The 60,948-nt window shown below is 52.6% G+C and overlaps 1 protein-coding gene across 1 annotated transcript; it reads right to left on the bottom strand.

Moving 5' to 3' along the window:
- Window positions 1-14,696: 14,696 nt before the first annotated feature.
- On the bottom strand, window positions 14,697-33,523 carry WNT4 (Wnt family member 4). The gene is made up of 5 exons (XM_080921975.1): window positions 33,284-33,523; window positions 22,057-22,292; window positions 16,186-16,317; window positions 15,958-16,100; window positions 14,697-15,442 (listed from the first exon to the last, which is right to left on the bottom strand). Exons 1-5 carry the CDS (start codon window positions 33,358-33,360, stop codon window positions 14,975-14,977), a joined length of 1,056 nt encoding a protein of 351 aa, XP_080778101.1. The 5' UTR covers window positions 33,361-33,523; the 3' UTR covers window positions 14,697-14,974.
- Window positions 33,524-60,948: the final 27,425 nt, after the last annotated feature.

The following is a 60,948-nucleotide window of genomic DNA, read 5'->3' as shown; positions in this document are numbered from 1 at the left end:
GCATTGCAGGGGGGCACACATGCTACATGACGGTGACCGGCTCTGCCGCGCTGTGTCAGATGCTTCATGTTTTCCCTGGCCAGCTGTTCACTTTCTTCAGACAGAGCTCCTGAATTTCAGGCAAGGTCTCTTGAATCTTGCACTGACCTTGAACTTTGTGTACAGTTGAGAAAGAATTCTACTGCATGCTGTGATTATAGGGCTGGACTGCCACGTTTATGTAGTGCTGGAGATCAAACTTTGGGGTTTCTGCATGGTAGGCGAGCTCTACCAATTGAGCTGGAACCCCAGCTCCAGATGCAGTTTTTGTTTTTTTGAGAAGACTATTAACAGGGTAAGGAAGTTTTACTTCCTTTAGGAAGAGCCTGAGATGAGAGGTGGTTATTTTTCCCCAACGCTAACATCATACAAGTACATCATGTGCACAGAATATAGTTCTTGATGAGTTGTAAAGATCTTGCTCTCTGGAATGGTTTCTGCCCTTTTTGATGTCCCTGGATAATCAATATTTGAAGAACAGACAAGCTGTGTGGTTTTCTGTGTCTCAGAATGACAAGGACTATCTTTCTCAGGTTGGCTAGCAAAGATCCTGCCGGAAGGAATAAGAAATGCTTAGTTGACATCTTTATATTAAGTGCCATGCATCTCCCAATGACTTTTGTGAAGAGACAGAGCACTCTTTAAAAACTGCTGAGGTAGAAACCGGGACGAAAGCTGTCACAGGGAGTGAAAGGAAGCGGAGGAGCTGCTGAGCATTGCAGGAGAAATCAATTAGCTGTGGATAAGCAGGGTGACATCAAACAGGAATGCTCCTGCAGGAAACGGTGTTTCAGGGCTAGGGCATAGCTCAGTGGCAGTTGCTAGCCCATCTGCTCCCGACAATGACAGTTGTTCTTTTAATTGGCATGCAGTAATAATGTGATAATGTGTGTAGATGTATGAGTGAGGTGCAGAGCTAAGGATTTCTGGGTGGGAGAATATGAATAAGTATGGGAGAGCCTGGGCATGTTGAGGGGTAGCCATCAGTCCTGTGCCGCCGCAGCTTGAGAACAGGTGTGCGTAGTGTGAAAGCACTGCTCTCCGGGCTCACAACAAGTGAGCACAGTAATGGGCAGCACGGAACACTCAGGGGGCCATAAAAGAAACGACACGTGTTTGCTGGTGGGATAATAGCTGTTGATTGGGTGCAGGATATGCATCACACTGAAGTTTATAATGGCCCGTGAAGTTGATAATCTTCACTGACTAGCGAGGAGCTCTTGATTGGTAATTGCCTCATGTCTGCAGCCAGAGTTAGAACAGAGATCTTTCTGATTCGGAACCTGTGGGCTTGACTAGTATTCTGTAGCAGTAAAATCTGTGTGGCTAGTCATATGGCTGTAAAAACGTACCCTGAGCATCTCAACAGTGGCCAGGGGCCAGCAAAGCATTGGAAGAGGCTTCCTGTACAGGGAAGGTAAACGGATGCAGCATTTTGGGAAAAGTGTCTAGGACTAGCACAAGGATAAGGCACCCTGTCTCCCCATGACTTAGAGCAGAGGTCCTGAACCCCCTCGACAAACCTCTGTATTTAAAGGTATATTATGATTCATAACAGCCAAATTAGGGTTATGAAATTGCAACACATAACTTTATGGTTAGGGGTCACCACAATATAAGGAATCTAAAGGGTCGAAGCATTAGAAAGGTTGAGAACCACTGGCTTAGAGTAGGGAGGGTGTAGCTAAGTGGAAAGCAGTCACCTAGCGTACCCAAGGCTCTGGGTTTGATTCTCAGCACTGGGGACAAAAGAAAAAAGAAAAGGAGTTTCCAGTTTTTCAGTATCTTGAGGTGACTTTGTATGTGATGGTACAGACATGTATTTAGCACTTGGGAAGCTGGGCCTAGGTGAGTACCCAAGGCTGGGGATGGGAATTTGGCTCTAAAACCTGTCTTCATTTTTTTCTTCATTTGTTTACCCTGAATGAAGGTGATGGGTGGATGGAGCTGCATCTTTCCTAATAGAGGGACTCGGGTTTACCTGGCGCTGTCACATCCCGGAGGACAAAGGCAGGGAGCTGGTGAAAGTGAAGTCAGACACAACACATGGTGCTGTGCAGGTTGCACACAGAGGCTTAGGGCTTGTTTGGCTCTGCTGCTCCCTTGGTCTCTGACTTGAGACAGATAAACATGTTCCTGTATGAGATGGAAGTAGTTGTGCTTTGTTGAGAGCAGAGAACTGCTTTATGTAAAGCTGTAAAGGGCTGGGTACCATCATCCTTTTATTGTCATCGTCAAGAGTCTGTTAACTCCTCCCTTGAACTGCTCTGGGGGTGAGGGTCCTCAGTTTCTCCCTCTTCTGTCTCCAATCAGTTCTGAAGGTTTGGGGAGTGAGCCTGAAGCTTTGTACTTACGCTGGAGCCCTGAGGTGGCCTTTGTGGAACACGTAAGACTGTCCTGGTCTGATGGAAGGGGGTTTGGGACTTGACTCTGAAGCACTTTCCTGTTGACAAGGGCATATAGGTACTGAGTTGGATCCAGCCTTCCACCTACCAAGTGGACAGGGCCATCAGTCCTCCCCACCTCCCATGGGAACAGTTTCACGGGCAGCAGCTCAGAGTTTGCATTTAGTGCTTCTGCTGCGCAGGACTGTCTTGGCTGACAGTTTATTCACTGGGGCCGTGAGCCCTGCTGTGCTTTCTGCTACACAGGGTTCCCTTCCCTTCCCTTCCCTTCCCTCCCCTCCCCTCCCCTCCCCTCCCCTCCCCTCCCCTCCCTTCCCTTCCCTTCCTTTCCCTCCCCTCCCCTCCCCTCCCCTCCCTTCCCTTCCTTTCCCTCCCCTCCCCTCCCCTCCCCTCCCTTCCCTTCCCTTCTCTTCCTTTCCCTCCCCTCCCCTCCCCTCCTTCCCCTCTCCTCCCCTCCCCACCCCTCCCCTCCCCTCCCCTCCCCACCCCACCCCACCCCACCCCACCCCGCCACTGGAAGAAGCAACACCACTGGAAGAAGCTCTGGGAGCTAGAGACCCAGGTTCTGTTTGGGGTATTCGATTTGTGTGGTTGAACCCCATTACAGAAACAAAAGCTAATGGGAAGCAACTCCTGCACCTCATGGCTCATCAGTTTTGCTCTGAGTGTGCCCTGTGAAGAGCACCAAGAGATTTAAGTACCATTGGTGTGGGATCGATGCTAGCTTCCTAGATCCCCCCCCCCCATCCCTGCACATTTTAATAGCTTGGGCTGGCCTGGAACTTGAATAAATCCAGTTGCCTCTGTCTTCCCCAACCCACGCCATTGACTTTGGAGACTCTATAGCCTGTCCAAAATCCTCCGTCTGCGGAATTAGCTGGCAGGAGGCTCCTGCTCTGGAGTCTACAGGTATTCTAGTACTTTATAAAGAAAACCCTGAGCTATTCTTTGGAAGTCCCTGCCTCTTCTTTCTAATCCTAAGCAGCTACAAAACTGTCTCTGTCACGTTAAGTACTCTCAGTGTAGAGATGATACCGCATGTAGTGTTTTGTGCCTGGCTTCTTTCACTTAGCACGTTTTCCAGGGCCTTTCCTCAGGAATTCAAGGCAAGCTCTGCTGCTGAGCCCCAACCCCTGTCTCATTCTTTATGTCTGTTTTGTGACTGTTGCATTTTGCTATTACTCCATAAGTCAGTGACACTCTGTTTCACTTCTTGACTGCTATCCCTCCAGTGAACTGAAGTGCACATTTTCGGATGGCCCTTTAATGTAATGGGGAGCTTGAGAGTGGGCCAATGTGTGCATGTGTTTCTGGGGCTAGAGGAGGCTGGGGCTGCTCAAGAGAGTATGCAGCATGTAGACCCGGAGAAAATCTGAAGTTGCTCTGAGTTTGGAGGCGCCTTTCTCTTCAGAAAGAACTGTGTTACATGAGGGACACTCTGGTAGTGTGCTTTCTGTTGTCTTCTGCAGCCTGGGATGGCTTCTGTTTCCCTACTCAGCAGTTCTCAACCACCTTTGGGGGTCGTGTATCAGGTACACACATTATCATTCATAGCTAGCCAAATTATGAAGTAGCTACAAAGTAATCTTATGGTTGGCGAGGGATGTGGTTCACCAGAACACGACCACTGCCCATCGTTCGGTACCCTTGTCTGAATGACCCCATGGACCAAAGAAAACGACTTCAAGGTAGCTCTGTGATGACAGAGAACATCCACTAGGTGGCAGAAAAGCAATAAGAAAAGGCTGCCGGTTGTTGCCCAGGACATAACGACTCGCTGTCCACAGTCTTGTCGCCTTTAACTTCTGAGAAGCCCCATTATCCCCCCAACTCAAGGATCTCATTTTCAGCTCTCAAACAGATGGTTGCCAATCCCCTAGGCCCCAGTGAGCTTGATTCTTTCAGGTAACCTTCAGCCAGGATCGTCTTTTTCTAATTGAGTGGTGATAAGTATTTGATGTTGACTGCCTCTGGGGAGCTTTTCACCTGAGGTAGCCTCTGTGGTAGACAGACACAGGAATACTGAAATGTTGGTGGGGCCTTAGGAGGAATTGGTTTATTTCAGGGCTGGTTGGAACGTGCAAGTAGAACTCCTGAGATCTTGCACTAGGACCATCTGGTCAGATGGCCTTCATGTTCTCTTGTGGTTCAAAGCCAGTAGGGGAAATAAGGAAGATGCTTAGCATTTTCTTGGCCACTTAGGATTTTCTACACTTTGGTTTCTCTTAGTGGTCTTCTGTTCCCAAGGGGGTCAGATGTGTACCCAACAGAGTGGAAACTCCTTAGTTTGCAAAGGCCTATAGACTGAGGATGAGGAAAATGGGGGTGAGGCTCGGTCTGCAGCTGGAAGTAGCCTGGGGGTTCCCATGGTCCCATGAAGAAATGTTGGATTAGAAGGACACTAAGCCTGAACTGCTGGGGCTCCGCTGTCAAGTGAGAGCATCGGGGAGGCCCGGAGCTTTGATTGACAGACGTAGACAGATCTTGGCTCCTTTTGTGCCTTAGAAGGTCTGTTCCTGCTGGCTCTGGGCTTATGCTGTGTGGCGTGTCTGTTGTCTTAGCAGGTGTCTGAGCCCTTCCTTGGCCCCTAGAGGAGTCATTCCCAGGTTTTTGTGCATGTTGAGCTAACGTTGAAACTGAACATGTTGAGGTCAGATGTTTGACAAGAAGAAAAGGAGGGAGAAGGGGACATCAGGAATGCAAAAGAAAGCAGTAGGGGAAAAGCACACGTGGGCTGTGATGTCATCTGTTTGTAAAGCTGCCGCAAGGCGCTGTCATGTTCATCTTTTCGAGGGCCTGTGTGGCCAATGAGACGGGTATTTGTTTTGCAAATGAGGAAACTGGCTCAGGGTTGAACTTGACAAGATTTCACAGGCTGAACCTGGGCTTTAGGTTCTGTGTCCAGTGCTCTCTCTGCTTCCCTGTGTGTGTGGTGCCTCTTCCCAGCCACCGAGGAAAGGTCAGGCCCACAGGGTCACAGATTCCTCCTTTCCTCCTCATGGCCCTGTGATCCCTTCACGAAGTCACCCACCCTAGTGACAGGTGGCTACCATCCCTTGGTCATACTGAGGTGGATGGCGAGGCTGGCAGCTGTGGCTTTGTCTTCTGGGTTTGCCTCCCTTGTGTGGGTTTTCTCCTTCAGATGTTAAGGGAAGCCTACCTTCCCATGGAGTCAGGAGCTAGGGAAGAGGGAACATAGGACCAAAAACAGTAAGAGAATTACTCTGGGAGTCACGGGCTTTACAGTAAAGCGCCCTGAGTGCACGCACGGCAAGAACAAGTCCATATCTCAAATGCATTGTGAAATCGTCCCCACTGTCGCCACCTAATAGGTATGACTGTCGAAAAGCCCTTTACGCTCTTAGAGGATTGTTTTTCCCTTCATGCCTAAAAGTTAGGTCCTGCGTTTTAGGGCAGTTGAGAACGAGAGACATGTGTAACAAAACAGTTGTCAGGCTGTAGTGTGAGTGATCACCGCCTAGTTAGCCACCCTCCTGTGTGTTGCTAAAGGATGGCCCTTGATCGTTTCGTGCTCTGCTGAGCTGGGAACAGGAGTCCAGCCCAGGCCTGGCTCTTGGGAAGCTAACCCCATGGGCCGTAGAATGTGATGCAAGCGTACTTTCCCAGGAGAAGGGGGAGGATCTCTTTAAACTTGCTGGCTGCTGAGCCCTGGGACAAAGGGGAGACAAGCCCCAGGGCTGAGACAGTCATGTCTTTATTATCTCAGATGTCTCAGGCCTGTCCCCCCGCCTGGAGATATATGGCCGGGAAGGCTAGCTCCACGGCCTCGGCGTGGTTCCAGGTCCTAGGAATGTCTGGCTGTTTTATAGCAAACAGGATCACGCACAACAGCCCAGCATCCAAGCATCCCCCCCCCCCCCCCCATAGAGCTCATTCTCCCCGCCAACTTGTAAAACAGCGGGACCTACAGCGGTGTCACAGCTCCATGGCTCATGGGTCCCAGGAGCCTGGCACAAGGCAGCAGTCCTGGTCACTAGTGCACCCATCCAAGACTAGGGGCGCCAAGGCCAGCAGTAGAAAGCTTCACTGGACCCGGGGACCACCTTTAAGGCCAGACCCTGCCAGCTCAGTTTTTACTTGTGAGCTATAGACTGCCCTGATTCTAGCCTGTTTCTCTCACTTTGACCCCGTGGGGCGCAGCTGCAGGGAGCCACCGAGAAGCCTTGTTTAGAGATGCACTTGGCACAGGACGAGGAGAGCAGCCGTGGTCCTTGAGTTCTAGCGTCCAGCTGCTCCCAGGTGCTGGGGAGCCTTCTATTCTGGGCCCCAAAGAAACAAGCCCACACTGTTGTGTTTGGCTGTGGCTTCAGGAACTTGGAGATGAGCAGGCCAGGAGACAGGATGGGTCAGATGGCCATTCAGGGCGTTATTTATAATAAAGTCATGGGGCTGGCTTTCCAGGGAGGCCTTATGTTGGGACCAGAGGTCACAAGACCAGGCCAAGGCTCCCTTCTGGGGCCCTGGAAGGGAAATTATGGGGTCCCAGGCTTTAGGGAGAGTAGTGAGAGGATTCTTTTGTTCTGGAGGAGGAGGGGTCCAGAGCAGCAGCTTGCAACCTGGGGGTTGTGTGATTGCCTTGGGGGTAGCATATCGGATAAACCTGCACATCAGATATTTACATTACGATTCCTAACAGTGGCAAAATTACAGTTATGAAGTAGCAATGAGATAATTCTGTGGTTGGGGGGGTTCACCACAACATGAGGGTCACACATTGGGAAGGGTGAGAAGCACTGGTCTGGAATGGCAGGCACTGAACTCAGCCAGGACAGACCAGAGTCCATTCCCCTGCTTTCTCTTGTCAGCTCAGTCTGTCTTGTACCATTGGGCAGCCTTCCCCCCAGCTTCAGTTCATCTGACCTCTATTCAGTGCTCCTCTCTGTGGAATCGAGGCACCATATTCCACTCTGAAGGACTGCATGGTTGGGGTGCAGGTACAGTGTATACGCATTGAAGGGCATGGTGTCCCACTGTGGGCCAGGTGTTGTATTTGTGTGCTTTAATCTCCAATGTGGGTATCCTTCCTCCAGCTAGGAAGTTGTAGAATTGGGGTTTGCTGACACCAAAGCTCTTCCCCACTAGATAGTCCTAAGGGGAGGGACAGAGTAGCTGATGGTCAGAGGGATAAACGGTCCCAAATGTCCACTTGGAAACTGCTATTGATTTGTTTCTGGTCACATTTGAAGCAGCAGCAGCAGCAGCAGCAGCATAGCTGTCTCTATGTCCAGATCCTACTCTACTGGGGAAGCTCGATGGGACTTGGACTTCTGAGAGCTAATTGGATGGGAATCTTTTCTCACTTCCCTCCTTCTGCTGTAAACGGTTGCAGTTGAAAGTGGGCATCTGAGCAATTTGAGGACCAGCAGCCACATGTTCCGTTGACTATCTCCCAGATTCTCAGAGGAGACTGTAGAGGCCAGTGCAAGGCCCTGTGCAAAAGGCAACAGGATAGGGAGCTACTTCCTGGATACTGCACCGTGGTTCAGCTCTCATGACAGCCCTCAGCTGCTCTGAATGAAGGCTGAGACTCACAGGCGCTAACCTACCTGAGCTCACCAGGTTAGGACGGGACAGAAAGGGTGCACACCCAGATCTCTGCAGCTTTAGCTCCCAGGTTTCTCTTATCCCGCCATGCCCTTCGTTTTGAAGGGTGGATCTGGGGTCCTCCCTTCTTGCCCCCCTTCTGATTTGAATGGCTGAGCTGCCCCTGCTCTCAGCCTCTTTATCGATCAGTCTGAGTTCATAACAGCCCCACATCACGGTCGCTTCTCTCCTAGATCTGCAGCAGCTCCATGTTGATCAGGAGCCGCCACAGGTGGCTGTTTAAGAAAAGTACTGGTGGTAGTGGTGGGGTTGGGGATGGAGTCCATGATGCAGGAGGAGTTAGAAGAGGGGAGGAGGGAGGGATGAGGGGGATTCAAAGAGAAGGGGGACCCAGCAGGTCCTAGTGCCTGCTGAGCCTGTGAGACCAGGGCCTCACGTTTTGTCCCTCCACACACTTTTTTACTGCTAAGGAAAGGGCTAGGATGCTTACAGCTTGTGACTGTCACCTGTACCTTTCAGGGGTCTTCCCAGCCAGCAGACTCCACCGTAGTCCTGACGTGGTCTTTCTTGGTAGAGAGATGGAGAGTAGGTGTACAGGCACAATCTTCAGAAGACCCAGTCTGCCTCTGTGGCCTTCATCTGTTTTCAGGAGGGAGCCAGAAACGACTGGATTGCTTCAGGTTCTGCAGGCTGCCGCCAAGGAGCTGTCAGGAGACCAGTTGCATATCTCCATTCTCCAGTTAGGTGCTGGTTGAAGTCAGCCCTGCCGAGGGGTCTGCTTGTTTCTGGGCTTATATAGTTTGTTCCTCAGTTTCCCAGTGAATGCAACCTCCATTTTTGCTTCAGCTCTTGGGGGAAAGAACTACTCATCTGTATACCTCGGTCTATGTTGAATCTTCCAGACTAGTGGTTCCCACCCTTCCTAATGCTGTGACCCTTTAATACAGTTCCTCCTGGCGTGATGACCCCCAACCATAAAGTTATTTCATTGCTACTTTATAACTGTAATTTTGCTGCTGTTATGAATTATAACGTAGATATCTGTTTTCCGATGGTCTTAGGTGACCCCTGGGAAAGGGCTGTGACCCTTGGATTAAGAGAACTGTGGTTCTAGAGCCAAGTGTCACATAGCCCAAAAAGAGTAAAGGGTTTGGATGGTGCGAGGTCAGGTCATGCCTTACCAGCAAGAACATGACAGTCGATCTGGCAGGTCTGGAGCAGGGACTAGAGTCTGCCACAGCATCTGGGTGGCAGCTGCAGAGGCTTCTATTTCCTGCTCCAGCTTCCTCGCCCTCTGCCCTGAAGAGAGAGCTGTGCGCAGGTTCCCCCGTGATCTGAACAGCCACAGACACTGCTGTGTCGTGGGGAGGAGGTGGACTCTGGGCTCCGTGGCCTTCTGGCTAGGAAGCATCAGAAGCGAGTGTAGGTCACTGGCACACTTACAAGAGAGGCTGGTGGCACTGTGCAGGGCCTCTGCTGACAAACTGGCACCTGATCAGAAAGCCAAAGCTTTGGGCTTGCCCCTTAAGCAAGCGTCTTCCCTTCTGTGGGCTTCAGCCTTCAGCTTTGGCATGCACAGAAATCATGCCTGCCTCAATGCTGGCCTGTCTCATGGTCAATGGTTTTCATGTGGACATTCACAGTGGATGAGGTGCCCTGAAGGTGGCAGTGCCGGGCACTGGTAACCTACTCAGTGGCCCAAGGGGACCTGGCCCAGTCAGAGGTGTGGCTCTCACTTTCCTAGGTAGAAGCTCTAAGGAGGCTGTTGTCTTCTAAGGACCATTTGAAGCCAGCGTCGCTCCCAGGAGCCCCGTGAAGACACAGTGGGTGAGGAGCGGGAGGGAATCTTTGGGCAGGTAAAGAACCAAGCTGGAGAGATGGCTCAGTGGTTAAGAGCACTGTCTGCTCTTCCAGAGGTTCTAAGTTCAATTCCCAGCAACCACATGGTGGCTCACAACCATCTGTAATAGGATCTGATGCCCTCTTCTGGTGTCTGAAGACAGCGACAGTGTACTTAAAAAAAAAAAACAAGCTGAAAGTTGGCTGCTTGGCCCTAAAAAGATGTATGTTTGATAAAGGTGAAACTTGTCTGGAATCTGAGAAGGGACTTGTCTGTCCCTGTGATCGCTGAGCTGAGCTGTCTAAGGTGACATTATAGCCCTGTCCCCAAGCCCCAGTTTGTGGCTGTCTTCCTTGGCACCATCTCTCCCATTTGCCAGTCTTTGGGTCTCTGCTTGTTCCTTCTCATGTACTAGCCCCTCCCCTTTGTCTTGGGAATTCACCTTTAACCTCACCAGGTCCTGAGGATGCTGATGAGGCTAGATTTTGGCCACGTTCCAGGATCCGATCTGTTCTTTGACTAGATTGGTGACAACTCTTTGAAGGCAAGGGCCTGGTGTGACCTGGTCGTTGGCTCCCAATCCAGCATGGAGCCTGCATCCTTGGGCCAGACCAAAGTATCCAGCTCCTGCTGGCTTCAGCTGTTAGGTTGGCCAAGATGGCACAGGCCTTCTCCCTCACAGGTGGCATGGGTGAAGGCGTGTGCTGAATCAGAATGCATGGCTCCTTGTGTCCAGTTTCCTCTTCCCTGCTGGCCCAAAGCTTGGGAACAGTGGCAGTCTTTCTGGGGCAGCTAGGGCCTCTGGCCAGAGCATGCTCTGTTGGGTACTGTCAACCCTTCAGTAAGGCTGGGTCCCGCTTTTAACCTAGAAAAAGCCCCGGGTTACAGATGTTGTTCTTGGCGGACCACCGGGCCCCTCAGCAAACAGGGAGACGAGTGTGCACCCGGCCTGGGCCTGTTTGTGTTGGCCCTGCCAGGCAGGGGGATTAGCTCAGCTGGGCTGCTAATTGCCTCCGAAGTGCCGGCCCGGGATGCTGACAAGGGCTGGGCCTTTAGTCCCCTCCTCCCTAAGAAGGCACCATGCCAGCCTTGGGGTCCTGGCCCTCAAGGGTCCCTTCTCTCCTCCCCTGTTAATGTCCGCTTGGTCTACACCCTTGAGAAAAGGGTAGGGGGTCATCAGTATCGACTCGAGGAGAAATGGGGGATGCCTATGAAATCATCGCCTGGAGAATCGCTCTCTCAAGCTTTTCTCCTGCATCCTTAGATGCTTACCCCAGTAGGAATCAGTGCCGAAGCGGAGCACTTTCTGCTCCCAACTAAGAATCTTCTGAGATCCATACCTCGGCTGCCACCCATCGGGCCTCAGCACCTTCCCACGCACTCAGTTTCTGCCCCATTTTAGTATCAGCAACCTCTGCGTTCTTGGCCTTGTATGGCAGAGTTGACCAGAGACACCTTTGGTATCTCCAGACATCCTGTGGAGGAGGGTTTGTTCACTCTCTAAGGATTTTTCACACTCTACCCAGAGACCACTAACCCCAAGTTCCCAGGACATCTACCCAACAGGTGACCCAGTCTGGGAGCTGAGTACTGCCCACCCCTCAGGGCCTACTGCATGCCCACTGCAGCTTTGAGATTCCCGCCTGCACTGACCATACTCCTTTCCCCGGCTTCTTGACCACCGTGTCTCTAGACCACATAGCAGTCTCTAGGCTGCTGGCTGGCCTCAGCTTCCTAGCTGCTGCCCTAGTGTCTGCCCGTCTCCCTGATTATCTCAACTCTGGGCGGCTGGTGTTGGTTTAGCTTTATATTCTGGCATCTTCTCCATTATCTCCAAGGAACACATTCTGCAGGAAGCTCCAGACTGCAGATGAAGACATGAACTCCAAAGAGGGCAGTGAGTCACTAAGGGACCTGGCAGCATGGTGCTTCTCACAAGCCCAGTCTCCTCGTGGTTTAGGAAAGAGCTCCCCTCTGCTCCGCTATCTCAGGCCCTCACGTCTCCACAACTACTTCTGCCTTCGACTCTGATTTGCCCTTTTCTGCCGTCCCTGCCCCTGACCTCATCTTGTCTGCTGGTCACAAATGCACACTGGCCTTGCCACTCAGAAAGTACACTGCTAGTGTTAGCAGGTGGTTAGACAGACATTGTCTGTCTGCGCCCTGGGCTGCTGTCTGTGCATTTGTCTCATCGTCGTGAGTGGGAACAGGCTGGTGAAGGGTGAGGTCCCAGGTTCTTCACATTGCAAGGGTCCTCCGCTGAGGACTTTTCCTGTCTGTGTGTGTTGTGTGTGTGTTCTTAGAGGTGAGGCCAGTGTCATGTCATTGTCCTGTAAACACCCCATCCCTCCATTTGACTGGTTTCATTTCCTTCTGGCCACAGGTCTCTGGTTCCTTTATTTCAGGATGGGGATGTGGTTCTGTCCCAATGTCCCGTGCCCTGCATCAACACCTGTTTTTGTCAGGTCTCTGTCACCCACACAAACACTTGAAATGAATGATCAGTTAAGGCAGGGCAAAGCTTACATAGCTGTTCATGGTGTGGTGAAGTGCAGATCAAGCTGCCACTGAAGGATTCAGACATTAGGTAGGTCCTGATAGGCCGACGTCCAGTTCTTTAGAAACAGAAAGGCAAGGATGGGATGTTCCCAGACTCAGTATTTACTTTATGAACACGTACTTAGCAAATAGTACCTGCTTTACCCATGTCCTTGAAGTGTCTCTCTTCTCCCTTATGCTATTAAAAAAAAAGAAAGTCACCGCTACAGATTGCCAGATAGAGAAATAACCATTTTATCACGAATCTCAGACTACACCATGGATGTCACAATGCCAAGGAGCCTCATATAAAGACTGGAGGGTGGGGTGGGGCAGCAGAGTAGAGTAGCAGCATCCAGCCCTGGCCTTGGAGGAAGGAGTACCAACCACTTCTGCCTTGTGACAAGAACAGTGTAGAGTGGTTCAGGTAGGATGTGGACCTTCTGGCCAGTTTCCTGGGGCCTGTGTGACCCCAAATATGGTGAGCGAAGGCAGGCCTTTGCCAGATCTTTATATCTGAAATAGTATGGAGCTGGACAAGTCTAGTGAAGTTTTTTTTCCTCCCTGTGTCTGTGGTTCCTTTGACCTTGGCAGTGGTTCTTATGTGGTCTGATTCACCAAGTCACGGCCTGCAGAACTCCGGGGAGCTAGGTACCCTCCGTCTTGGTACAGTGTTCATCAAAACAATAAGCAGTCTGGACCCCACTGCCCCTGGATGGTGGGGCCTTGGCTCAGCATTCTCTGAAGGGGCAGCCCCATGCCTCCTTAGTCTGGACCTGGCTCTGTGGAGGGCCTCACATCTTCCCGGGTGGTGAACTAAGTCTACCAGAGGAGCAGTAGGCCCAGATGGGCAACTGTGGGGACCCTTGGTCAGCTCAGTTTTCATCCACATCAGAGACAGCCTGCCCAAGATTATCCCTGCATTTGAATGTGGTTCCAGCATCTCACTTGGTTTTGGCTGCCTCTTCAGATGGACAGTGAGGAGCTTGGATGGGGGCCAAGGGTGTTGACCCTCTTGGTAAGGGAGCCAACCCCAGAAGGCAACAAACCACAGGCCCTGAGGAGAGTTTCTGCAGGCCTGCACCCATATTCAGAATCCTGGATTTTGCATTCACACCACCCAACAGCAAGAGCGTGGGATTTCAGAGTCCCAAAGGGGATCCCAGAGCCAGAGCATCAAACCTGGAGTCTTGGCCATAGGAACAACTTGGAGATCAGGCTGGAAAGTTCCTCTGAGAATTGGTCATCCACCTGAGAGGCAGTAGGTTCTGTGTGTTCCCTGTTCACAAGGCATCTGGTAGGTTCTTGACAGTTTGGCTGGTAGACTGGGCCAGGCAACCAGGTACAGAAGCTGTCTCTTGAGGAATCTTTTGTCTTTACTGTACTCAAGGCTTTGGGGACCTGAGGTCCTGGGGAGAGAGGGGCCTTGGATTCTGAGACCTAGTCAGCACTCCAGCTGTTCCCTCTCTTCCCAGCCTCTTAGCCCTTTGCAACTGGGTGGGCTCCAGCCCAACCTGTGTTCTCTGGCTCCTACTGCCTTGTCTCCCTGTACCTTTTATTATAGCCAGAGCCCCTATCCCATTGCTCAGGCCCAAGGAGGAGCCTGGCTCTGCCTCTGCCAAGGTCTTGTGGGGCTGACAGACATCACTCTTGTAAAGATGGTGTAAGCATCGTGTTTGTTCCCAGGACAGATGTGCTCACCAAGGGAGCTATCCCAGGACAGGGCCTGGGGCATAGTGTTTTCTCAGTAGGTTTTGTTAAGTGAGGGAGATATCACAGGGTGGGATCTCTTTGTAAAGCCTTTTCCTGTCTCTGTGACATTTCCCTTCTCAGCTTCACAGAGGACAAAACTGTGAGAGGGTGACTCACAACAGGGGGTGGGGTGTGTGACTCGCTAGGACGGATCCAGGATGACAGCCTAACCCTGCCTAGGAGAGTCTAGGAGGAGGGGCAGTTGCCCCTCCCAATGAGGAGACTGAGGCAGGCTGGCTTCAGGTGGGCATTCTTGTCTTTACTTACCTGTGCTTGCCCAGAGTCTAGCTGCTCACATGAGGGCCGAGAGCCCTTAGCCTTTAACCTGATAACTGTCCATTCCCTTTCTAGGGACCTTAAGAGCTAGGATTACTAGCGGTCCCTGTGTATAGGTGGGGTGGAGAGGTGCAGGCTCCTTTACTTCAGATGATACACCAAAATGGAACCGGCCATCCCTGCTGTTGGGCCATCTGTTTCCCTGGATGGGGAGGTGTCTACAACACTCCTTAGTACCTACTTTTTAGTCTACATGTAGAAAAATGGATACCGACAAGAGCTGAGTGGTCAGCAGTGGTCAATGTGGACAGCCAGAGGCATAAACAAAGTCCCTTTGGTCAGTGGCAGCCACATATAAAGGCTCAGGCTTGGGAAGGCCCTGGTTGGTGCCCTTGGGGTTGCCTGCCTGTTTTTTTGGCAATAAATAACTTGAGGACCCAAAAACCAAACCAAAACAAAAAAATACAACCAGTATCTTTTGGGGTAGATGGTGGGAAACTGTTTAAGTTATTGGCCTTCCCTGGGCCACTTGGGTGGTCCTGGGCACAGACAGGCACGGTCACCGGCATGTGTGCATCTCCACGAGCCGCTGGCACTGCCGGCACTTGACGAAGCAGCACCAGTGAAACCTGCAGCCGCAGCGCTCAGCCAGCTCCACGTGTGCCGTGTGGAAGCCGCGGCCACAGCACAGTAGCTCACAGCCGTCAATGGCCTTAGACGTCTTGTTGCAAGTGCGGCCCCTCGTGCCCAGCACACCACTGCGTAGGTCCTGCTCACAGAAGTCCGGACTGGGCTCCAGGTATACCAGGTCCTCATCCGTATGTGGCTTGAACTGTGCATTCCGAGGCACCAGTGCCCGGGAGGAGCCTACGCGTCGTGGCTCCACCTCCGTGGCACCGTCAAACTTCTCCTTTAGTGCGTGGCCGACCTGACGGAAGGGTGGTACGGCTCGCCAGCACGTCTTTACCTCGCAGGAGCCTGACACCCCGTGACACTTACACTCCACCCGCATGTGTGTCAAGATGGCCTGTTGGGGAAGAGGCGAGAGGGGAAATCAGGGACAGTGGAGGTGGGGGACGGTACCCTGGGGTCAGCAGGTGGCCCGGAGGACTGGTGCCGAATCAAGGGGTTCACTGTTTGTGCCTCCTTTGTAGTAACATGTACTGGACGCTATGCTGAGCTGGCAGGCAGTGTTGGGGACAGAGCAATGAGGTGTTATCCCTGTACTTGGGGTACTTGGAGTTGCTGGGGGACATGGGGAAGGGCAGTGCAGGAAGCATTTGAATGAGCGGCAGGTGACCTGGGGAACATAGTACTGTGGTAAATCTCCACAGGGAGCCTGTGAGTAGACCTCAGGAAGGCAGATGGGGGTCACACAATGTCTGGGTGAACAGGAATGGATCTGCTCCCCCCGCCCACCCTCACTACCAACCCCTGGCCTACAGAGGCGTCCGATGAGAAGACCAGCTTCCACAGTAACTGTGGGGCCATTTCAGGGACTCTGCCCACACAGCCCTACCCCAGGGGTTGGTACCCCTCTACCTTCCTGCCAGCCTCGTTGTTGTGAAGATTCATGAGTGCCCGGCTGGAGGAGGCCCCTTTGCTTCTCTCCCGGACGTCCACAAAGGACTGTGAGAAGGCTACACCATAGGCGATGTTATCCGAGCATCCTGACCACTGGAAGCCTGGGGTGTGGAGGGCAGAAAGAGCTCTGGGTGAGTTTGGCCTGGGACTAGGTCCCTGCCCTCCTCTTTGGACAGATGTGCTTACCCTGTGGGCTGACTCCATGCACCGTCCGGTCACAGCCACACTTTTCCAGCTCTCCACTGCTGCATGCCCTTGTCACTGCAAAGGCCACACCTGCTGAAGAGATGGCGTATACAAAGGCCGCCTCCCGGGTCCCTGTGAGAGGCAGAGGGAGGAAAGGGCTAGGTTCTGGGGTGCCCACCACATTGTATTTTCCTCCAAGAAAGGGAGGGGTGTGTGAGGGCTGCTGAATGCTGGGTACCAAGGAGGGACAAGGCAGGTGGAAAGCCTGCCCGCCATGCACACAATAGGTCCTTGTTCTGGTCACACCAGTAGCCGAACGTCCTTCACACGTGAGGACCAATGCATCCTCCCAACAGCCTGGTAAGGCAAGAGCTATGGTCACCCCCATTGGACAGAGGCTTGGCAGCTTGTCACATAGCACGTGGCTGGGCCAGCAGACAGCCTGGCTTCAGAGTCTGGTCGCTCAGCTCCTGAAGAATGCTGTTCTCACTGCCTCCTCCAGAAGGCAAGGGGTTGTCATTTTGTGACAGTCTGGGGAATTCAGATGGCTATAGAGCCAGGGGGCACAGCCATACTGCCAGCCCAGCTCTGCCCCTTTTGTTGAAATGTTCCCTGGGCTCTAAGTTCCCCCTGGTGACTCTGAGAGCTCTTGCTCGGGCTGGCCTTGCAGCTCACAATGTCTTCTGCTTCCTTGAGACTTGAAGAACAACCATTGTATCGGCAGCTCCTAGCACTGAGCCCCTCCTGTGGGCTGGGGCTATTTTACACAAGCCCGCCCCAGTCCCACGATGATAGAGACAGGAGTCTGTAGCACAGGTCTGCCCGCCTCTCTGTAGTGGTTGCATCTCCTGCCCATGGCTGCTCAGCAATTCTATTTTGGTGACAGCCCTCCTCCCCTGCCTGAATGGATGTTTTTATCCTCATAGGAACTGTGCCTGGGGTGTAGTTGTTGTGGAGCCGCTTTTCTGGGGGTGAGCTGGGGCAGTGTGTGAACGGAGCATCCATGTCGGATGAGGGTGTGACCAGACAGTGGGCCTTGCTCCTATCCAAGACCCTGTGAGGGCCTCTGTGTGCTGCGGCTGGCCTTCTGTCTTTAGATGCAGGTTCTGTGTCCACAAGAGTGGTGGGGGCAGCCTTTGGCCCCGTGGTTGGCAATTACCTCTGCAACACCCAGGCCTGTGCTCCCAGCTGCCCTAGGGAACAGTCACCATGGTCAGATGAGAACAGTCACCTCCACTGTGCTGGTCTGTGGACAGAGGCAGCCCAGCCTGGGCGCTGGAGTAGGAGGCAGCTCAGCCCCCAACATGTAGGACACCCTGTTCTCAGGGCAGTTCTTAGGCAGGGAGTACCACCCAGGGTCCTTTCCACTGCCTACTCGCTGCTTGGCCATTTTGGGCCTGCACCGAGGGGCTTGGCTGGAGCAATGGAGCCTCGACAGTCTGGGATGGAATCTTCTCCAAGCTAATTGAGGTTAATAGCAGGCTCATGTTGGTTGGTTTTATGCTGTGGCCGCCCAAAGAGAGACAACTTCAGTTTCTGGTATTTCTGGTATTTCCAGGCCTGAACCAGCACAAATCATTGCCCCAAAGACCAAGGGGGAAGGGATGTCCCAGGAGATGGGGACTGATGGGACTGGTGGGTGGCCTTAGCCCTCTGCCCTAGGAGGTTCCTGCTTCTTTAACTGCCCAGGCAGTCCCTGCCCAACCCTGGTTCTTGTCTCTGCCCCCTAGTGACAGTGGTCATGAGGGGGTACCAGTCCTGCTGTGGGGTTGCTCTGGAGACCACTGTCTCATTTGCTTTGACTGAGGTCATTATTTTCTGAGTGACTGAATGAAGAAGCACTCCAAGACCTTATTAATCCAAGCTATAGCTTACAGAGAGCCTACTATGTGCAAGTGTTGTCCTGAGCACTTAGTACATTAGCGGAGGTGTAGCTTTTCATGATAGGACCAGAAGTGAATCACTGAGCAGTGAGGCAGCCTGTCCAGGGTTACTCAGCTAAGATTTGGGATAGCCAGAATTTGAACTCAGTCTTTCCTCACCGTCTCTGGGTTCCAGCCACTCAGCTTCAGTAGCGTGGCCCCTGTGGCTTCCCAGGTAACCAGGCTGGAACCTTGGTCTCTTGAAGAGGGCTCAATAGGGCCTAATTTCCCCCGTGGATGTTTAGTGGCAGAAAGGCATTGTGGCAGGCCTCAGAGTGCCATGGTGGGATGTCCTGGGCAGGTGACATATACTTCACCCCGGTCACACGTAGTCACAGGAGGGAGGCATCTTTGCCTGCTCCCATCCTCGGCCAGAGGAAGGCAGAACTTTCTAGTGCCCCTCTTGCAGCTTTCTTCCCCTTCCACCCTGCCAGCCTCCTTTCTAACACCTATAACTCCCTTCGGCTGGTTTTCTTCCCAGAGTACTCCAAGTCTTGGCTATACAGGTCTCAGTCCTATGTGTCCCTTAGGTTTGCCTTCAGTACCTTTTTACCCCCTAAGGGGCTAAGAGATGCCTAGAGTTGGGAGTTTGAAGTGACCCTATGGGCTCAATAGCTGTTATTTCTGAGGCTCACCATGTGCAGGGGGTCTTTCTATATGCTGGTCCCTCCTGGTCGCACACAATCTTAGGTTGCTCTCTTGAAAACACAAGGCTTGCCTGGGTTCTTCAGCAGCAAATGGCAAAATGGGGACGGGAGGGGAGCCTGTCTGACTCAGGAGCATGTCATGGTGACATCTCTCCAGATGGTGGGAGGGAAGCCAATCCAGCAGAAAGGAGCTGGAGCTGGGAAGAACTGGCTGCAGTTGAGCTGAGTTGGCGAGGAGGCCATGGGTGTGGCGACCTTTGGGCACCAGGTGGGTGTCCCATTGGAGGCTGGGACATGGGCATAGCTCCATCATGGCCCTGTGCACTCTCCAGGATCTCAGCAGGTGGGCCCTGGGTTTGTCCCCACTTTCTAGGAAGGACACTGAGTTACAGAGAGGGCACAGTCTTTGCCCAAGTTCTCACAGCTGGCAGGGACAGGATCTGGGTCACCACCACCCTTGGCTGCCTCAGACTTCTCAGTTGTAAGTTGGGAATGACATAAACTCAGGGCTGCTGTGAGAATGACCTGGGGTAGCTAGCACAGGATAGGCCACTGCATGGCGCTCCTTTCTTCACCGGCGACAGTCTGGACCCAAAGGGGGATCATTTCTGTCCCATTGTATGTCTGAAGTCACTGCTACAACCAGGAAACTCAGGTATGTAGATGCCTGATGAGTCTGCCTCCTGAGAGCTGGGGCCAAGAGGCCTGCCAGATTGGTAGTCTCTGCTGGAGATACTAGCTAGCCCTCTGTGAACCAAGCCTGTGCCCAAAGTGATGAGCCCTTTTCCCGCCGGCACAGTGGAGACTGATCGGATAAGACTGTTCTAAGAGGAACTTTACTAGTGAAGAAAACCAAGTAAAAAATGGAGGAAGGTGTGTGTGTGTGTTGGGGGGTGTGTGTGATGAGCCCAGGGGTATCCCCCAGAGATGGCTGCTGTCTGCCTATTGTGACTGGACTTAGCTCTAAAGGAACAGGATGCTTCATCAGGCCGTTCAGATGTTACTCTAGAACAGCCCCCACTTGGCCTGGCAGAGTTCTTATGTCCCCCAGGGGGACAGGGCTGGTCCTTCTTTGGCTTCTGCCCACAGGTCTGTCCTGGCTTCTGGCTGGCACTCACCGGTCACGTCCCCCTTTCTTTGTCCTTTCAAGTGCTTGTCCTGACCCATCACTAGCTGACACCCACTGGATGCCCTCCATGCCAGGTTTGGAGCTATCCCAGGAGACAGGTACTTGAGTTGTCACTGTTGCTGGGGGATGCAGTGATGGAGAAGGGGGATGGGCATGGAGCCCTCACACTCCAGTGGGGGGGGGTATAAAGAAGTAGGTCTGAGGTAGATCTGGATACACAGTTGCAAGTAAAGCTATATTAAAATGTCCACCGACCCTAAAAACGAATATCTAGGAATCACACCCTGCAACTTTTTTTCCAAAGAATAAATTTAAAAAATAAAAAAATTAAAAATAAATATGGAATTATATGAGAAAAGAAAAACATAAAATAGGCCCCCGGTAAAGAATATAGAGGCCTGTAAGTCACCCCAGCACTTGGGTGGCAGACAGAGAGATTGCCAAGTTTAAGGCTAGCCTGGGCTATATAGCAAGCTCGAGGCCAGCCTGCCTGTATTACACAGTAAGAGAATATCTTCCAAAAAAGCAACAACAACAACAACAACAACAAAAACCCACCACATAAATCCCAGAGGGAAGGGCTGGGGCAGAAGGAAGGAAGACCTGGGTGGAGAAAGGGTTGGGTGTTGGGAAGGACATAGCATGGTCAGGGGTGTGACAGCCCAGCATGGGAAGCCTTGTTGATGTATCTTCCAGTCCCTTGAGAGCAGTGGTTCTCAGCCTGTGGGTCGTGACCCCTTTGGGGCTGAATGACCCTTTCACAGGGGTCCAATACCAGACGTCATACATATCAGACATTTACAGCTCACAACAGTGGCAAAATTGCAGTTAGGAAGTAGCAACAAGATAGTTTGATTGTTATGCATCACCGCAGCACGAAGAACCGTATTAAAGGGTCGCAACATTGGGAAGGTTGAGGAGCCCTACCCTAGAGGACACTTGGAACACCCACTGTGTGAGAGGGACTTCCGGAGAACAGTATCTAGAGGAAGGATGTACACCGTACAGCTCTGGGTCCTGGGCACCAGCAGAGACTTCACCGCTGGGCTGCTCGCTGGGTGTCTGTCTCTTTCTCAGAACAGCACAGTTCAGCAATGCCAAGTGTGCTCATGTCTGCCGGCCCCTGCCAGCTCCCAGGAGAATGGCTTCCAAATTTCAATGACAGTTGGTTTCCAACAGCATCCAAATGGTCTGCCACAAGCCTAGCAGCCAGGGATGTCCAGACCCACAGGTGCCAAGACAAAGGTTGGCCCAGCCAACCCCTTCCTGCAGCTTGAGCGAGTCAAAGAGCCCTGTCAACTTGGTGTCTCAGACATGTCAGCATCTTGCTCAAGAGGTAGAAAAGCAGCTGACTTTCAGCATTCCCTGGACGGCAGGAACCTTCCAGTTCCACAGAACCTCTGCTTGGCCCTGGCTCACCTGCCTTTGGTTCTCATGTTACCAGTCTCAGCTGGGTTCCATCTTTTTGCAAAGGCCTTTCTATGGTACTTGGTATTGGCAAGGTGAGACCTCCAACTTCCTTGTTCTGTTGCTCCTGGATTTATTGGGAGTGACAGTGTTGTCCCCTGCCTGGTGTACCTTTAGATCCTGCCACTCTCTAGTTCTCTGACCCTAGGCAAACTGCTTTGGGCCTCCAACTCCTCACCTGTTATGTGGAAACCTCACTCAAAGGGCCGGGGAGTCAGTGTGTTTCTTACAGACCTTAGAACAGTGCCTGGCCCACAGTCAGTGCTTCAGGTGTGTGAGATGCTGTGGTGGACTGTCTGGTCCCTGATGGACTGTGAGCCCCAGAGGACAGGTGTTCTGTAGACCTGTCACATGCACAAATGGCTTCCAGGCCCCAAGACTAGATGCAAAGGTGAGCAGAGCAAAGGTGAGCAGAGCACCCCAGGTTGAAACCTGACTCTGCCCATTCTTTGAAGAGCTGTCTCTTCTCTGAGCTCCAGTTTCTCCCTCTAGAAAATAAGGACCACTCCAGCTCCTACTCCTGGACCAGCTGCAGTCAAGGGTGCTTTGTGATCACAGGCCATTGTCTGACCTCCTCCCCCTTTATCTATCCTCCCCCCTTGATCCTGTGCAGCTTCTGCTCCTGAACCATCTTAGATGTGCCTAGCCCCAGACACCCGGGTCTGCACACAGATAGCCCATGTACCCAGAACACCCACACCCTCACCTTGTGTCACCACCTTCCCGAAGACGGGCAGGGAGTCCAGTGTGGAACAGTTCCAGCGCCGATTCCGGAACTGGTATTGGCACTCCTCAATGGCCAGCTGGGCACCACGGCGCACTGAGTCCATCACCTCCAGGTTCCGTTTGCACATCTGCACCTGCCTCTGGATCAGGCCTTTGAGCTTCTCACACGTCTCCTCTTCCGAGATGCTGCCCACCGATGACAGCTTGGCTAGGTACCTGGGGGACAGCGGTTGGATGTGACGCACAGCTGCCCTGATGCCTGCTTTTCTCCTCCCACACCCAGGGTTCAGGGCACTGCCTCATCTCCTGGTGTTGTATACAAGGTTTGTAGCTGGTGAGAGGCAGAACTTTGGTGGGTTTTTGTTTTTTGGACCCCAGAGCCTTTGTTAGATTCTGTGTAACTTAGAGTTTGGGTAGAAGCAGCTAGGAGCTGGGTTCACTCCAACAAAGCATGCTGGGTGAGGTGCAGGCTGGGCCTCTCTGCCCCTGGAGATCACCTGTGGAGTTATGGGGAGCACATGTCTGGGTTCCACCTCATAGTCAGTGTGCTCTGAGCTTTAGCCGTATCTTGAGATGCAGCTGGGAAGCCACTAGCCTAGAGAATAGTGTTGAAGAGTATTTGTGATGTTTTCTACCAAGTTCTAGAAGGCTCAGACTGGGACATCCCTGTCCACACTGTGGTCTTGGCTCCTAGAGAAGAATCCTTTCCCCAAACCCCTGGCTGTCGAGTTTGAGCCACGCTTTCCTTACCTATACTGGGATCATGGCTTCTATTCCAAAGGGCTGTTGTGAGGATTGAACATGGCAAGGCATGTTAATGCGCCTAGCTTGACTACGTTTTAGGAGCTGTCCCTAGCAGGAGCAGTGGGCCAAAGGAGATGGGCAGTCTCAGAGTTAGACAGATAACCTACCATGGTATTCATTCTTGGTCTTCCAGGACCCCTTTCAGCCTTCACTGCCTCTTTAACAGGTCTGGCTTTTTACAGGGGTTCTGGGAACCAAATTCAGGTTCTCATACTTGTAATAGTAAGCACTTTGCAGACTGAGCCATCTCCCTAGTCCTGGCATATATATTCTCAGACTAGCAGTACTCTGGCCAATCTGTGTAGGAACCCGCGTCTCTTAGAAAGGAAAAAGATATGTTAAGGGCCAGGAGAAGGGAACATCTGGAAATGGCCACCCGGCTTCAGCCTTGCCTGAGTGTTCCTTGCCACTTGAATGGGGGGTGGGGGGTCTTCTGCAGAACCACAGCCACGAAGTCACTCTTGGCCTGCAGGGGGCGCCAAGAGCTCAGCTACTGGCGTTGGGCCAGGACACTGTTCGGAGGCCACTGTGTCCTTCCTTGAAGGGTCAAGAAGTTGAACCTACCATTGGATATTTTCCTGTCTCCACTCAGGCAAGGACTCTCAGAAAAGTGTAGAAACCTCACTCCCTCTAAGACTCGGGGCATATATCTTGCCTAATTGTATTTAGACCTCTTTTCCTCCTCCCTATAAGCTAAGAAGATCAGGTATGGCTGGACTGGACCCCACCCGGCCTCTGTTGAAGGGGGGCATTCAGGGCCTGAAGTTTCCAGCCAGAAGGAGCAGGTAGGGAGGTCTGGCCAAGCCATCAGTCCATTGTGACACGTGGCAAGTCCCCTTCTACTTGGAGCTGGCTATAGGCACGGTGAGTTAGCTGCGGAGTCTTTGCAACCATTCCCACTATCAGAGTTCAAATTGTCCTTCTGTTGGCGGAGGAGAGATGGACTCGAGGAACTGAGCATATTCCTCCCTTGGGCTCTGAACGTCATCGGGAGACCTGCGTGAACGACAGTGTCAGGGACACTGCCCGGCTGCCATAGCTGTGAGTCAACGGGACGGCATCCAGGGAGCTGAGGAGAAACCGCTTGTCACAGCACCCATGCCCACCTCCCAGTCCTGCCTTTACTGGACACAACAGCTGCCCCTCCCATGTATGGGAGGCCTGGCCATCTCTGCTCCTGCTCCCCGAGACCCTAGGGGAGTTGGCATAGGCTGGAGAGAGTTGGCAGCCCAGTCCTCATGCCACTTGCTTATCCCAGAGCCTGGCATGTACCTGACCTCATTTCCCAGATGAAGAAAGCAAACCAAGTCCCACAGAGGCGAAACAACTTGGAAGTCCCGTAGCTGTCTAGCGGCAAGCAGTTCTTGGCTCTCAACTCTCTCCTGTCCCTCTCTGGTTGGGGATCTGCCCCACCGAACAGCTGGAGAGCCAACTCCTTAGGCTGCATCCCTTCAGGTCCCACACAGGGCATGGCACACAGAAGGCAGTCAGGGATATCTGCAGCTCAGTCAGGGGGCTCTGTCCTGATGCTCTCCCACCCCTGTGGCAGAAGAGCAGAGGTGAGAGAGGAAGATGGGGGTGGCTGGCCTCTGTGGTCCCTCCCAGTGTTCTACGGTGGCTCAACCTTTCCCCCAGAGACACGTGTGCCATTCACTGACCCGGGAGCTGTGTCGGGCTCAAATATCCACTGCACAGCCGTTTCTGGGAGAAGCAGAGCCAGAGCCTGATGGGTGTCGGCTGCCCCTGGGCCGGCTGTCTGAGGCTGACCATCCCTGCTTTCACAGCCTCTAGGCTGCTCCTGTTTAGGTTCCTTCCTGCTATGGCTGCGTTCAGGCTTAGCAATTTGTCACCTGCTGCCCTGGCCACCCTAGGACTCCAGCCATGACCATGTCATTGATCAGGTTACCCCACCAGCCCAGGCTGCCCCTGCTGTAGCCACTGGCCAGCTCGTGCCCAGTTTCACGAATAGGGCCTGTGGGTCCTGCAGGCTCCTCCCAGGAGGCCCTCCCCTCCGCGTCTTCAGCCTGCTCGGAGGCCGGAGGGCCCTGGCCCTGCCAGGGAGATCAGATCCTCTCAGCCACCTGCTGTTTTCATTAGAAACTAAAATTAGCTGGGCTTGTCCCAAGCTTTTCCAGGTTTGCTTGCTTTTTTAAACAAAATATACAAAATCGGAGAGGCTAATCCACACCTCTGCGGCTCCTCCCTGGACTCCAGAGGAGAGGGGCTGGGAAAGAGAGGCCGTGGTGGGGAGCCAAGCAGGTCAGTGGCGCTGGTCCTGGCCCTACAGTGTCCAGGTGGGGGCTGGGACACCAGCCCAGGCCTCTCTGCCCCCTCCCTTTGGCCTCCCTGCCTGCCCGGGCCACATTTAGAGACTCCTCAGGAGTAGTTGTGCCCTCCACACCAGAGAGGAAGGAGGCCAAGTTGGCAGAAGGGGGGTACCTGAAGGAAACAGTGTATAAGTCAGAGCAGCCTTCAGCTAGTGGACACAGCTAGATAGAAGTAAGGGGCCACAGACTCTATCTAGGGCAGTGTTCTTAGGAAGCAGGGAGGGATGTACAACTCCCCAGGACCCTTGCTACACAACCAACTATCTGAACTGTCAACCATTTCTTTAACCAGGTTGAGTGGTTGTTGTATTGAGCACCACAGTGTCCTGTCCTGGATACCTTTGTCCCTCCTCTGATCAGGCAGTATGGTCTAGGGGCAAACAACCTGGGTCAGTCTCTTATCTCTGTGTCACTCAAAAAACGTTAATGAATATCTTGGAGCCTTGGCCTCAATGTGCTCATCTGTAAAATGGGGAGACGAGTTGTTCTTACTATAGGAGGTAGACTCTCTCCATGGTCCTCTTTACCCTCCTTGCCCTGCACCCTCTGTTGCCCCCAGCTGGACCTTGTAGGACTCTATGCCTGTCTGTCTGTCTTTGTTTGGACCTCCTCTGCCCTCATGAATCCAGACCCTGGCCTTGTTTCAGCTCCGCGCCCCTCCAGGGGAACGGTGGATCGCTTTGCTATGATTTCAACTGTAGATTCAGGGGAGATGCTCCAGGTGCATTTGTAGAGTTGGAGACGTGGTTGCCAGTGCTTCTAGTTCACCTGCCTGACACCTGCAGGATCGGGAGTGAAGGGCATCGAAGAGACACTGGCTCCTGAAGATCAGGAGCTGGAGACTCTGTCCAGTTTAAGCCCAGGTGTGCCAAGGGAGCTCGCAGACTGTTTGGGAAAGGAGGTGACCCGAAAGCACAGCCCCTCTCACACCTGTCACCTGCATCGTCACCATAGAGCAGGGCGTCCCCTCCCCTAATCTCTCTCCTCTCTAGGAAGATGGCATTATGGCTCCAAGGATGGTCACTGGGGGTGAGGACTTAGAAATGAGGCATTCTGGTCTCCGGGCCTGGGGGAAGGCTGTTTAGGCTCCAAAGATGGCTCCAGGGCTTGGAGGGCAGGACTCCCTCAATGTCATCTGACCTGAGCAAGGTATCTACAGCAGGGACATTAGACTGCTATGGGGAATGAAGTTGAGGTAGTGAATGTCCCTGTGGCTCTGGTGTCAGTGTTGTCTGTGGCCATGGTCTCTGGAGCCACTGAAGTCACCAGAAGGAGGTACCACCAGTGGAGGGCAGCCAGAGGGGAAGGGCCAGGCACTGGAGTGCCGAGAGTACTGGGCTGCCTCTGTCATGCCTCCTTCCCAGCCGGATAGGACTTTGAATGCCAAGGCCAACTATCCTAGGCCCCATGTTGGTTTTGTTAGTTGGAGAGAGATGCCGGTCTCTTTGGGGTTCACTTTTTCTGTTTCCTAGGATCTCTGACTCCTCCTACCACTGACCCCCAGAAGACTCAGTATTCAACCCTTTCTCCTCCTCCTCTCTCTCTCCCCCTCTCTCTCTCACACTCTAGGGGACTGGAGCTAGGGCCTCATACATGCTAGGTAAGCATTCTACCACTAATCTCCATCTCCCCTCCCCTTTAAAGACAGTGCTATGCAGCCCAGGCTGGTCTTGAACTCACTATGTAGCTGAGGCTAGTCTTGAACTCTTGAGGTCCCTTCTTCTAATTGAGTGGGTCAGTCTCTTCTCTTGATTTCCATTTCCCACCTTCCAAAGAGGAGCAAGTAGCTGCCTCGGGGCCAAGAAGACAAAGACTTGAACCTGGATGGACCCGCACTGTGCAAGGGTGTTAAAATTTTGTTTTCTCTTCCTGAGTCAGGTGTCTTGCTGGAGTGAGTGGGTGTCAACTTTAAGGTGCCTCCTGACCTCACTGCCTCTAATTTAGCAGCAGAGACCCCACCCCAGCTCTACTCTCTAGATCCTGTAGCCTACCTTTCATCTCATCAGCCACGAGGCAAGGTTTGAGAAGACAAGAGACTTGGGCTGGAATTTCAGCTTTGCTATGAATGTGCTGTGGTGCTCTGAGTCCACAGGGACAGCACTAATGCCAGGAGGTGCCAGTCATGTTGTTCAGGGGCAAGCCCACCACTCCCATGTATGGTAGCTCAGGGTCCTTGAGACCTTCCCCAACAGTGATGTCTATGATTCATCCTCAAAGCTGGGGGTGCCAGGGCAGCAAAGCACCGTGACTCAAGAGGAAGTGTTCTGCTCTCTCCAGTGTTGGGAGAGAAACTGCCCGGGGATTCGCATTCTGGGATTGTGGGCTGCTGCTGCTGCCGGGAATGGAGTCCCTGCAGGTCAGAGGCTCCTCTCCATGGTATCAACAATCCCCTGCAGAGAGCAGGCCCCTCCAAGATTGCCTGTGAGCTGTCCGGGGTGGGAGGAACCTTCCCAGGACAAGGGCGGGATAGTCTCTCCAGACTCCCCTGCTCTCTGTGAGGACGAGTCCCTTCCAGGAGCTGTAGGGGTTCTGACATGGAGGTAGGGGGGGGACCTCTAAAACACAGTTTGGTTCCCAGTTTGCCAGAAAATGGGGGAGGCAGAGGGGCTGCAGGATAAAGGGGACTGGCGGGGTCACAGCAGGGAGTGAGCTTCCCCTCGGGCTGGCTGAATCACCGAAGATGCAGCTTGGGACTCAGAGATAAAAGCTGGCAACTCTTGTGGAAATCTGGAAAGCAACTGCAGGTCGCGGCCCAGCTCCACCTCCTAGCTGCTTGCAGAGCAACCCAAGAGCCCCTCTTGCAGGCTAGCTGGGAAGCAGAGGGTGACTGGAGGGGGCCAAAGGCGGGCGCTATTACCTTTGTGCCAGCCGCAGACACCCCCCCACCCATCAATCTGTGCCTGGTTGGTTCAGCTTGAGCCATTCCTCCCCCAGGAAGGAAGGAGAGCCAGAGGCTTGGTGCAGAGGCTCAGCTTCCCAAGCGAGCGAGCGCACCCACAGGGCTATGGTTGGGCGAGTTTCAACAGGTTTGGGGAACACTGTCTTGTCAGATACTTGCTGAGTTGCTCAATGGCTAATCCAGGGTGGAGGGAAGCAACTCAAACCATAGCAGACAGCTGGGTCCCCGCTGCTGCCTGAGCAAACCCCTCAGGCAGAGCCTGGTCCTGCCCCCCCCCATGAGGAGGGGTGGGAAAGATTCAGGCTGGCTGGGAGGCTCTGCTCTAGCTAGTGAGGGAGGACCCAGCTTGCAGATCTGCCCTGCTGCAGGGCTTTCAGTAGCACCTGAGCTCGAGGAAAGTGGGGACAGACCTCCCTACTCCGGGGCCTCCCACCCTCAGTGACTGAGCCCCTCTTTCACTGATGAAAGTGACGTGATGGTGACCCAGTACCTATAACTGGGGCAGATGTGTGCCAGGCACTAGAGGGACACTCAGAGGTGTGTACCGTGGCCTTCACCCTGCCCCCAAGCATCAGGAACCACAGGTGGTCACAGTTTCATAGATCAGACCTTGAGACTTAGCGTTGGTTCAGACGCTGCTTCCTCCAGACCTCTCTTTTTAGAGGCGAGGGAAGACGGTAGGAGAGTACGTGTATGCCTGGTGTGCCTGGGGGACGGGGAGCATTTGGTGATGTCTGTAGATGCTGGGACGTCAGCCGGCAAGAGATGGAATGTGTGCTCTTGGTTTCTAGTGGATAAAGGCCTCATATCCCATTAAATACTTTCGGGTGTTGAGAAGAGACCTATCGGAACATGCACGTAATGCCAAGGTGGCGGGGGGGGGGGGGTTGTCCCAGCATAAACTGTAAAGTGCTTAGTGCACACTGAGTTAGTGACTGTGACTGACTGACTACCCAGAGTCCTGAGAGAGGCTCCAAGTACAGATTTCTACTATTTAAAGAGAGAGGGGACCAATGAAGCATCCCTAGAGGGACAAGCCACTTCTTTACCTACGGGGCTGGCTCTACACATGCCTGGACTGGAGAGTCATGCCTCACTCTGCCCGTAGCCTGGGGGCTATCATACATCCCCGCTGGGCAAATGGGCATGTGTGAGCTTGGCTCAAGGATGCCAAGTACTTGTGGGGACTTGGGGCCAGTAAGGTACTCGACACCTCCCTTTATTCCCCCAATGACACAGAGGTGTGTTTCCCCGTACAAGCCAAGCATGGATCTGCCGGTTCTGGGAGACTGTTAAAGAAGTAGCCTTGGGGGGGGGGGGGCTGATCGCCTCTCTATGTAAGATCTGGGCAGCAAGTGACTCATTCTTTCTGTCATCCCTAGAGACAAAGACATGGCTCTGCAGCTCAGTTGCCAGGGTCCCCCTCTCCACCGGTGTGCCTGGCCTTGTGCCTTGCCTGTTGTACGGCTTACTGCTCTAGAACAGCGCCGTGAACCATCTGTGCCCATGGGCACTACTTTACAGACGAGAGCCGAGGCTAGCCCAAGGCCCCTCAGCTGGGTGGTGGTAGAGCCGGGGTTGAAACCCTGGGCTGGCTGTCCTAGATCCCTTTGAGCCCAGCAGGGGTTTCTTGCTTTACTCAGTGAGGTTTTGTTAAGATCCCTGCTCAATGCGTCATCACCCTCTGCTCCGGAAACTTCAGCCCTTTTCCGGCTCCAGTTCTTGGTCTTTTATTTGGAGTTCAGAACGAGCTACTGAGGCTAGTACCCCATGGGGAGGACACAACCCACTCAAGGACACACACAGCAATGCAGTGTAGAACTGTGATTTGACTGTCCAGGCACCTCCCCCACCCCCTGCCCCTGTGTAGACTTGGTGTTTGGGCACAACTCAGACATAGCGAAGTGGCAGGGCAGTTCCTTGAACGCCAGCACAGGCCATCTACCATGGACGGTGTCACGCATCCCTCCTTCGGGGGTTGGGGACTGCACCAGCGGTCACCTTCATCTGAGTACCAGACACCAGCCTACTCCACACCAGCATGCAGCTTCTCTGGGCTTGCCCAGCCTCAGGCTGAAAAGCTCTGCTAGCTCCAGGCTCTGTCTTGCCCAGTGTTTGCAGGTAGAAGCACTCCTGGCTTCTCCACCAGGGCGGGTGTCCTGAGCCATCAGACAGCCCAGATTCTGTAACCAGCTAACAACCCACCCTGGACAAGAAGCCTACCTCCAGCTCTATCCAGGCCTTGCCCCTCAGAATACACAGCAAGTTCGCCTGCAAGCCTGTGGCTTGGATAACCCTTCTGTACGTTTATCTATCTGTCTCTTCGTCTGTCTGTCTATCTATCTATTTATGTTTTTTTCTGAGACAGGGTTTCTCTGTGTAGCCCTGCCTGTCCTGGGACTCACTCTGTAGACCAGGCTGGCCTTGAACTCACAGAGATCTGCCTGCCTCTGCCTTCTGCGTGCTGGGATCAAAGGCACGTGCTGTTACTGTCACATGGCCTTCTTATATTTATTTATTTGGGTGTGCATGTGTATGCTCCTGTGTGTGGATCAGAGGACCCCTTTCAGGAGTTGATTCTTTTCTTCTACCATGTGGGTCCTAGAGATGGAACTTAGGTTGGCAGGCTTGGCAGCAAGTGTCTTTACCCATGGAGCCATCTCAGATGGCCCTTGGCTCACCCTTGAAAAGACACTGTACCGCCAGCATGCCTGAATAGACAGCTGCCAACCCAACGCTGTTGCTTCAGGAGGCTGACTTGAGTCAGTAGCTCTGAGTAACCTCTGTGGCCCTCGGTCTTCGCATCTATAAAATGGGTTCCAATGTGGTGAGGGTTCAGACAGTGCTGTGGGAGATGAACATTATTGTTAAGCCATTGTTCTCCAGCCTCCAGGCTGAGGAGCTTGACTCATCCAAGGAGCAGGCACATGGTCTTCCCCATTTCAGCTGTGACTTCTCCCGTGTTATTGTACTCAGACCCAAGCTGCTGGGAGCCTAGGCTGAAGCACCTGCTTCCCTAGAGGCTGGTCCTGTTTCTAGCTAAGGATGGACGTGTTCCAAAGTACAAGGTAGTCATTCCCAGTTTGGGGGGGGGCGTGTGCGCGCCTGGGGTCTCTTCCCCTTCTGAGCCTTTCTAGTTCGGTAGGGTCCTGGGAAGCCCCTTCCTCCCGTCTCTCTGAGCTGGCTGGGAGCCCTGGTGGAGCAGGAGTGAACTGGGTTGTCTAGAGCAACAGGAGCCATCCCAGTTGCAGAGAACAGGTTTGCCAACCTCCCCAAGCCCAGGCCTCCCCTCCTCACCCACCCCCCAGGGTGCAGGCTGTGCAGGTGTAAGGGTAAGGCCAGAGAACTGAGCTCTGGAATTCCCCAAGCTTTGCAAGCCCTGAAGCTGGGGCTGCCTCCCTAGCTGGGACCGGGGCGTGGTGGACGTGGCTGGAGGCGGGTGGCAATTCTACCTGGGTGGACTAGGTCAACTTCAGGACAGCCTCAGGCAAGAAGTTGATTATCCTTGTCTGGTAACTAAAGCATCTGGGTTCAGTCCTCAGTTTGGTAAGTAGCTCCCTTGCCTGGGCCTTAGTTTCCACATCTATAAAGTGAAAGAGCCAAGAGTTTCGAAGGGCCTTTCTGTAGTAGTTGCTGTCTCTGAGTTTGCTGAAAGGCCTGACTCCCACATTTCAGTTCCCACTGTTGTTTTTTAGGGTTTTTTTTTTTTTTTTTTTTTTTTTTTTTTTTTTTTGATACTGATTGGTATTGGGCAGGTCAGCTATACGTCTAGTTTTCCCTGACGCTTAGACCTAAGCTTATCTATGTAATTGGCAGCTCCAGAGACCCTAGACTCCTCCAAGTCCAAATCGACTCCCTTCCTCTGGTCTGCAACTTCAGTCGGGGAGGGGGCATTCTGCAAGAAGTGGGAGGGGGTGTGCGGTGGCTCTGCCCTGGTTTCCCGTCCACCACTGCCCCTGAAGTGTTAATCAAATTAAGACACCAGGGAAAACAAAAGCTCTGCAGCCACTTTGGGCCTCGGAGGAATCGAGGAATCGCCAGCTCTTGGAACAGCTGGGAGAATTCCACATCACCTCAGTCTCCCAAGCTCTGGGTGGCTCTGACCCCAACGAACACACTCTTTTCCAGTCTCCAGGGCCCTGGCTGGCCACAATGACCTCATAGCAACAGCCATTGGACACTCAGGGCAATTTCATGGGAGATATTTGTTCTTTGGTCTTGATGCAGGGAGAATTTTTCCTTTCCCACTGTCTCCATGGAAACCCCAGCTACACTGTTGGCTATCCCCCCCCCCCTTCCCACCTCATGCTTTTCAGATCAATACAGGAGCTTGGCTCCCCACTGGCTACCCACAGTGGAAGGCAGCTGAGCTCCGGACAGAAGTTGGGGCCAGGGTTAAGCCTAGGCCATAGGGAAGTGTCACTGAGGAGGGATGAGGGAGTCTAAGGTCTGGTTCCTGGTTCTCTTAGTCACTAGCTCATCTCTTTAGCTCGCCTTCCCAGGGATCCTCCCGAGCGCAGACCAAGTCAGGGAGAAACACGCAGGTCACCAGTGCTTACTAACTCCCTTCCTTCCTAGGCAAGACCCTGGGTTGTGGATGGGGGCTGTCGCCTTCTTTAGTAAAGGTTCAGAGAAGTTTCTTTCTGCCTCAGGGAACAGCGAGGAGCAGCCAGAGCCAGCCTGCGGGCTCTCAGAGGCTCGGCGCCCCGGTCCTCGACTTCTACGTTTGGCTCCCGCCCCCCACCCCAAGCAGAAACAGGTCCCTGCACGCCTGCAGCTCAGCCCTCAGCGCGGCGCGGCGCAGCGCGACTCCTCGCGATTAACCTGCTATTATGCCCGGGACGCTTTCCCTCGGAGACCTGTCAGCCCACCGGTTTGCGCTTTGCATCGCTCTGGAGCCACCGCCCCGCGATCGCACCCCCTCGCGCCCTCGAGCACCCAGGGCAGCCTCTGGGTGCAGACGCGCTGCCAGCCCTGCTGTCCCGGGTAGGGAAGCCGGACCCCGGCAGCAGGGGTCCGGGGACCTCCAGAGGGAAGTCCGGACAGTGGTGGTGGCCGGCAGGAGGAACCGGCGGGAGCGCGATCCTCCGGTCCAGCGGATGAGACACCTGCCGAGAGCCCCCTGCGACTGTTGCCCTGGGACCCGCCCTGCCCGCCCGGTCCCGGGCCGGACTTACAGCCAGTTGCTCGCGGCGGCCGAGAACACGGCGAAGACGAGGAGTCGCAGAGACCGCAGGCACGAACGGGGGCTCATGGTGCCGTGGGCGCCCGCCCCGGGCAGCGGCCGCAAAGCTCCCGTCGGGGCGGCAGGTGGGCGCCGCGCGGACGGGCTGGGGCGCCGGGCCGGGGCGCGCGGCGGGGCTCAGCCTCCGAGCAGCCGGCCGCGCCGCCCGCTGCTGCGCCCGCTGCCCGGCGGACCCGACTGTCAGCGCCGCCCCAGAGCCGGGATGCGGCGGTGGCGGCAGAGGCGGGCGGGCGGCCGGCGGGGCGGGCCGGGGGCGGGCCGAGGATGGGGTTACCTGGGCGGGTCTAGCGGCGCGGGACACCCCCCCCACGGGGGCGGTCCTGAGCCCGCGGGACTGGGCTTCTCCTGGGGGGCCTCCCCGGCCCGGCGCCCAGACGCGCTCGGAGCCCCAGCCCGCTGTAGGCACGCTTGGCCGCACGCCGCCCAGTTGGGTCGAGCTAGAGGCGCGGCGACCCAGCTGCTGGGTCCCCGCCCGGGGCCTTAGGGACGGGCGGGCACAGCTCCCCCAGCCCGCCACTGCGGGCACTGCAGCGCCGCCCTGGCCGCGCCCCACGGCCCCCCGCCGGCGCCTGGGAGCCGGAATCCCCGGCCGACCCCGGCTGAGCCATCGGAGCGAGAGCTACTGCCACTCGCGCGCACCCAGTCGCTAGCGCTCAGGACGCATCAGGCTGCTATGCCACCCCGCTATCCTCGCCGGACCCCTCCCCGCCCTCAGGCCCCCGGCATTCTGCGGTCCGGCCCCTCCCTAGCACTCACCTCCTTCCAGCCTTCCCGGAGCTGGACGGGGGCCTCTCTACTTCGAGCAGTTTGGGATAGTGGCCTGAGACTCCGGGAATCCGAAACCTTGCTTCTGGATCGCCCTGAGTTCTGGCGCGCGCCAGGCAGCAAGGTCTTGAGTGAACCCCTCGCCTTTCAGTGTAGACCTACTACTTAGGAATTGGGAGGCTATGGAGACTTCCTTTTAGCACAGGAACCAATCTTTGCTTTCTGCTTGGGTTTCTGTGTGCTTCTTTTATTTCTTCTCCCACGCCAGGCAGATTCAGCCCTTAGCTTGGTGTCTGGCACAGAGTGGGTGGGTGTCGCGTTTGTAGGGTGAATGGCTGGAGTGGAGTTATTGCTCAAAAACCTATGCCTGGCTGATGCCCCAAAGCTCAATTCCGTATCAATAGTTACTTGCTGTGGCTGGGCCACACCTTCTCCAGGTCACTGATAGAGTCCATAATCCTCTGGCCCTGCCTGAGGCTACACATCCCACTGAGTTAGAGGAACTCCCTGTCTAATCAGGGAACCAAAAACCCAGAGACCCGGCTCCATCTCACTAACAGCAAGGGGGAGAGAAAATGACACGGCCTCTGCCCTTGCAGAACCAACTGTTTTCTGCGTGAGTTTGGCTGCCCACCCCCACCATGGCCACGTTTGACTCCAGTTTTTTTCTGGGTTAACCCAGGAGAGGCTCGCTAAGCATTTGGCACGGAGGCTGGGCAGAAGGGGGTAGGGATCTGTAGAGCCCCGGCAAAAGTGCAGATGCGAGTTCATGTACCACATATCTAAATATTTGCAGGTGATAAATCAAGCTAACAAAACGAGGAATAAAATATGTTCTAGCCTGCTCTCAAAAAAAAAAAAAAAAAAACACTCTTTCATAATAACACGCAGAGCTGCTCTGAGTGTGGGCTTCTCACACTTGGCAGCGGTGAAGAACATGGAGAGCGACCCTGGTGCCTGGTCCCGAGTCTCACCTTTTCCCACTTCTGCCTGTCCTGCCCTTTCACGGATTCTTGTGCACACATGCAAACATCTCAGCTTGTATAGACAAACTTGGTCTCCCCTTCCCTCTCCACCCCAGCCCTCCACCCACCTGAAAGCTGATCCTTGGCCATTCCTCAGCCCTAGGGCTAGTCACACCAGCGTGCAGCCAGTCCAGTCTGCTCATGTTGGATCTGCAGGAGAGATTCACCTATCCTAGGAGTTAGCAAGAGTCACCTGTGCAAGGAGGTCTAGGGGCTTGGGTCTCCGCAGTGAGACCCAGGGAGGAGATACAGGCTCCAGATGCCCACAGTCCCTTGGCCCCATGGTCTTCTCCATCTTTCTGCTAAGAGTCAGAGATCAAGAGAAAGGTCAGACTGTGGGATGTTCAGGGCAGGGTCACTCTTAGGTTTAAGGGTGGCACCAGATTACTAAGCTATTTTGAGCCTCCATGGAGACCCAGTATAGTGAAAATTATAAATAATTTAAACAACCCTAGGTTATTAGTTTAGGGTGCCTATTACAGCCCCTTTCTGTTCTGTAGACTGTTCTTGCTGGTGTTCTACAACTAATCTTGAAATGTATTTATGTTTATTTATTTCAGTTTTATTTTAAAGATTTGTACCTCTATGTGGATATGTACAAACAAGGGGACAAGAAGCATCCAGTCTCTCTAGGTCTGAGACTATAGGCAGCTGCAACCTGCCCACGATTGGTGCTGGGAACTGAACTTAGGTTCTGTGCTAGAGCGCTATGCAATCTTAACGGCTGGACCATCTCTCTTACCCATTACTTATTTATTGGTGTGTATGTGTGTGTGTGTGTGCGCGCGCGCGCGCACACGCCACGGTGCACTCCTGTAGGTCAGAGGACAGCTTGTAACAGTCAGTTCTCTCCTGCCGTGAGGTTCCGGGATCAAACTCAGGTCGTCAGGCTTGGCAGCCAGCAAGCACCTTCACCAAGGAGCCACCTTGAACATCATGCCATTTCAAATCGGAGATAGGAGACGGCAAGCAGAAGGTTTGCTGGAGATCAAGCGTAAACCAGGATGGAGTTCGGCAGCCTTATATTGTTCTGAAGTCCTGAGTCCTTGGTGCCTGGCACGGTCCTGAGGCCTTTGCCTATGTTTTCTACCAAAGCCTAGAAATACCGATTCTGAAGTGACTACAGTTAATCTCCCCACTTTCCAGAGGGGGAAGCAACACAGAGTGGTCAATGATTGGGCTCGAGCCTACTGGGAACTTCCAGGGACAGTCCCTGAACCCCTCTTTCTCTTCCTGAATGTGGGGCTAGGCACCCCACCCGTAGCTGTGGGGGTGAGTGAGGCTTGTGTGCTGGAAAGAGCTTCCCCAAGAGAGGAGGGTACAGGGGCCAAGGCCAGGGAGGCTCGCCCTGATCTGTGATAAGGGAGGGGAGGGCCTCCTCTGAGTCAGTGGAAAGCTTACTTGGAAAAATCTCTTTGAGGAAGTATGCTCTCCTAACTTTCGAGACCCATTCAACCGTGAAGATATAAACACAAACTAGTTAAAAAGTTCAATGGCCACTTGCTCTTCAGTATCAGAAGCAGCCATAGTCCTAAAAAGGGCTTTGCCTCCACCATTTTTTGTTGGAGTTTTTGTTTGTTTAATGGTACTGGGGCTGGAGCTTAGGGCCTCATACATTCTGGACAAGTGCTCAATCACTGAGCTACCTTCCCCCACCACAGGCCTCAATAGCTCTTTGTGTACGTGTGTGCACATATGTGTGTGTACATGTGTGTGCACATATGTGTGTGTACATGTGTGTGCACATATGTGTGTGTATGTGTGTGTGCACATGTGGAGAGCAGAGGAAGACTTAGAGTGTGCTTCCTCAGGAATGTTATCTACTTTATTTTTTGAGACAAGGGCATTTGTTGTCTGGAAGTTTGTCAACTAGATTGCCGGGCTGATGAGCCCCAGGGATCTCCCCCGACTCTGCCTTCCCAGTGCTGGGATTTCAATTGTGTGTCCTGTGCTTGGTTTTTAAAACAAAACAGAACAGAGCAGAGTTCTTGGCATAGAACTCAGGTCCCCATGCTGGTAAAGCAAGACCTTTACTGACTGAGACTGGTCCTGTTCTCACAATCAGAGCCAGCCACTGCCAAGGTCTAGGCGTCTGTCTGCTTGGCAGAGTCATGGATCGAACCCAGGATCCTGCACACACCTGTAAAATATTCTACCCCTGAGCTGCAGCCCCAGCTCCCTCCTGACTTTCATTCTGGGTCCATCACTGGAGTGGACGTTGTTAGCTATATGTATAGGGGATGAAGCCCTGTTCTAGGTCCTGTTAAGACAGACCAACAGCCCAGGACCTATGGTGACCATTTCTGTTTGGATGTCAAAATTTTGGTTTGTCACATCACATGGCCAGCAAGTGCAACAGGCAGAGTTTAGAACAGCTTTGACATCCTGGTCTATATGTGAGGGTTAGTCTGTCTCAGTCCAGAAAGGAAAGGCCGGTGTGTATGTGTGGGATGGGTGTAAGCGTATTCTGAAAGTTTCTATTTCTTGAGGCCTGAGATGTTGCTAGTTGACCCTGTAGTTCCTCAGTGCTCAGAGCCTTGAGTACCCTACATATAACAGGACACATCCTCTTTCTTACTTTCCATCCTGCCCATTTAAATGTAAATATATATATATATATATATATATGTTTGGTCTTTTGAGATGGGTTTTTCTATACAACCCTGGCTGTCCTGAAACTCACCATGGAGATCAGAATAACCTCTAACTCACCTACCTCTGCCTCCCAAGTCCTGGGATTCAAGGCATGTGCCACCATCCTCCCGACATTATTTATTTAATTTTTTATAAGATTGAACTGAGGGCTCTGTGCAAGCCAGACAAGTGTTGTGTCTCACAGTGATAGCTCTGGCCTTTTTTTAAGTTTTAAATTTTGATTTTATTTTGAATTGTGCGTATGTGTGTGTTTCTGTGTGTGCGTATGGCACATGAATATTGGTGCCAGTGGAGGCCGGAGGTGCCTGATGTCCTGGGGCTGGAGTTACAGACAGTTATAAGCTATCTGATGTGGATGGGTGCCGGGAACCACACTTGGGTCGTCTGGAAGAACAACATGCTCTTCACACCTTTGCCTTCTCTCCAGTGTGCCCTTTGTGTACGTTGCCCACGTTGGCAGTAGACTTGCATCCAGCCTCTTGTTTCCTGAGGTTACAGAACCATGCACAAGACCAAGCTGAGTGGCCCATTTTTAGAGTGATTTTTTTTTTAAACTGTACTATTAAAACTCATTGAAGAAGAGAGCCAGGTTGAAATTTAATTTTATTATTGTTTTCAGTACTGGGGAATGAACTCAGGGTCTCCAAAATGCTGAACCCAGTCCTCAGCACCAGGTGTGTGTGTGTGTGTGCGTGTGTGTGTGTGCATGTGTATAATGTGTATAGTGTGTGTAGTGTGTACATGTGTGTAGTATGTGTATAATGTGTATAATGTATGTGTATAGTGTGTGTAGTGTGTGTAGTATGTATGTGGAGGTCAGAGGTCAGGTGTCTTCGTCATCTATACCTTGTTTTTGAGACAGCTTCTTATTGAGCAAGGAGCTCATGGGTTTGGCTAGATGAGCTAGCCAATGAACTCTACCTGTCTCTGCTTCCCCAGTGCTGAGGTGACAGACAGACATGAAATACCATGTCCGGCTTCTATGTGGGCACTGGGGATCCAAGCTCAGGCCCTCCTGCTTTTGAGGTGGGCGCTCTGCCCGCTGAGCTGTCAGCCAGGTTTTAGTCATGGAGAATCACATGCCGTGTGTGGGCATTATCGCCAGCTCCTGGGGAAGGGCTCCAAACCCTGCGCTTGGATCTGTCTCCAGCCCCGTCCTGGAGGCACCTGATAATGGAGCAGGCGTCTGTAGGCTGGCACCTGGGGGTTTAGTCTAATTTCAGGCATTTTTTTGAAGCGGAGAAAGTAAAGGCCTCAGCTTGGGGCAAGAACACTCTCTTGTCTGTGCACGCATTTCAAGGAGGTGGGAGGAGAGGAGCTGTTCCTGTTTCTGTGGCTTCACTGCCCAGGGTGGAGCTGGGTGGACCTGCACAGCAGCACCATTCAAACGTATCCAGGCTGGGTCCCCAACCAGGAAAGGGATGAAAGACCTGGTCAGTCCAGCCTCATTCGAATTGTCCAGTGCTCTTCTCTCTGCCTGGCATTTTCGCCCTAACAGCCCTTGAACCCCAAAGCACTAAAAAAGCTGAACAACAGGTTCTTGGGAAGACTTGCATTTGGTCTTGGCCTGACCCTGGTCCTCAGGGGGTCTCGTGTATAGTGTGTGTGCGTGCCTCAGTTTCCTTGTCTGTCCTAAGTACTGTGGTGGGGTCCAGTGAGGTGGTCTGGATGAAGTCTTTGGAGCACTGGGCCAGGCTTTGAGGGGCAGTGAGCGAAGCTTCTTGGATGCCAGCTCTTTGTCCTGTTCCATGGTCACATGGAGGTCACACCTGGTCTGCGGGAGGCAGGGGAGTTGACTCAGTTTCCTCAGGACTTTTGAACACACATATTTACTGGTAGCACCTCAAGATGGAGAAGTTTTGTAAGGACGCTAGAACCTCAATTTCTCTTGAAGAAAAAAAAAAGGTGGGGGAGACATTTGTCAATAGGACCTACTGTTTTGGGAAAAGTATTGTGTTCCTAATACAGAGACAACTTTTTTTTTTCTTGAGCTGATAGGTCAAACCTTGAGCCTTACATATAGTAGGTCTACAACAGAGCTCTAGCCCCAAGACCTGAACATGCTAGGTCTACAACAGAACTCCATTCCTAGTCCTGCAGCAACAAATAGGGTCCCCAGGATTATTATTCCCTTGAAACTCAGTTTCCAGAGAAGAAGTTGGGCCAACTCGGCCTTCAGCCTTCGAAGTAACTGCCAATAACTTCCAGCCACTAACCAGGAAACCAAGGCTCAGAGTTGGGGAGAGTTGCCCAACACCAACCACATCTTGGCAGGTGATACCTCAACAATGTCCAGTCAGGCTCCAGATGATATCTTCTGGAAGCCATCTTTCCACGATCCAGATGATGTCTCTTCTGGCACAGGGTCATATCTAACCAGGAAGAATCTCGGGTTAGAACCCCTGAGGACTGGAAGATGGATTTAGCTCTTTGATTGCGGTCTACACGGCTCTCTTCCTTCCCTCTCAGACCATAGAGGAAGTGAGGTTCCACAGGTCAAAGGGTCAATGGGCATGACTAGAATTCTTAGAATGGAAGCTTCCCTTCTGTGTCTCTGAGAGATGGTTATGGCTCTACCTTTCTTATTATGAGAAAATTTAAATGCACACAATAGAAAAGGGCATCTGTAAATAAAGTCCACATGGCAATTATCCAAACTTCAAAGGGATCAACTGTCCCGGAACTCACTCTGTAGACCAGGTTGGCCTCAAACTCAGAGATCCTCCTGACTCTGTCTCCTGAGTGTGTGCACCAACACCATCAGTTAGTTACTCTGGTTTTTGGTAGCTTTTACTTTGAGACAAGGGCTGCCTCTGTAGCCTAGATTGTCCTGGAGCTCACATGTAGCCCAGGCTATCCTCCAGCTCACAGATGTCTTTCTGCCTCAGTTTCTCCAGTGTTGTTGGGCTTACAGGCATGTATCACCACATCTGGTTGCCTCACTTAGGCTATATTTTAGTTTTTAAAGATTTACTTTGCTTTAAACTCCCTCCCTCTCTGTGACTGCGTGTGTGTTCCCATGTGTGTGTAGACATCAGCGCAAACGTCTGCGGAGGCCAGAGGCCCCGGATCCTTCTGGAATAGGAGTTCCAGGTGGTTTGAGCCACCCTACATGAATGCTGAGAGCTGTCTGCGAAGGTAATATGTCCTTAACTGCCGGGCACCCTGAGCCTCTCCTCTAGTTTTAAAAAGCTTGGCTGGCGCCCACATACACATCATTAAAAATATTAAAGGTAACCTTGGATGGTTATTTCATAATCCCTGCCAAGCCTCCTGCTGTCTCTCCTGTACATCCTCAGAACCAGAGGTTGCCAGAAGTGGTTCTGGCAGCACAGACCCGTCTGTACTGGGCTTTTCTCAAAGCTCCACTTCAGGGACAGCACGCTGATAGTTTGAGACTGTGATGAGAATATTTACACCTTACTATAGGACTGGGTAGATAACCACCATTCCAGAAGCCCGTACGTGCTCATGGGAGCAGAGGCTACCACACTTACCAGACACCCCTAAGTCGCTGCAAAAACACCTTTTAAGAGATGATAGTCTTATCAGGATTCAGACAAGGGACACCCAGGACACTGGCATTTGCTTGCTCTGTGTAGCCCCTCCCCTGTGATCTCACTTCATAACCCAGCCCAGATTTGAACTGTCCCCCACATGAATTCGCTAAGGGTCGTGGTTTTTCCTAATCAAAAGCAGGGTCCCTCTCTCCACCTGTCCAGGGCTGTTTTGTACCCTTGATGGCTGCAGATTTCTATTTGACCCAAGGGTCCCTGCTCTAGATGCTTGCTGTGACGTTGGCTAGCATACCCTCCTTCCACGCCCCCTGTATGTGTTCTAAATGTTTTACGGCTTCAGCGTCACCTTCTTCAGATTTGTAGACAGAGCTGGGTTTGGCAACTAATATTTATTTAGAGACAGGGTGTCATGTAGCCCAGGCTGCCTGATATCTCTCTAGGTAGCCAAGGATAACCTTGATCCTCCTGCTTTTACATGTGTGTGCCCAGTTCATGTGGTGCTGGAGACTGACCCAGGGTTTCGTGCACACTAGGCAAGCACCCTACCACGTAGCTGCCTCCCTGACTCGGATTTTCAAGGCTCATAGATAATTTTGTGGCACATGAAATATGCACTCATGAAAAAAGTGTTTCTGAATTTCAAGTCTTTTGTTCCATTATCTAGATTCAGTGCATTATGCATTATGACCTCTTTTGCAGTTTGGGAAGAAAATGTGTGGCCACATTTCTGATTGGCTCTCACCACCCAGGGCATTCTGTATTTGCCTTCTGAACTTTATATCAGAGTGCTGCCACTTGGATGGTGATGTAACCCTGCCCCGTGAGAAAAATGAGCCAACTAACTCACGATCACAGGATTCTTGGACCTTTGGGCTAAGTGACAGTCATGGCTATAAGCAAAGAGCCTTATTTATTTATTTATTTATTTATTTGTTTGTTTGTTTGTTTTTGATACTTCTCCTGAGCACCTGTCCCCAGTTCCTGCAGAGAGTAGGGTGGGCACTCTTTCCACAGGCCACGGCTGGGAAAGCTTGGAGGTCAGGGCAGAGGGTGTTCACTTCAGCCTGTGGTCTCCCTCTGTACCTCATCTGGCCCGTATGGGGTCTCACCCACTGCCTTAGCCCACAGTCATGGGTGTGAACCTCTCTCTGAGAGGGGTGCCTTCCTTTTTTGTCTACCAGACTGCATCAAATCCTGGATGTCAATCCCCATGGACTCCATCCCTTTGCTGGGGCAGAGAGTCAACTGGTGGCTCATTCTTGCCTTCTGGAAGGCAGGCTGTGTGAAGCGGGTGAGCCTGCTGCTGAGACTCTGAAGATGGCCTGAGAGACATAGAGCACCACCCCTTGTGGTAGTAGAGGGGCATTGGGAGGCACAGACTCTTCCAAGGCTATGTCCCATGTGTACGGGATGATTGTGCTTAAGCTGCTATAAGGACAACTGTGTCTGGTGGGACCCCACCTAGGAAGCAGTGATTCAAGGGAGACCTGTCAGACTCACCCTTTGTAAACATGAGTAGAACACGAAGGATGCTCATGGCCTGCATGGTCAGTGTGAACTTGATTCACATTTGCTTCAGGGAAAGAAATCAGGGAAAGCCAGCCCGTAGTGACTACCTAGAGAGACACAGACAACCTTGGGAACCAGAGACCAGAGTCTCCAAGAAAAATCTAGCTTGTAGAGGAGCCTTTCGGCTGAGTGCACATTGTGAGCGGCAGCCATGGATTACCACTGCTGTAGATTACCGGGTTGCTCTTAGCCGACTCTATTTGAGACAGGGTCTCCTTGAACCTGGACGGGGCCCTGTCTGTCTCAGCCTCTCAGCATCAAGGTTTCGGGTGCGAGCTGCTTTTATGTGGGTGCTAGGGGTGAAACCGCGGTCTTCACATTTTTACACAGGCACTTGGCTGAATAAGTCCCTCCCCGGTCCTTGTTTTTTTCAGGCTCTTAAAGAAAATGGGCTGCTAAGATGTTTCATGGAAGACACACCTTTCTCAGCCATTCCTGAGCAGACTGTGTGATGCAGTTTGTTATATACATACATGTTATGCTACACGTAGAAGCACATGCAAAGGCCCTGTGGTTAGTTGTCTTGGAGACTGGCTCCAGCCTGTTCCTTGAGGGTCGCATGGTTGGCAGTCATCAATCCTGTCTCGGTCTCCCCTCTAGCCCTTTGCACTGGCTGTCTCCTCTACTGGGAAAGGTGTTTAACTTGCCCCTTTGCTGGCTGGGTTTTCCTTTTTTATGTTTTTTAGACATGAGCGTGTAATATTCCTGCCTCAGCCTCTCGATGGCTGGGGTTAACACTCATCTACTGGCCCATTCATTCACTTAGTTATTTAGCGTGCATGTGTGTGTGTGTGTGTGTGTGTGTGTGTGTGTGTGTATGTGTGTGTACACCACGGTGCAAGTGGAGAGGTCAGCAGATAACCTGCAGGAATCAGCCCTCTCCTTCTACCATGTGGGTCAGCAGGGATCAAGGTCAGGCCAGCCCATTTGGCAGCACTACCCACTGAGCCATCTTGCTAGCCTAGGATCTTTTCAAACAGGAATAGATACAGGCCTGGGGAGCAATGGCGCCGCTTTCATCTTGCCTTTTGAAAAGACCTCAGAAGAAACAAATGCTCTTTTGAATGTCTGGTCTGAGGAGCCGACAGCTCACAGGATCAGACGCTGAGCTGTGGTTTTAATTCTTGAATCAAATTCTTTAATTCATCAGTGAATTAAATGTCCTTGGCTTTTGCATCAGGAGGATGGAGTAATGACCCTCTTTGGCCATGGGTGAAGGAGCCAGGTCCTGTGTGTTTGTAGGATCCCAGCCAGGGCCAAAGAGGAACCTGTGGAATGATAGCCCTGTCCCATGCTGCCTTGTGACCTCAGAACTCCCCTTGGCTTTCGAGGTAGAAGGTAGGCTGGCTTAGACCACTTGTCTCCCTGTGCCGGTTAGGAGGACTTCCTGGAAGAGGTGACACTTGCATCTCAGACTGAAGGATTGGGAAGGCCAGTTTGAAGAATGTTGTGAACGCATTTTGTATTCACCGGGTTTGTTGGTGAGGTAGCAGGATGGGTGTGGGGCTAGAAGGGGAGTGAGGGTGGTAATGAGAAAATGAGAAGGGGGGGTCACATGACAGAGATGAATAGAGAGAATCAGGGGCCGGAATGGAAGCTAAGAGAAGGACGAAGTCCCACTTCACTAACTGGAGGAAAACCCTGGAGGAGGCCTCTATGCACATGGGTATGTGTGTGCACACGCATGTGTGGTCAGATGGAGGCGGGGCCTGCATCCTCAGCCTCCAGCCAGGACTCCTGTGCACAGATACCCAGCTGGGCGTCCCCACAGATGCAGACACCCCGGCACTTGGGGTGTCAGAAACCAGTCGGGGCCGGAGCAGCTGCTTCTAAATCAAGGCCAGAGGCAGCCGAGGGGGCCAGGCTGGGTTTGGTGGCTCTGCCTGGGTCGAAGTGGGGGCAGGGACTGGAGGGGGGGCTCTCACAGAGGGCTCCCAGTCCAGAAGGAGCTCCACTGGTTTGGGGGAAGTTTATTTTGGAAATTAGGATGATGCAAAGTAAGGAGGCAAAAATAGACAAGGCGGCTGCGCGGGTCTGTCTGTGGCTGGCTGGCTTAGAGGGGGCAGGGCAGCTTTTCTGCAGGGTCGCAGCTCACAGCCCCTCATGGGGGTCCAGGGGCAGACGCCAGGCACTTCGGAGGTGTGGAGGGCAGTGGTTGCCCCTTCCAGACTTTAGGGTAGAGTAGATGCTGGAGACGACCCCTGGGTTGCTGTGGGGCGGTGTGGGTCTTAGACCAGACCTGCTCCCTCCAAGAGCCTTAGTCCCCATATTGGAGTTCCGGAAAGTGTCACTTGGGCAGAGGGCTGGGTGCCCCGTGAACACGTAGGACTTTGGTGTCTTCGGGGGTGTTGTGTAACCTGGTGCAGGCTCTCGTCTAAAATATGGGAGAGCTACTGGAGGGAGGCTGAATTGGAATTGGGGGGCGCCACCAAAGTCTGCAAGGTGAGTGTGATATGGGGAGGGGGGGCCACAGTAGGCCTGGCTGGGCTCCTCCCCCTCCAGGGGCTAATGTGGCCCACAGTTCCTTGCCACCAAGCCTGGCCTGTGAACACAAGACTGAGCTTTTCCTGAGAGACTAGGGCATCATGGGAATTTGCCAGTAGTGGCGCTGGGAAGTAAATTACCCAGAATGCCCCCCAAGTCTGTGTGTATCTGAGTACCCTCAACCTCAGCCGGCCTCGTAAAGGTTCATTAATCTAGATGTGTGCCCCAGGACTGAGGAGCCAAGGTCAGCACCTCCGGGACTAGCACCCCAGTGAGGGATTGTCTAGACTGGCTTGTAGGAATGTATATAGAATATTGTCTCAATGGCTAGTGGGAGTGGGAATCAGGAAACACCCTTGCACGGGGTGGATGGACCCGTGACTGTTCAGGAGTGAAGAAAGCTACCGGAGTATCCACAGTAGCAAGCAGACAACATGGCTGTATTTGTCTCTGCTCTCGCCGTGAGCATGATGCCTCAATGCCTCACGTTCCTGCCCTGACTTCCCTGTAATAATAATGGTTGAAAAGCCAAAGAAGCTCTCTCTTCTCCCATGTTGCTTTTGGTCACAGCCACAGGATAAAAAACGGAGACCAAGAGCGCAGCTTTCCTCAGAGATGAAGAGGAAGTAAGGTGGTGGTCCCTTAGTTATGGCTGCTCATGGCAGAGGCAGGGCATGCGCCAAGCTTGCCTGGTCATAGGCTAGGCTAAGCCTCTGGGTTGCTTGCTGGCACCTTGTGCTATGCTGGGTGCCCCACAAACCATTAGTGTGCCTTCCGATTGTGGTTTGACTTTGTAGAGATACTCTGGCCTTGAACTCATTGCCCTCTGACCCCTGTGTGAAGCTTGGGGTTTGTTCAGCCATTTTGGGCTCCTGGTGGCTGGAGCTCAGCCTTAAGCAAAGTTACAGCTGACCGCAGGTTTCCAGAGTGACTCTGGGGTGAACGGGCCTATTTACATGTGGCTGTCTCATCAGCCACCTCCCTCCACCCTTCTCCGGTGAAGGGTTTTGTCTAACAGAGGAGGCTGGGCCTCTCTGTCCTGTTCCCACTCCTCCTAGCAACCCCCCCCCCCCCAGAGCCAGGTCCTTGTGAGACAGAAGGAGGCAGTGTCACTGAATGGTTAGTTTTGCGACTGACTCCTTTAGCTCTCTGCCCAGACATCACCTCTCCCAAGATGCCCTCCTTGATGACTTGGTCCTATGTTCTTGTCCTATCACGGGCGTAGTCATTTGTAAATTCTGACACTCCCATGGTGGATGATTCTGTGTCTAGTCAGGGACTATGTATGTTTTTGTAAATATCCTCAGGTTCCAGAGTAGAGTGACACACATAGTAGGTGCTCAATAAAAAGATGGTGGATTGGAGCAGGAAGAAGGTCTCTTTTCATAGTGGTTTCCAAGCTTCAAGGAGTCCTAGAGTGTTAAAGTGCATCAGGGTGCTTAAGCATCTCAGATTCTGACCCAGAGGGACCTACAAGACAGGTGAGCTGTCTTCTAGGAAGCAGGGCTGGCTATGGGGATCCCAGCCTCCCTGGAGCCCAGACCATGGCAGGACCGGGAAAGAGCTCTCAGTGTGATTTGGGGACCATCACTGGTGGCAAGAGGGTCTTGAGAAGCCTTCACTTGGGGCATGAGAGGGTGGATCCTCTGTCCCCTTCCTGGCCAGGCAGAGCTGTCTCCCTTCCATGGGCATTTGCAACAGGACAATTCTCTTTTTAAGATCTCTCTGTGCTCTGAGGATAGGGACTAAGCGACTTGTCACTGTCCTAGATCTGAGCTAGCCAGGCCTTCAACTTGGCCCTGGATCCCCTCTGGGGCAGAGGATGTGCTCACAAGTGTCTCTGGTATGTACCACGCCAGTCCCTGCTGAACCCATTCTGGACCCATTCTCTCAGTGGGCTCTGCTAAGGAGCACAGAGCCTGCAGGGTCAGAAGTAGCCTTTGGGTGAGGACAGCGCTTTGCCATGTAGGACAGGGGAGGGGACATATACTGAACCTTTCCTGCGTGGAGTGGGAGAGGTCAGGATACAACTGGGGTCTTCATGGTGCTCTTGTCTTGATTCTGGGGCCCAGCTTTGACTCTGCCTCTCCCTGCCTTTCCCAGGGATTCCAGATTACACCTTCGAAAGCAACAGGTCTGGGGCCAGGAGAAGACCAATGTGTTACTTCCTAAGTCTCTGTCTGTCTATGTGACTTATGACAAAATTGCTGAGGCTGGGTTGTGTCTAAGGTTGTGTGTGGGGGAGGCCATTCACAGCTTCTTCACACGGTGAAGGATTGTAGCCCAAGGGAGCTAATACAGAGCAAGACCACTCTTTGGGCCCTCAGATAACACATTTGCAAGTACGGGGATGTCTGAGTACATTCTTCCCAAAGGCTCTATGTGTTAACGTGTATCTGGGAGTATTTTCCGGTGTGGGCTATTTTGAGGTGGGGGGAGCCTTTCACCAAAGCATGGCATAGGCTCATTTCCCTAGCCTCGGTTTCCACACTTGGTCCTCCTGTGTCTCAGGTTTGTGTTACATATTCCTATCTTAGGACTCCCAGAGTAGGGATGTGACATAGGCCACTGGACCCAATTCCCAGCAAGTGAGCACATGTGTAATTGGAGGCCAATTCCAGTGACAGGTGCAGCCAAGAGGGAGGGAGCTTGTCCCTAAGGGAGTGAGGATGGATCACATGGGAGGACGGTGGCCACTGGGACATCCATCAGCAGTGTCAAGGGACTTGTAATGTGTTAAGAGTCATAGTCATACTGGGCATCCTAAGGCCCCATCAAATAAATGGGAGCAATTAGGGCTGCTGGCTCCACCAGGTGTAGTACCAGCTTGAACCCGCTGCTCTTATCTAAGCAGGTGGCTGCTCCCCAGAAGATCTTCCAACCCAGTGGGGCATGGGGTCCCCTCAGGACAGGGTGAGTCCTCCAGTCATGGAGGATATAATCGGGCCCAGGTGTAACATCACTCTCCTTAGAACAGCCCAGGGCAGAGAAGCACGTATCTTCATGCTATCTGTGGAACACTGAGGCCTAGAGAGGTGAAGCAACTTACCTGAAGTCACCTAGCTGCCAGAGAAGGGAGGCTTTGGTTGCACGCTTCTCTGAGCCCAGAGCCCAAGGCTTTGTTCTAGGTCTGGTTGTCTGCTGACGTCTTGGCCAGTGTACGGCTGAGATGCTGGAGAAATGAGTTTTGACTGTGGCTATGCTTGGCTCCCAGCCAGGCCCAAAGGTAAGATCACAGCCATGGAGATCTGGGTAGACAGAAATGACTGGAAAGGTCGGAACCCAGTCTGGTAGATGCCAACACCAGCAGGAAGCGACTTTGCTGGTGTGGCTGGGCTGTGGGTAGAGGGTGACTGTGTGTGGCAGCTGTACTACCACTGGAGATGGTTTCTAAGGGCAGAGGGTAAACAGTCACCTTGGCGACTTAGGCGTGCCCCATGGGTGATGGGTCTTTTCTGGAATATTCTAGGAAGCAAGGAAGGAAACTGGAGACCTCAGGTTCCAATAGTGGGTAGAGCCAGGAGCTGCGGCCTACGAGGGACCAGTTGTTCCAGAAGCTGCCCGTCCTTAGGAGAGTTGAAATCATCTCCTCCCAGGAAGAGGGTCCGGTCAAAGGGATGTGGTGGAGGTTTGCTGTGGTCCATCTATTTCATGGCATACAGAGCAAGAAAGAACCAAGCCTTGTGTGTGTATGTGTGTTTGTGTGTGTATGTGTTTGTGTGTGAGTGCGTCTGTGTGTGTGTGTGTGTGTGTGTGTGTGTGTGTGTGTGTGTGTGTATGCATGTATATAGGCCAGAGGACATCTATCATCCATCCATCCATCAATCCATCCATCCATCCATCCATCCATCCATCCATCCATCCATCCACCCATCCACCTATCTATCTATCTATCTATCTGTCTGTCTGTCTGTCTGTCTATCTATCTGTCTATCTATCTATCTATCTATCTATCTATCTATCTATCTATCTATTTATCTATCTATCTATCTATCTATCTATCTATCTATCTACTGTCTGTCTTCCTGTCTGTCTGTCTGTCTGTCTACCTCCCTACCTGGAATTTGTAAGGCAGGCTGCTCAGTGAGCCCCAGGGATCACTCTACTTCATCTCCCCAGCTCTGAGATTACAACCCTGCACCACATCTCCCCTCCCCTCTCCTCCTTTCCCCTCTCAGCCCCTCCCCTCTGCTCCGCTCCACCCCTCTGTTCCTCTCCACCCCACTTCATTTTTTGAACAGGGCCTCATGCAACCCAGCCTGACCTTGAACTTTTCACAGCCAAGTATGACCTTGAATCCCTGACCCCCCTCCACACCCCCCCCATCTTCACCTCCTGAATGCTGGGATTATAGCCTTGTGCCATGGTTTATATGATGCTGGGAAACTGAGCCCAGGGAATTACATGTGCTAGGCCAACGCTCTTACCAGCTGAGTCGCATCCTCATTTCACACCTGACTTTTTAATGTGGATTCTGGGGATTGGATTCAGGTCCTCAAGTTTGCAAAGCAAGCCCTTCATCCACGGAGCCACATCTCTGGCCCTGGCTGATCATCGCCCCCGCCTGACCACCCAGGTGGACTTCTATGGAAAACTCCACTGCTCCCTTCATTGGCTTGGGTTTCCAGCAGGTTAAACATGTCCTTCTATGCCTTTTCTTAGCCTGGTCACAATGAGACAGAATAAAACCCACATCCCAGCCAGGCTACCAGCTGCCAAGGCTTTTCAGGCATGGCTGGTACCAGGCGGAACACCAGCAGAACAGTTTCAAACTTAGCTGTCTTCTGGTTCTTCTCTCTCTCTTCATTGTCATCTGGTCATCTCCATGTGGTGGGGACAATGGCTTCTCCATCTCATGTCCCTACTAACTTTCCTACTGATAATATGTATGTCCTGTCTTCATCTAGGCCCCACCTCTCCGACCTAAGGGCTTGGGGAGGGCTGTGACTTCTCTACGGCTGAGCAAACATATTTTCCTGGGGCTCAAGAGATGGTTCAGTGGTTAGGGGCACTTGTTGCTCTTGTAGAGAACCCGGGTTTGTTTCCCAGCAGCCACATGGTGACTCACAACAGTCTGTAATCCCAGTTCTAGGGGATCTGATGCCCTCTTCTGGTCTCTACACACAATGCATACACACGGTACACAGACATACATACATTCAGCAAAATGCTCATATGCATAAAATCCACCCCCTCCCCCAGGCAGGCTTGAAGAGGGGAAGAGTGTGGTGAGATCAGCCAATGGGAGATCCGATTTGATGCTCGTTGTGAGGAAGGATTCGAGTGACTGGAAACCTAGGTTGGAGACACTGGCTTAGGACAGGAGGGAGGCCCGAGCAGAGTAGCAGAGCCTCACCAGGCTGGGCACAGGAGCCAGGAGAGAGGAGAGCTGAAGGGTGAAGAAGCTGCCAGCCCAGCCCATGTGGGCCTCTGTGGAAGTGGCAGTAGGAGTCAGGCGTTTCCTTAATGGCAGCAGGGAGCCACTGAAGACTTTAACAGAGGGGTGGTGTTGAATACATGAGCTCTCCAGCTCTCTGGCTGAGCTACACAGGATGGAGGGGCCAGGCAGGAACCAGAAGAGTAGGTGGCAGCCCCGTAAGGTTTGCGTGACGGAGGTGACTGAAGAGAGAGAAGTGGGTGAATTTGATAATTAAAATTAATAGGTAAGATTAATAGGACCTAGTGATTGGTTGGTTGTGGGGAGAGAGAAATGCTTTAAGGGAAGTTTCCAGATTTCTGATTTGCAGGTGATACTATAAAGTGGGGGAAGACTGGTCTCACCCCATTTTAATTTTAAATTGATTTATTTATTTTTTTTAGTATTAGTGTTGGGCCTGGACAGGCACCCTCTCCCAGAAGTCATTGCGTTCCCACAGGAAAGCAGCAGAAGTCATTCCCCAGGGGCTGCTTAGAAATCCTGGCCACAAACACCATGGCAGAAGAAAGAGGAGCCGTCTACTTGCTGCCGAGGCTGAGCACCTCCTACAGGAGGCCATTTTGTCCAAACTGCAGCTAAAAAGGAGCAGTTGGTGGGGAATGAGGATGTGGCCTCTGCTTTGGGACCTGGTGGTAGGAGAGGACATAGCGTCGAAGGAACACACGGAGCATGCGGAGGTACCTGTGCTTCTTGGGATGTTTTGAGCACTAGGTTCAGGGAGGGCAGCTGAGGAGCAGAAACACAGCTCATTATGGAAATTTCCGTGCCACCTGGAAAGATTTCACCCAAAGTAAAATGACAGATGATTGCCCCATAGATTACGAAGATCAATGGCCACATTTTGTTCCTTGTATCAGGGAGAATGCCCGGCACATAGTAGGGCCACGGAAATGTATTTTTCAGTCAGTGAATACATATGCAGTTTTGAAAGGCACTGCGTAGAAATACCTGGTCCCAAATCCCGAGGCTCTGGATTTATCACGAAACTCCCGTAGAGTGACGTAAGCAAATCCATCGACCGTGGGGCCTAGAGTTGAGTGGCAGGATGTGGAGCATGAGTGTGGCCTGAGTCACCTGCAGCTCCTGGAAGGAATGCCACCGAGGAGGGACTGTAGTGCTGAAAAGGAGTCCCCAGCCCGTCGCGGTCAACGGTGAAGTGTGCACGGAAACAGGACAGCGTGTAAGCTGGAAACGCCCTGTGCTGAGTGGTTTTTCCCAGGCTGATCTCTGTGCAGTGGAGACAAGAGTTAAGCTACGAGACTGCCCTGTACGTGCTAAGCAAACATTCTATTGTCTGACTTGATTATATTTTTTATTACAGTGGTGGTGGTGTGTGCTCATGTGGAAATCCGAGGACAACTTTTAGTAGTCAGTGTGTTCACTGGGATCAAACTGTGATCAGTTTTGGTGGTCCACCTCCTTGTCCACTGAGCCATCTTGCTGGCCCCCAGCCCAATTTTTTTTTAAAGATAATTTTTTATGTTTAGAAAGGGTCCAAGTTTCCCAGGCTGGCCTTGAACGTATGCTATAGGTTTATTCTCATTTAGTAACCCTGGATACAGAGGCGGAGACAGACACAGACACCTCCCCTCAGCACACACAGCACATGAGTAAACTGGTTCTAAATCCAACCTCTGGTCAACCTGTGTTTAAAACATGTGCTATTTGTCCCTGCCCCTGGCTCCGTGCTTATCTCCTTCATGGAGCTTCTGAGAAATGAGCGCTGGGTTTGGGGAGGCCAGGGAGCCGGTTCCTTGCCCTCAGGCAACTGAACTGGGAGAGACCCTGAAAATTCACAGTCAGGGACCCAGGTGAGAGGGCTGGTGAGAGAGAAGCTTGTGGGGGAGGGGAGGATGGCTGAGGAAGACAGTAGGGTGGGTGAGCCAACCTGAGGGGAGGGTGTGGGGTTGAGTGTGTGTGTGCATGTGTTTAGTGTATGTATCTACAGTGTGTATATGTGTGCATATGTCTACGCCAAACATGCATGTATTTGTGTGCACCTGTGTACATGTGTATCCAGGGCCAGAAGCCATGTCTCAGGACAAGCCAGGACTCTGCAGGTGTGTGTGTGTGTGTGGGGTGGGTCCTGGCTTCCTTGGCCTCTAGGGAGTGGTGCTTCCATGGACACCTTGATGTTGGGCACTTGCAGAGTGACTGTCAGGCTGAGCTGCCCTGAAGAGAGCCACATGCTGCTGTTATAACTTCTGGGCCAACCTGGGGTTGGAGGGACTCCCAGAGAGTCACACAAGTCTCCTTGCTTGGGACTCTGGGCCGGGAATTTCTGGGTGTGGCATCCTCAGAGGTGAATCTCTGAGCACCTGTGGGAAGTGGTTCTGATCCTGGGGACCTTGCATCCTAAGCCTCTGCTTCCCGCAGCTCAGCTCTTTCCCAGCAGGCCCTCTCCGCTCGCTGACCCCCAGTGCTGGCCTCCCTTCTTTGGGCATGGAGCTCCAGTGCCCCTGGGCTGGGCACAGTGGCCTCCTCAGTAATCAAACTTTGTGGAACGCCTCGTTAGTCCCCAGAAGGTGAGGCTGGGGGTGGGGAGCGGTACAAGCAGCTGAGTTAGCAGGAGTTACTCAACCCTGCCATACCACTGACCCTGTGGGAATCCTACAGAGATAAAAGATCTGGCGGGCTATCTCCCTGAAGCTTGTCAGGCTGCAGCGAGGCAGGGCACACAACACAGGGTACTTCCATGAGGTAAGTCTCCTAGACCCCAGCCCCACAGAAGTTGCCGTGGTTCCTAATGACTCCCAACTTCTTGGAGCACAGCAGGCTGGCTGTCATAGACTGGATACTCAGCCAGAGCTGTGGGGGGGGGGGAGCCATTTCCCCAGATCCCTGCAGGGCTTTGCACAGGCTGGAGAAGCAGGCTGGGGGGTGAGGTCCGAAGAATAGCAAGGCGGGTTAATATTGATTGTCAGCTTGACAGGATCAGTCACCTAGGAGACAAGCCTCTGAGCATGCCTGGGAGGGTTGCAGAGGTGGGAAGAACCTCCTTCAATCGGGAGTGTTGCACTCCTTGGATTGGATAAAAAGAAAAGGCAAACGTGTCAGCAGCCCCCTCTCTGGTTCTTGACTGGATGCAGTTTGAGCAGCCACCTCGCCATCTTGTCCTCATCGCAGACTGTGTACTCTTAAACCATGAGCCAAAATATTTTTTTTTCCCCATTAAGTCGCACTATCAGGCAATTTGTCACAGCAACGAGAAAAGGAACCGATACAACATCTTGGTGATCCGAGAAGCCTGGCTTGAGTCCTCTGCCTCACCTAACTCTGATGCTCCAAGCCAATTCACTTAATGTGTGCCCTTAGCTACTAAATAGGATTAGCAGGCCGCCTCTGAGAATCTGCGATGATTCACAAAATCACACAGCTGGGGCATTCGCTGTCCTCAGGACATAATGTGAGGATGAGGGGTGCAGAGGAGGCGGGGTGTCAGTGACTCCAGCTCCTGGCTTAGTGATTGGTTTAGGGTTGGGCATGGGCATGAACCCAGGCTCTTGTTCACAAGAGAAGAATGTTCTACTATTGGATCATCCCCAACTGGAATCCCAAGACCTCTTCTGGGAACCCCAGGGCTCAGATGCTCCTCAGATGTTGCTAACTTTGTCTCGAGATCTCCTGGCAGATGCCTTGGTACAATAAAGACAGGCAGTCTTGAAAATGGCAATCCAAGGGACAGAAAACAGCTCCCACGCCCAGCCCCATCCCTCTGCCTGCTGTGTACTGTTAAGCTAAGCTGCTGGATCAAGCTTTTCCTGAAGGGCTTTTTAATCACTTGAGCCAGTAAATCATCCTTATTGTTTAAGGCCGTCTAAACAGGCTTTCCTGTTCCCTGTAACCAAAATCATCACGACGGGCATAACCCGTGGATTTCTCCACATTCAGCTCGCTGTCACTTCCTTTCTGTGGGTGGGGTGACATCGGCTCAGGCCACATTTCCTCCATGAGCACATGGACTGTGAGAACCAGCTGACGTTGCTGCCTGTCGGAAACCAGACCACCCAGGAGCCTCGAGATTATGGAAACATAAAGAAAGCCAGAGCAGGGAAAATCCAAGTGAACGAATGCCTTCCAGAATAACCAAAAAAAAAAAAAAAAAAAAAAAAAAAAAAAAAAAAAAAAAGCCAACATGGTGGCGGTTCTCATAGCAAAAATAACCAACTTGGGACTCATGGAAGGGAGTTTTGAATGGAGTGGGTGTGTCCCCATGTGAGCCACCTGAGTGTCCTTCTTCAAGGATTGCATTAGCCTTGGCTCCTAGCACCCACACCAGCAGTCAGGCCTCCCATTTCCTGAAAACAGCTCAGGGGTCTATTTGCTTAAGGTGCGTTCAGAAGGGACCCATGTTTCCCTGCTCTGCTGGTGAGCAGTTTGTGCCTGCCACTTCTCACAATGAATCTTTGGCTCTATGCTTCAGCCGCTTCCAAGAGCTCCCAGCCCCTCCCCACGTAGCTCAGCATAGCAGAGGTTCTTCCATACTGAGTTCACAGGGAAACACCTGCTGAAGGCACTGGAACAGGGGAACGGGCTGTCATTCGGGGAAGCCTTGTCAAGTGCAGACTGGCCATTTCCCACAAGGCTCTGGCTATATGCCCAACAAGTGAACTCCTAGGAAGGTCAAGTAGAGGGATGATGAGCCCCCCCCCCCCGCCCCTTGTCTTTTCTCCTCATGGGCTTCAGGCTCTGTCTGCAGGCTGGACTCACCCCTATCCGAAAACACACACTGTAAAATGATGAATAAAACATGAGTTAATGTCAGGCAGTTCCTGAATTCACATTAACACACACACACACACACACACACACACACACACACACACACACACCAGGCAGTTTCTCATGTCACCAATAGTGAACCAACCTTCCATGAGCTGTCTGGGTAAGCTGGGCAGAGGTGTGTCTTACCGGACCAGGTGGTTATCTTCCATATTGGTCAGGACCCACATTCTCTGTCATAGGGTTGCTGTGAGGAAACAGCATGCTCAAAAGCAACTTGGGGACAAAAGGGTTCATTTGCCTTATACTTTCACATCACTGAAGGAAGTCAGGACAGGAACTTAAACCTGGAGGCAGGAGCTGATACAGAGGCCATGGAGAGGTGCTTCCCATGGCTTGCTCAGCCTGCTTTCTTATAGAACCCAGGACCACCAGCCCAGGGATGGACCCGCCCACAATGGGATGTCCCCGCCCACAATGGGCTGGACCCTCCCCATTGATCACTAATTGAGAAATATTTTACAGCTGGATCTCATGGAGGCATTTCCTCAATTGAAGTTTCCTCCTTTCAGATGACTCCTTTGTGTCAAGTTGATATAAAACGAGCCAGGATGTCCCCTTTCTCTAGGACCTACCCTTAAGAGCATGCACGTGTGCATGCCTAGGTTTGTGAGTGCATGGGTGTGTGTACACGTGTGTGTGTGTGTGTGTGTGTGTGTGTGTGTGTGTGTACTAGCTTTATCTATTGAAAGGTCCCATCTTCCAATCAGAGCACTGGATTTCTTTGGGTTCTGTGATTGGCTTAGGGTCAAGGAAGTGGCTCATCAGATTGGCTTAGGGTCAAGGAAGTGGCTCATTAGAGCCAATGAGAGACAGGGAAATGCTTGGCTAGCTTGACCTGGGTACACTTCACAGATCTTTTAGGCTACACCTTTGTGTGAAGTGACTCAAAGAAGCTTATAGTGTGATTCCCTTAGGTGTTGGCTTTGAACCCTGTGGAAATCCAACCCATGGTCACAGAACTGCCCATACCTGAATCCCAAATTAACCCTTGGGAGGACTCTAGGCTGACCCCAGTCTTGAGAGGTTCTCATGGTGGAGAGTAGAGCCTTTGAGAAGCGAAGCTGTGTCTTGGTGTGAAGGGAGAGAGGTGGAGGGTTTTCCAGGGACAAGGAAGACAATCCCATCTCTGCCTGGTGGGCTGAGGAGGGCTTTCGGGAGGAAGTAACTATGGAGAAGGCCCTGAATGATGTTTAGAAATCTGTCCAGGGGAGGTGACTCTGGTACCTCAGAGAAAAGGTGAGGCTAGGCGCTTGGGGTTTAGGACTTTGTTTGGTGACAGGTGGATGAGACTTGGCCATGGAGGGGACGGTGACAGGGCCATCCCATCCTGCTTACTGGAGGAGCTCCTGAGATCAGATGGAGGCAGGATCCTTGGGTCCTTCTGGATCTGGCTTTTATTTTCCACTTCTTAAAAGGGCAAACATCTAGTCACCAGTCTCTATCTTTAAAAGGTCCGGTGACCTTTGCCCTCACGGGTCAGGGGTAGGATTTGGGGGAGCAATGGCCAGCACCCTCCACCCCCGAACCCCAAACTAAACACCGGTCTGTGGCTCTGAGCAGGGAGCACTGTTACTGCGTTGGAAATAAGAAAAATCTAGGTGTTGGGCTCGAAGCCTACAGTGTTTAAAGACTGAGACACACACATATTGAGTTTGAGGCTTGTCTGGGCTACCTAGGGAGTTCTTGTCTCAAAATCAAACAAAAGAAGCGCAGCAACGGCTTGGGATGTAATTGAGTAGTGGAGTTGTTACATGGCTAGATGGGTTTGGCCCCAGCACTGTCGAGAAAAACAAACAAACTACCACGCGTAATTTCCTCTAACTCAAGTGCAGGGGTCACTTTGCCCGACCTCACTATCAGCTCTGCAGAATGGACCTCCAATGGACCTTGTCTTTCTGTCTCTGCCCAGCACTCTCCTTCCGCCATTGGCCAGGTAGTACCAGCACCTAGTGTTCTTGTGGCCTAGTGCTGGCATATGTCTGACTAGCAGTGCAGGGAATGGCCCAAGGCTGGGCCCAGATGAAAGCTCCGCCGAAAGCAGGTTCTGAACTCCGGTGCTGGGTCGGTACCTGATGAGCCGTGGTAGCCCAGGGCACAGCGCTGCTGGGGAGGCCCTTGTTTGTGGGGGTAGCTGGAGATAGATCCTGGGTTCCGGAGTGGCTGAGACGCTTTAGTGCATGCTCATCCCTTTGTTTAGCTTTCTAGGCTCTTGCCGGTGAAGACTCGGTCTACCCCTTCTTCTTTCCCACCCTACAGCATCCAACCCCACTCATAGCCTCTAGCTGTGAGGCACTAAGTAACTGTGTGACGCCTCCAGTCCGCCACTGCCTGTAGGATAACCTTTTCCGAGTGACAGGCGAATCAGCGAATCAGTAAGAGAGTGGCCAGAGCAGAACCAATCACAGCCCACTCTAAAGACTACTGCCCTCCTCTGCGAGTGCAGTTCCCTTCCAACCTAGAGGACTCCGGAAGGAAGAGGCAGGGACCATCTAGATATGTGCCAGGGATGCTTAGAGCCCACTACAGAGGTTAAAGATTGGGCTTGGACTGTCCAGTGCTCCGGCCAATGGGTTGTGACTGAGAAGCTGGGAGAACGTGGGCTCTGGCCCTATCCCCACTGCCCACTACTCAGCGAATTCTGCATCCTCGTGAAAACATCTCATGAGCACAGAGAGGCCCAGTTTGGAGCCCTTGGAGCTCAGGTCTCCAGCCAGGGACTGGGCAGAGGTACCAGCTGCCTTAGAAGCTGCAGCTTCCTCTGGCTGAGAGCCAGACCTGATAGAGCAAGGTGCAATTGCATGGATGGGGAAGCCCCACCCTGATATCAGTGGCTCTGAGATCAACTGGTTCTGTCTCTGGGCACTGCCCAGTGACCCGCTGGGCCTGTCTAGGAAGGCTGCCTAGGGAAGCTCTAGTCCTGGGAGGGCACACAGGAGAGCTGTTCCGCCCCCCTCCCCACGCCCCCGCAATGGGCACCATGGGTAAACAATAAGCTTCGTTAAGTGGTTTCCAGGTTTATAAGTGGCCATACTTATTGTTGCAAAAGCTAGAGGGAGAGGCAGGCTGCTGCCATGTTTGTCTTTTGTTCGCATATAGGGAGTCAAGACTGGGGGAGGAGGAGCTGAGGAGCGAGCTTTGGCTTTGACCTTGAGGCTCCGCATTGGCCAGACAAGAGCCCCTCTAGCTCCTCACTCCTCACTCCCGTGTCCTTGTGTGTGGCTGGAAAGGATCCTCCCAGCTTCTGAGACCGCTGTGAAGATTAAGTAAAAGGTCACATCAAATATCCGAGGGGAGGGAACCCAAACGTCTACTTTTTATTGTCACCAGCAACAAGTGTCCTGCTACAGGGCCTGGCAGGCTCGCACCCTGAAGAGTCAGTCAGACGTAGGAGCCAGGTTCAGCGGTGTGAGTCTGCAGGCCCAGCTACCCTGTGGCCGAGGCAGGAGTCCGTGAGAACAGGAGTGCTCAAGCACCAAGGTAACAATCAAATGGAAATCCCGTCTCAAAAGAAAAAGGAGGGAAACAAGGTTATCTGTCTTTGGCTGCAGCTCTGAGCGGAGAGCGCCCGGCACCGACTAGGGAATTCTCCTTGGGTGTCAGTCGCTCCTCTGCGAACTGGAGGCAGCAGAAGTGCTGACAATCGTCTGTCTTGGGGCACAGGCTCAGCATCCAGCAAGTGCCTAATAAATGTCCTTCTCGTCATTGGCTGCCAGAGCTGGCTGTGGATACGCTGGTCTAATAGGAGCTGAGAATTCCAGGTCCTAGCTTGGGGGTCTGGGTTTTGCCCTGAATGGCTGGGCTCTCATCTGTGTGATCCTGACCTTGGGGTTGCCAGTGTGGCCTCTTAGCTGTTACGTGATGACTCATGTTCCGTCTCACTCTATTGTCTCACACTATGAAGGGACTGAACCCCTTCCCCCCCCAAGCCCTGTGATGGCTTCTGTTTGCTTACACTATGGGGCTATGACAGGAGGAGACTGTGTCTGGCTTGGGGAAAACCCTATGAGATACCTTTTGGTTATGGCAGATCAATACTACCCGAAGTGTAGGGTATCCAGAGGGAAGAAAGGTCATAAAGGGACGGTCAGGCCACGCACGGTTTGGCAATACAGGAAGGAGCAGGTGTGTGGTGGGTGGTGTCTGGAAGCTGGGTGGGAAGACCTGAGGACAAAACGGAGAAGATGAGCAGTCTCCTCACAAGGGGCTCAGGAGCAGGTGCAGGAAGGACCAGGCACATCCATCCCAACCGGCAAGGGAACACATGGAGAAGGGAGTTGTGGGTACCGAAAATCAGCAAAGGCATCCTCAGAATCCCCATGGTAGAGACACCAGCAGCCTGTTCATAAAGGGAGCACTGGAATGTTGGGGCCTGTGTCACTGGGTCACCTTCCTCCCCAACTTAACTTCCTGGTGACTCAGTCTTCCCTGTCCCCAGAATCCAAAGTTGCCTTTTGGGGAACTTGGAAGGTTTGAGTTTTCTGAGCCTCTGAAGGCAGGGCTGGGAAGGGGGCTTGGCAGCCTGGCTGCTTTTGTGTGCAGTTCTCAAATCTTCACAGATGAGGCCAAAGGTCCAGACATCACTCTTTTTACAGATAGGAAAACTGAGGACCAGGGAGAGAGCCCTGTAGGCTTCCTGGCCAAGACCAAGTTCTGTATCTGTAGCCCCTAGTTAGCAAAATCTGTCTTCAGATTCTCCACTCTCCTGCCCTGCCCTTCCTCACCAGACACCTTCTGTTCCACCTGGGTGGGCCCTAGTGTCTTCACAGCCCTCAGAAGGTTGGGCTCTTAGCTACTCACCCCTCCTAGTTTCCTGTTATCTCTGGGATGCTCACTTTTATACCTGTGAGGCTGGGGGCTTCCTCTCTCTTGTCTTCATTCACCATGACCCTGATACCCATGGCATCCTGTGAAGGCAGAGGCTCCCACTGTCCTCTACCAATCTATCATCCTGGTGGCTCATGGATGCTCATCTAGAATCTGGCTTGTTCTTTCTCTCTGGGTCTCTGTCTCTCGGACTCATATTCTTCACTGCTTGTGACCCCCCTGGGCTTGGCTACCCAAGGGCTGCTTGCCCTGAACCCAAGTACTGAGCATGGCTCCTGAATCTTTCCCTTCCTCTCTACCTCGATGTGTCCTCATAGACCCCATAGACTTCACCCAATTACCTCACAGCGTTGAGTGGCGTCTGCCTCTCTGCCCTGTGCACCACAGGTACCCCGTTTTCTTGTTCTATGCAACTGTGACTCCATCAAGCACTTTTCTGCAGGCAGTCCTCTCCCAAGGTCCCCACCATCTTTACTCTCAAGCCACTCAGGACCCCAGAGGTTCTCCCGACACTAGAGAAGTAGCTGCCGAGACT

The sequence above is a fragment of the Micromys minutus genome (genome assembly GCF_963924665.1).
Source record: "Micromys minutus genome assembly, chromosome: 9".
NCBI classification, from domain to species: Eukaryota; Metazoa; Chordata; class Mammalia; order Rodentia; family Muridae; genus Micromys; species Micromys minutus.
Note: the sequence above shows the minus strand (reverse complement) of the source record. Positions and strands in the feature narration are given on the sequence as shown.

Excerpts from the sequence above, each read along its gene's own strand:
- WNT4 (XM_080921975.1), bottom strand. The coding sequence starts at position 33,360 with ATGAGCCCCCGTTCGTGCCTGCGGTCTCTGCGACTCCTCGTCTTCGCC. Across the intron at positions 16,101-16,185 it reads GCATGGAGTCAGCCCACAGG|GCTTCCAGTGGTCAGGATGC; the intron begins GTAAGCACATCT and ends TCCACACCCCAG. Across the intron at positions 15,443-15,957 it reads ACAACGAGGCTGGCAGGAAG|GCCATCTTGACACACATGCG; the intron begins GTAGAGGGGTAC and ends CTTCCCCAACAG.